This window comes from Peromyscus californicus, unplaced genomic scaffold (assembly GCF_007827085.1).
Source record: "Peromyscus californicus insignis strain IS unplaced genomic scaffold, ASM782708v3 Scaffold_5__1_contigs__length_169319896, whole genome shotgun sequence".
NCBI lineage: Eukaryota > Metazoa > Chordata > Mammalia > Rodentia > Cricetidae > Peromyscus > Peromyscus californicus.
Window position 1 is genome coordinate 25,422,984 of NW_026294573.1, and position 71,102 is coordinate 25,494,085.

Genomic DNA, 71,102 nt, shown 5'->3' on the forward strand with positions numbered 1-71,102 from the left:
TGTCCCCATTTTACAAAGGAGAAACAAGCCGTGTGTGCTGAAGAGTGGGAACTCCTTAGACCCCAAACAGCAGGGTTTGCCCAGGGAGTGGGAGAGGGGCGAGCCAGTCTATTCTGTTGGCCATCTGAGGCCTTTCCCTCTGCCCTGGATGGGTAAGAGGAGGGTACGGAAATGGGACCTTTGGCAAGGCTGGGGACCCGAAGCTCTGGACCCTGCCTGGATCCCTACCTGCATCCCTTCTCCAATCTGCGGGTCTGGGAGCCTGGTTTCGCCCCTTAGAAAGGAAAATAGAGCCAAGAGCTGGAGGTGCCACCGGCCACATGAAAACGAGGCTTACTCAGAGCTGCGCCTCAGTGGCACAAACCTGGAGTCCCAGCTATTTAGGAGGATGAGGCAGGAGGATCCAGAGTTCAAAATGAGAGTGAGCTAAGTACTGAGTTCCAGACTAGTCCCCGAGTAACTTCTCGGTCTTGAAACTTTGGGAATGCTGTTTAGCTCCCTGGTCGAGCACTTGCCTAGCCCGCACGGGAAAAGCAAGTAAAACCTAGCCACTTGTCACCCCACCGCCATCTTACTTCTGGGGGAAACTGAGGCTGAGAGTAAAGTGACCTGCCGCAGGCCAGGACGTGAGGCAGGGAGGGATGGAGCAGGCGGCCTGGCTTCGGGTTGGGTCTCCCCAGGAATGGGTCTCCCGTGAGCCCCAGCTCACCTATGCGCAGACACATGTCGCTCCCAGCCAGTGGCCCCAGCCGGCGTCAGCGGGACCTCGCTGCCATCCTGCTCACCCGTGGCCTGCGCTCCTCTTCCCGCCGCCGGAGCAGGCACCCGGCGGCCTCCCTTCCCTGCACCCCTCGGGCCGCCCAGGCCGGCGCCCCGCGCGCGCTGCCGAGGCCGGTCTGACCGGCTGGGCGACCCCGGGACTGTGCGGCTGAGTCACAGCCCCGCCCCTGCCGCCGAGCCAGGTGCGCGGCGCCAAGTCGCCCTCGTTCTCTCTCGCACGCCCATTCCACCGATGGAAATCGAGGCTCCAAAGAGTCGCCATTGCCCGTGCTTGGGGGTGGTGATGTAAGTGTGTCCGCAGCGATCATCACGACCCGGGGGGCACCTGGGCGAAAAAAAACCTTCAGGATGAAAGCTGGGAGAAAGCAGGGGCAGCCGTGGGTGGTGAACGCGGTGCCTGGAGGACCAGGGTCTGCCTTTAATCTACTGTGTGACTTCAGACCGATCTCTTTCCCTCCCGGGGCCTTCCTTTCGCTGGTGAAGAATGCCCCGGTCTCTATCTGGTCTTCCATGTTGGGCAGGGGCTTTTCCTTCCTGTCTTGGTGGTGTTTGTGTGTGTGTGTGTGTGTGTGTGTGTGTGTGTGTGTGTGTGTGTGTGTGTGTGTGTGTGTCTTTGTTTTCTCCTTGGAAAACAACGATAATAATTCTTGTCCTCTGATACAGGAAAACAGAGAGAGGGGAGAGGGGAGAGGGGAGAAGGAGAGGGGGGAAGAGGGAGAGAGGGGAGAGGAAGAGGGGAGAGGGAGAGGAGAGGAGAGGGGAGAGGGAGAGAAGAGAAGAAAAGAAAGGAAAAGAAAGAAAGAAAGAAATTGCAGGGACCGATGAGATGACCCAGCCAGTAAAGGCCCTTGGCCACTGCCTGATGACCTGAGTTCCGTCCCTAGGACCCACGTGATGGAAGAAGAGAACTGACCCCTGAAAGTTGTCCTCTGACCTCCACTGGAGCCCCAAATGGCACTGACATACTATAGCACACAATACACGCGTGGATGGGAAAACTAGATAAATTACACACACACACTGAAGACAGGGCCTCATTCTGTAGCCCTGGCTGTCCTGGAACTCACTATGTAGACCAGGCTGGCCTTGAACTCACAGAAATCCTAGAATGTCTACTGTGGGGGCTGGAGAGATGGCTCAGTGGTTAAGAGCACTTGTTGTAAAGGGCCCAGGTTTGATTCCTATCACCCACATGAAGGCCTACCACCTCCTCAGGCACCAGACACTCACGTGGTGCACAGATGTACGTGCAGGCACAACACTCATAAAATAATAAAAATAAATCTAAAAAAAGTAAGACTGTCTGTTGCGGATTAAGTGTAGACACAAGAGGACACAGTAGGCGCTTTGCTGGTTTAGCCGTCATGGAGCCCCTGGCTTTGGGTTACATCAAGTGCCAGGATGGGCATAGCCAGCCCTTGCTTCATTCCAGCGTTCCTGCCGCACACGCACACACAAGTCTTGTGCTTCTCAGGTTCAGATGGCTGGGCACTCCCCCTAGGACCACTTAGTCAGAAGTGGTGAGTCAGCGGGCGCGGGATGCCCACCCAGGTCTCTGTCCAGCACACTGCCTTGACAACAGTATGGCCACCTCCCTGGACCACTGAGGTCTTTACAGCAGACCTCTGGGAGGCAAGCGGTGGTACCAGACCCTAGTCCACATTCTGTACCCCACCAGTCAGTAGTCTCCATGCAAGAGGCTGGCCTGATGTCTGCAGGTTCTCAGAGCCTGGAACCCAGGTGACTGGTGCTTCGTGTCACCTGAACCAGCACATCCAATTTCCGGAGCTTGAAAAACACATTAGCAGCAGGGGAGAGAGCTAAACCACGTCTCCTTGGAAGCCCCAGACACTGCTGGACAACCACAGGTCAGGCAGGCTGCTCTGGCCACTCTCAAGAGATGGGCTTTCTTATCAGCTGATGTCTGAATCGGACACTGTGAAAGGGGTGAAGGGTGAGGGGACAGACTTGCTAGATGAAAGGGAAGATGGAGGCAGGTCATTCAGCCATTAGCTGGTGCCCTCCCTAGTGGACATCAAATGTGATGTACGTGGGGACCCTTGAGCAGTCACTCGGGCAGCCCTGTTGCAAATGGTTGCATGCTCATAATTGTGGCTCGGCGACTCTATTTTTAGGTCTTTATCCCATAAGAGATGCGACTGTGATGATGTTTGTGGATGTGGGAGCCGCTCCTCATGGAAGCAGGGCCCCTCACCACTGTGAGGGCCGGAAGAGGGCGGGGAAGCCTGGCAGGGAGGCCTTCTGCTCTCTGCCTTATACACGGATATGTTGTTGGAATCTTCCAAGAAACATTTATTCATGTCTTGTTTTTGCTGAAAAAGAAAGGTCTCCCTCACACTTCCCTCTACCCCAATGCCAGAATAACTCTTGGATGGCAGAGCCCACCTCCCAGGGCTGCCCTGAGGAGTGCCAACGCTCACTTTGCCAAATCTCAGGTGTGGGAGTGGATGGTGTTTCTCCATCAGCACAGGGCACTGAGGATGGCCGGAACTAGAACTGGGTTAGGGACCAGGTCTTTTAAGTGTCTTTGCTAGGGCTGGAGAGATGGCTCAGTGGTTAAGAGCACCGGCTGCTCTTGCAGAGGACCCGGGTTTAATCCCCAGCACCTACATGGCAAGATCGCAACCAACTGTAAATCCAGCTCTAGGGAATCTGATGTCCTTTTCTGGCCTCTGAGAGCACTGTATGCATGTAGGGTACATGAACTCGTGCAAGCACATGTCCCTACACATGAAAATAAATAAAATAATTTAAATGCCTTTGTTATCAAATGCACACATAGTTTCTTTGTCCCTAGAAGAACAGAGTTAAAGATAATCACTTAATTTTACAGGTATAAAAGACAGGGCCAGAAGAGTAAAGGACCAGGGGTTGGGGATTTAGCTCAGTGGTAGAGCGCTTGCTTGCCTAGCAAGTGCAAGGCCCTGGGTTTGGTCCTCAGTCCAGTTGGGGAAAAAAAAAAAAAGAGTAAAGGACCTATGATCTCCCTCCATACAGCACACTCAGAACTGAAGCTTGAATTCAAGCCTGCCTACAAGGCAGTTCCTCACTTCCGAGTGTGTACTGAAGGATAAAGAGAGAAAGAGAGCCACAGCCTGCAAAACTGTGCCCAATCCTGGGGCCTCTAAGGTGGCTCCACATGCTTCTCTAGATTGTGATTTTCCAGGATCATCCAAGTTTAGTGACCCAAGGTTATCACCATCTCTTTTCCTGGTGACTAAAGTTCACTTTTCCGGCAACGGGTGATGCTTGTCTCCACCCACCTCTCCACACACTGCCTTATATTCAGGAGAAAACCAAAGACAAAAAGCCTCCAGGCCAGAGCTTTAGCTTCTTGCCTTCCACCAACTGTAACTGTGGTCTCCTAGGGCACCACTGCCATTCTTGGGGCCTCAGTTTCCCAGTCATATAGGATGGTACTGTGTCTTCCAGCCTCGGTCATCTCTGAGGCATTATTGACTTGAGAGGTGCAAAAGATTGAAACCAGGCCAGGTAAACACAAGCAGTGATGTTTTTCTGTCAGCTTAGCGGCTGCACATGAATCTACTGATATTTTAATTACCGTCTGCCACTCCATGGCCCCTCAGTCAGTGCCCCAATGGCTACTCAGACTTCAGCCTGGCAGGGCCTCCAGTCCCTCAGACCTGGCTCTGCTGTGGCCACAATATGTAGGTTTAAATGAAGTCTCTATCATTCTATTTATCAATAAAGACTCGGAAGTCAAGGCTGGGCTGAACACCTGCTAGCTCAGAGATGCAGAGTAGCAACTAACTGACCTTGAATTTTGGCCAGGGACACTGTAAGAGACACATCTTTTCCCTCATCTCAGAACCAACGAGAGGAAGCCAAAGGTGCTCTTTTCTTCCTGTGAGTTTTCTCTATCCAAATTGCTGGCTTCTCTATGTCCAATTCTGGTCAGCAAGTCACAGGCCCCACCCCCTGATTGAAGGTATAATTTTATTGGGCAGTCTCGGGAGTGTGAGAGTGCAATCAAAATATCCCACAATAAAGGAGTGAGACTCTCTTCCTGAAACTTTGTACCAGGTGTGGCCATGTGGATTTGCACTGGGGTGTTTCCAGGGTGTGACCTTCTGGTGTCTGTTCTGCTGGGGAGGTGGGTCCGTGTGCAACCCTTCCTCACTTTAACAGCTGTATTGGTGACTTGTCACATTTTGGTGACTAAATATTTTACAACTTTAAGGAGAAAGGGCTTATTTTGGCTCACAGCAGCCACAGCCCAGCGTGGTAAGGAAGCATTAGCAGTAGGAGCTTGAGGGAGCTGCTCACACTGTACCACAGTCGGGAAGCAGAGAGCGTTCAGCTTGCTTTCTCCTTTTTCTTCATCCCGGGACAAAAGCCCATGAAATGGTGTCATCCTCATTTAGGCTGGACTCAGAATCAGTCACAGGCCCATTCAGAGGCTCGGCTCTGGTGATGCTAGCTTGTGCCAAGTTGACAGTCGTTATTAACCATCACACAAATCCACACTTCCTTTCTAAGTAACCTATCACACATACCACGCCACATTCTATTTTACAAATGTATGCACATGGACATAAAAACTGAAGAGAAGCGCTGTTGAGACAGCCCCGTGGGTAAAGGTACCTGCTGCAAACCCTGATGACCTGAGGTTGATTCTGAGACCCACATGTGAAAGGGGAGAATCAGCTCCCACCAGCTGTCCTCTGACCTCCAACCTCCAAATGTGTGTCAAGTGACATGTGTGCATGCAAACATACGCAAATAAATAAGTAGATGTAATAAAAAAGTTTTTAAAAATGGTAAGACAGGGAAAGTTTGTTTGTTTGTTTGTTTGTTTTGAGACAGACTCTCTGTATGTAACCCTGGCTGGCCTGAAACTTGCTATATAGACCAGACTGGCCTCAAACTCACAGAGATCCACCTGCTTCTGCCTTCTGAGTGCTGGGATTAAAAGTGTGCACCACCATGCCCAGCTGAGTAAAGGCTCTGCCACTGAAGTTGGCTGTGACCCTGCAGGATGCACATGGCAATGAGAACTGATTTCTGCAAACTGTCCTTTAAACATACACAAATAAATAAACATGCTGGGTGGTGGTGGCACATGCCTTTAATTCCAGCACTCAGTGGCAGATCTCTGTGAGTTCGAGGCCAGCCTGGTCTATAGCGTAAATTCCAGGACAGCTAGAACTACCCAGAGAAACTCTGTCTTGAAAAACCAAAATAAATAAACCCAAGCCAAAGTGTGTATGTGTATGAGGATGTGCGTGCCTGGCATCTGAAGGCCTGCTCAGTTGTCCCAGTGAGATGGGACATGCAGGGGGTTTTGCAGGGAGACTTGGGATTGTTTTGTAATATTTTTTTACACTGTGTGAAGATGTGTCACTGTGATTGTTTTAATAAAGAGCTGAATGATCACTAGCTAGGCAGGAAGAGGTTAGGTGGGACTTCTGGGGACAAAGTGGGCTGGGGGAATAAGAAAAGTGGAGTTGCCGGGTGATGGTGGCGGCGGCGGCGGCGGCGGCGGCGGCGGGGGCGGCGGCGGCGGCGCACGCCTTTAACCCCAGCACTCGGGAGGCAGAGCCAAGCAGATCTCCATGAGTTCAAGGCCAACCTGCTCTACAGAGTGATATCCAGGACAGGCACCAAAAACTACACAGAGAAACCCTGTTTGGGGGGGGGGGGGTTGGGGGGGGATGCTGTGGGATGTTCTGCATGTTAAATGTGTTGCTCTGATTGGTTAATAAATAAAACACTGTTTGGCCAGTAGCCAGGCAGGAAGTATAGGTGGGACAAGGAGAGAGGAGAATTCTGGGAAGTAGAAGGCTGATTCAGGGAGACGCTGCCAGCCACCGCCATGAAAAGCGAGATGTAAGGTACCGGTAAGCCACGAGCCATGTGGCAACTTATAGACTAATAGATATGGGTTAATTTAATATATAAGAACTAGAGAACAAGAAGCCTGCTGAGGCCATACAGTTTGTAAGCAATATAAGTCTCTGTGTGTTTACTTGGTTGGTCTGAGCGGCTGCAGGCCAGGCGGGTGAGAGAGATTTCTCCTGACCATGGGCCAGGCAGGACTAGAGAAAACTCCAGCTACAAAAAAAAAAGCCATGAGCCACATAGTAGCAGGTGGTTGAATAGAAATTGGTTTAATTTAAGTTATAAGAGCCAGTTTGAAACAAGTCTAAGCTAAGGCCCAGCTTTCATAGTTAATATAAGTCTCCGTGTCATTATTTGGGAGCTGGTGGGAGAGAGAAGGACATGTTACACATGGTGCCCAACATGGAGCCACATATATCCACAAAAGGCTTAAGAAAGCTGAAAAAAATATTTGGAACACAAAGTCAAACGCAGCTTCCCGGTGACCAGGGTCTCTCTGGTAGGTTTGGGTGTACAGAGACTCAGCTACCAGCCGTGGCCTGCAGACTAGAGCCAGCAGCTAGTGCCGCGTGCTAAGCTGAGTCCCACAGCAGCTGACATGGCCGGTTAAGATTTGTCTCACTCGGTCAGAGAACGCTGCAGGTGCTTAGCAAAGCCGGGTCCAGACCCAGAAAGCCTCTAAAAAGGTACAGTACGTTTAAACATGTGCTTAGATGCTAAAGAGAGAAAAGAAAATGGGTATAGAAGTCACAGAAAAAAAATAGCTTAAAAATAATAAAAAGTCTTTAAAGAAAAAATAAAGTAATATAAAAATAATAAGCCATGTAAAGATGGAAAATACACAGGGTGTCTGGATCCTGTATGGTGCTTTGTTGACTTGGAATTTTTTAAATGCTAATGAAAAAAATCAATAGCTGCTGAGAGACATTGGATCATGGAAACTACTAAATTAAACCTATATATTTTAAGAATGTCTTCACTTCAGAATGGAAGTCAAAAAATACGTTGCATTAGGGGAGAAATTATGCTTTTTTTTCCAGAGGAAACAAAAAGTTATGGTTCTCTTCAAAATTAGTAAAGATCAGATTTGATTGTAGGAAACCTCCTGAGGATCTTGGCTGCAGACATAAAAAAAGAAACCAAGAAAGACTACAGGACAGGTGACAGGTGTGCTGATCACTCTACTATGGGAACAGCTTTGAGACTGGATGAGACATGATAAAATCTTGTTAGCTACAGAGTCCTCATGACTTATTATCATATGCCATCCTTTTATATGACATGGATGGAGATTTATATTACAGTTTGGTTATATAGTCCAAATGGACTTATAAAGTTGACAGATGCCTTTTACCTGCTCAAACATAGAACAAAATATTATCTTTAGCTGACTTGTGCACACCACACAGTCCATACTTGTGTTAATGCAAATATATATGTTACTTTTAAAAGTTTATGTGTTTTCGGATAAAAAAGGACCAGACACCAATAAAGACAAGTAACCCAGGTAATCCAGCCTCTCAGAATGCCTCTGTTTCAGTCTCCTCAAAATTCTGCATCCAGAACAACTTCAAAGCTGCTACCTGAGATGGTCCAGCCTCACAGACTATCCAGCCAAGACTTCAGATAAGCTCTATACTTTCCCATCACACAGAGACTGAACAAAAAATGATACAGCTAGCTCTCCCAGGACTTCACCATTATCTCAATTTTTTTCAGGGTCCCCTAAAGATGCTGTTGCCCCCAACAAAAAGTGATTTTAAGAATATGACACCCGGGCTGGAGAGATGGCTCAGAGGTTAAGAGCACTGGCTGTTCTTCCAGAGGTCCTGAGTTCAATTCCCAGCACCCACATGGTGGCTCACAACCATCTGTAATGAGGTCTGGTGTCCTCTTCTGGCCTGCAGGGATACATGCAGGCAGAACACTGTATACATAATAAATACATAAATCTTTATTTTAAAAAAAAAAAAAGAAACCTTGTCTTGAAAAAGCAAAAAAAAAAAAAAAAAAAAAAAAAAAGAAGTACAGATGAGGGGAGATGAATAATAAACCAGAAATGTACAAGATGCTCCCCCCTGCCCCCCACACATACGCATTTCCAGTTGATTTTTTCTTTATCGAAACAGGTAAAGCCATGGGTTCTAACCCCAGCACTACAAGAAAAACCCAAACAAACAAACACCATAAAAAAAAAATCCCCTCTCCAAACCCCATGTCATTTGATGTAGTCCGTGCAGGGCTGGTTCAGTGACGTCTGGGCCAGTGGGATGATTCAGTGGGTAGAGGGACTTGTCACCAAGCCTGATGATCTGAATCCAGCTGTCAGAACCCACAACTGACTTCCACACGTGTACCAGGGCAAGCGTGCTGGTGCTCTCTCTCTCTCTCTCTCTCTCTCTCTCTCTCTCTCTCTCTCTCTCTCTCACACACACACACACACACACACACACTGTAAAGGAACAAATGGCTGGTGAGGTGGCTCATTGGGTAAATGTATGTGGCACCAACCCTAATGACCTTGGTATGGCCCTGGGACCCACTGTCTTCCCTGCATTTTTCAATCTTTCTGTAGGGCTGGGAACTGCGAGAGCCTGTGGATTCAAGGGAAACACCCTACCACTGAGTCACACCCTCTGCCCAGGTACCTTTAACCCGAGGTAGATGCGGTCTACTTAGTGGCCTCTGAAAAATCCCTGTCTTTTCTATTTTGAAACCTCAGGAGAAAGCCGTCCCTGTGTTCTTGGAATTCCCAAAAAAGTTTATGGTTTCTGTTAACTGTTCCGGTTTTGTTCTTTGTAGATTTTTTTCTTTACATTTAGTGTGTGTGTGTGTGTGTGTGTGTGTGTGTGTGTGTGTGTGTGTGTGTATACATGTGCCTCAGCTCATGTGTAGAGGTCAGAGGACAACTTGCAGGAATTGGCTTTCTCCTTCCATCCTGTGGGGCCCAGGCCTTGAACTCAGGTCCTCGGGTTTGGTGGCAAGCACCTTTGCCTGATGATCCATCTCACTCCCCCAAGTTGTGTTCTTTAGCCTTCAACTCCCAGAGCGGCATTGCATGTGGCCTCAGACTGGAGCCTGCACCGTGAAAGGAGGCAAGGCTATGCACCCCCCCCCCCCCCCCCCCCCCCCCCCCCCGTTCTACACTACGAGTTTTGCATTTTCTCAGTCAATCAACTAGATTTCTCGTTGCCCTCTCCTCCCTTCCAAGCTGAGCGGGGAGGAGACCACAGCCGACCCCTCTACCTATCTTCTCAGGACCAGAGCCCCACAGACCTCTCACTTCTCTTACACTGCCCTCTCTGTACCGTTTAAGTCTTTTCCATTAAAAGACAGCAGAGAGACTGTCTCCCCTCCTCGCTGCCTCCCACTCGCTCCTCAGCAGAAGGAAGTAATTTCCTGAAATTGCGCTCTCTAAACCCACCACTTACTCTGATGGCAAATCTAGCCTCAGCCAACCTGACCTGTCGCCCACGCCAGCTGATGAGCCGCCCTGCTGGAGCCCCTGCCCACTTGGCTTCTGTGATGTTGTTCTGGCTCTTCACCCTCTCCTGCCTTGGGTCACTGGCTGACCCCCCACACCTTAGTCACTGGCTGACCCCCCCACACCTTAGTCACTGGCTGACCCCCCCCCACACCTTAGTCACTGGCTGACCCCCCCCACACCTTAGTCACTGGCTGACCCCCCCACAACTTAGTCACTGGCTGACCCCCCACACACCTTAGTCACTGGCTGACCCCCCACACACCTTAGTCACTGGCTGACCCCCCACACAGACACCTTAGTCACTGGCTGACCCCCCCACACACACCTTAGTCACTGACTGACCCCCCCACACACACCTTGGTCACTGGCTGACCCCCCCCACACACCTTAGTCACTGGCTGACCCCCCACACACACCTTAGTCACTGGCTGACCCCCCCCACACCTTAGTCACTGGCTGACCCCACACACACACCTTGGTCACTGGCTGACCCTCCCCACACCTTAGTCACTGGCTGACCCCCCACACACCTTAGTCACTGGCTGACCCCCCCCACACACACCTTAGTCACTGGCTGACCCCACACACACACCTTGGTCACTGGCTGATCCCCCCCACACACACACCTTGGTCACTGGCTGACCCCCCCACACACCTTAGTCACTGGCTGACCCCCCCACACACATCTTAGTCACTGGCTGACCCCCCACACACCTTAGTCACTGGCTGACCCCCCCACACACACCTTAGTCACTGACTGACCCCCCCCCCACACATTGGTCACTGGCTGACCCCCCACACATTGGTCACTGGCTGACCCCCACCCTGCCTTGGTTAAAGGCTGAGAGAAAGGAAAGCTGATCCTCTCTCGTTGGCACCGAGGGTTTTAGGTGCCAGGTTTTTGTGAATGATCTCCTCTGTGACATTGTCTGGGCCAGTCTGTGGGTAGCAATTTCTGTGCCCTGGCACAGGGCCTGTGCTGTGGTTTGAATATGTTCCCCCCAAAACACACACTGTATTCGAGGCCAGCCTGGTCTGCAGAGTGAGTTTTAGGACGTCGGGGCTACACAGAGAAACCCTGTCTCAAAAAACCAAGAACCAAAATCCCCAAACCAAAACCGAAACACAAAAATTCTGAATGTTGTCAACTTAATCTCTGATTCTCTTGCTTTCTCTCCCTCGCACACACACGCATATGCACACACACATGCATATGCACACACACATGAAGTCACAATCGCGCTTTCCGCCCCTCCTACCTTCTACCATGAGACAACACAGTAAGGTAGCCTCTGCTTCGGTCTGGAGATACGGCTCACTGGATTGGCTCTCCACAGCTACGTAGACTGGTTGGGGTGGTGCACACCTGTAATCCCAGCATTTGGGATACAGGGGGAGGAGGATCAGGAGTTCAGGGTCATCCTTGGCTGTAGAGTGAGGTCAAGGCTAGCCTGGGCTACCTATCAAAAGAGAGAGAGAGGAGAGCGAAAGGAAGGGAGAAACCTTCCCTCGCCATATACAGGCTTCTTAGCCATGGACTTCCCAACCTTCAGAAGTGTAAGAAACAAATCTCTTTTTTGTAGATTTTTCGGAGTCAGGCTCTCTGTTATAGCAGCAGCAAACAGATTAAGCCTGGAATGAAGCAGCTGCCGGCATCCCATTAACAACGAATTTGCTTCCTCAAGTACCTGACAAGTACCTGACAGCTAGGCAAAGCCGAGAGGTGGCTCCACCTGCTGCACATGCGCAGACTTCAAAGTGAAGCCAAGTGGTGTCTCTGGCGTCGGGTTGGAGGAGGGCCGGCTTTCCGGAGCTGCTGGCCCTTCTGTGACCGCCAGTTTCTGTGTCTACAACTCAGGCTTCGGAACCCAACCACACAGTGTCAGCACCTTCACGGATGTTCGCTCTCCACCCACGAAGCCTCAAGACACTCGTGTCAGAGCGGGAAGAGAGTGCCGCGTGGAATTGGGGAGCTGAGCGTGGAGCCTGCCGTGGGACCTCGCAGGGCCCTGCAGTCTGTTTCATACACATCTTGTAGGCACAGCCTGAAGATGATTCTGCAAAATGTGGTCAGGGGTCCTGTGTTTTGTCCGTGAAGCCCTGAAGCGATCATGTGATGAGCTTGGGGTGGGCAGGTGCTGCTGGGGCCGAACATACACTCAGCTACAGAGCTGAGCGCAGCCGCCAAGAAAACTGAAGCTGTTGATGGTTGGCAGATCATAAACTCCATGGCGGCTCTTCCACTGAAATCTTTCCAAAAAATCTAAATCCAACTGGTTTGTGAAGTCAGGGAGTTCAGTGGCAAGCTGATGCCTAGAGCTGGGGTGCGGTACTTTGGAAAAGCATGTGCTTAGTACGCAGCTCTAGATTCGGTCCCCATCAACATCAACAACAAGAAAACGGGCACACACATGTGTGCACACATGCACACACCATTCTGACTGCAACCACTGTTGCTACCTTCAGGAGGCGGGTGATTGCACACTAGAACACTGAGCTCAGCTGTCACAGCCTTCAGTGCTCACATGAACTGACCAGAAACACATCTGGAGATGGCCTTGTCTCACCCCTTACTCCCCCATTTACACACACACACACACACACACACACACACACACACACACACACACGTATACGGATGCAGTTGGTAGACTAGATTTGTATGCAGACCCTCGTTACACAGGAGCCAGGTAAACAGTGTCTAACCCCTCACCGAGGAAGTGTGTTTATGTGGATGCTAAAAGCCGACTGGTCGTATCCACAGCAACCCGACACTTGGGTGGTTCAAGACCTGTATCTATGTCCGGTGATAGTCATTCTAGCCTGGGCATAACTCTGTCTTGACAACCTGTAACCTAAAGACTGAATTGTCAACTTACAGTGACACACTTTATTGTGCCGGGGAAATGTGACGGGGTGGTGAGAAACAGGCTGGTAACTATAAATAAATACACAACAGAGCAAGGAAGGAAACAGAAACCTCCCCGAGTCCCCGTTTCTCGGCTGGGCATGAGTCAGTCGCTTACATTCACGCTCTCTCCCCTGCTCACTGCATCCATCTTTACCCAGCAGCTCAGCTGGATGAAGTTATCAGACAGGTGACCTGTACCCCACTCTTCATCCCTAAAGCAAACGAGCTTCCCATAGCCTAGCTTCGTGTGTGTGTGTGTGTGTGTGTGTGTGTGTGTGTGTGTGTGTATGCACCTGTTTGTGTGTGTACACATGTGCACGTGTATACAGAGGACAGAGGTCAATGTTGTGTCTTCCTCTATTGCTGCCCTCCACCTTATTTTCTGAAACAGGATTTCTTCACTGAACCTTAAGATCATCGACTTGTCTACAGTGGCTGGCCAGTGCGCTCCAGAGATCTTCCAGTCTCCTCTTACCCGTGTTGGGATTACAGATCTGCATTGCCATGTTTGGCTTTTATTTATTTATTAATTATGATGGTTTTTTCAAGACAGGGTTTCTTTGTGTATCCCTGGCTGTCCTGGAACTCACTCTGTAGACCAATCTGGCCTCGAACTCACAGAGATCCACCTGGCTCTGCCTCCCGAGTGCTGGGATTAAAGGCATGTGCCGCCGCTGTGCAGCCATGTTTGGATTTTACATGGGTGCTGAGGATTTGAACTTGGGTCTTCTTGCTTGAATGCAAGTGCTTCACCCACTGAGCCATCTTCCTGGCCCCTGAGAACACTTACTCCAGAAGTGCTGGTCACGCCTCTGCATCCCAGACTCACTCCTTCTTGCCACACTGACCAGCTTCTGTGGCACTATTTTCCTGGGTGATCAGGACCATCATGCCATCTGAGCTACTGGTTCAGTGGCAGAGGAGACTAAACCCCCAAATTCCCAGTTCAACACACTCAAGTGTTTGCCCAGGTACAAATATTAGTTTGAAACAAACACCAACCACATTCACAGGGAAAAGGAGCAATTTTTTTTTTGTTTTGTTTTTTGTTTTTTTGAGTCAGGGTTTCTCTGTGTAGCTTTGCGCCTTTCCTGGAACTCACTCTGTAGCCCAGGCTGGCCTCGAGATCCGCCTGCCTCTGCCTCCCAAGTGCTGGGATTAAAGGCGTGCGCCACCACCGCCCGGCAGGAGCAAACATTTTGTGAGTGGATTACTGGGGTCCAACCACCGCCCGGCAGGAGCAAACATTTTGTGAGTGGATTACTGGGGTCCAACCACCGCCCGGCAGGAGCAAACATTTTGTGAGTGGATTACTGGGGTCCAATGTGTTCCATTACCATGCTCCTATCCAATGGCTCCTGGACTCTATATTCTGACGGTCAAAGAAACATCACCCAGACCAGGAGAGAGAGTTCACTGGTTAAAAGCACTGGCTGCTAGCCAGGCAGTGGTTGCACACACCTTTAATCCCAGCACTAGGAAGGTGGATCTCTGAATTTGAGACCAGCATGGTCTACATAGTGAGTTCCACACAAGCCTTGTCTCAACAAAATGAAGCAGAACTGGCTGCTCTTCCAGAGGACCTGGGTTTAGTTCCCAACATCCACACGGCTGCTCACAACCATCTGTCACTCCAGATCCAGCGGATCTGACACCTTCTTCTGGGGGCTGAGGGCATCAGGCATGCTCATGATACACAGACATACGTGCAGGCAAAAATCATAAAATAACAATACTTTTTTAACATTTTTATTTATTTATTTATTATGTGTACAGTGTTCTTCCTGCGGGCCAGAAGGGGGCGCCAGATCTCATTACAGATGGTTGTGAGCCACCATGTGGTTGCTGGGAATTGAACTCAGGATTCTAGGAAGATCAGTCAGTACTCCTAACTGCTGAGTCATCTCTCCAGCCCCCAACAATACTTTTTTTTTAATCTAAAAAAGGGACGAGTGAGTGAGTGAGCACCCTGTATTGGTGCTATTATACACTCCTGTGCTGGTGTACACTCCTGATCCTGAAGCAAAGAGCTTCAAGTTATGTCTCCTAACTGTACTGTAATGAGTGGGAAGGCCCGCCATGATCCCAGGGGTCTTAGCCCAGTCCCTGCTTGGTCAGAGGCAGTGTTGTGTGGAAGATCATATGATAAATAAATGACATTTATAGCAAGTTTGTGCACAACTGTGGTTGGTGATAGTGTTCCCCAAAATATTGTGCACCCTAATAAACTTATCTGGGGTCAGAGAACATAACAGCCACTACATAGACATAGAGGCCAGAAAATGGTGGCACACACGCCTTTAATCCTAACATTCCAGAGGCAGAGATCCGTCTGGATCTCTGTGAGTTCAAAGCCACACTAGAAACAGCCAGGTGTGGTAACAAGAGCCTTTAATCCCAGGAAGTGATGGGAGAAAGCAGAAAGGTATATAAGGCATGAACTAGAGCTGGTTAAGCTTTTAGACTTTTAGCAGCAGTTCAGCTGAGATCCATTCGGTTGAGGACACAGAGGTTTCCAGTCTGAGGAAACAGGATCAGCTGAGGAACTGGCAAGGTGAGGTGCCTGTGGCTTGTTCTGTTTCTTTGATCTTCAAGCATTCACCCCAATACCCAGCTCCAGGTTTGTTCTTTATAATAAGACCTTCTACACACAACAATGATGACAATGTTTTTTATGAGGCTGACTGAAAGGCCAGGATGCCAGCCAGGCACTGTTCTGGGCATTCATTCAAGCCTTATATCCCATGTGAAGAATTTGGGACAGAGGAGCCAGTTAACATGTGTCCAAGCTCACAGGCTACTTAAATCGTTGGAACTAGGGCTGGAGAGATGGCTCAGTGTTCAAGAACACTGGCTGCTCTTCCAGAGGACCCAGGTTCAATTCCCAGCACCCACATGGCAGCTCACAACTCTCTGTAACTCCAGTTCCAGGGGACCCAACACCTGTGGCAAAACACCAATGCACAATTAATAAATTTTAAAAATGGTTGGAACTAGAATTCCAACATACACTTCCTAGCTCCAGACTAGTCTCTTTATATCCCACTATACTGTGTGTGTGTGTGCACATGTTGAATGTATGTGTGAGTGCATGTGTGTGTACATGGGTATGCATGTATATAGGTGTATGTGTGTGTGTGTGTGTGTGTGTGTGTGTGTGTGTGTGTGTGTGTATGCAGTTGTGCTCATGTGTGTCAAAGCTAGAGGTCAATGTCAGGTGTCTCCTCTGGTCATGCTCCATGATATTTTTTTATTGCATTTTTCATTTGTGTGTGCAGGCAGGCACAGGTGCTACAAGATGTGTGTGGAGGTCTATCCTCCTCTTCCACAATTTAAGTCTTGGGGACACATGTGCCCCCTGCCTGACTTCTGTGGAGATGCTGGGGGTCTAAACCCAGGTTCTCAGGCTTCAGTGACAGGCACTTCACCCACAGAGCCGTCTCCCCAGCTCCACCCCCCCCAGGCTTTTAAATTAAACATATAATTAGACAGAGTAATTGGGGGAGATGTCTCTGGTTTTATGATGATTGGAATTTTTCCCACTTAAAATACAATGTGGAGATCTTGGATTTGGCACGCTTAATCTATATCTTGGAAACAATGCATATGTTGAATGAGTTCTTGTGCCTTCCCTACAACAGATGGGCTCTGATGTAGTTTGGCTGTTATTAGCTGACTAGCTGGTGTCCCCAGAGCATGGAGCAGGGCTCAGTATTAAGGAAACATCAATTGGTGAAGACCAGTAGCCACCACTGAAAGCGGCTTGTTCAACAGGAGCAAACACCCCATTCTGTGGTTCAGTTCGGGCAACTGCTGAAGCAGGGCATGGCATATCCATTTGCTAAGGATTTGCAAGGTCATAAAACCCAAACTTGAGCTGGATGTTGTGTGCATGCCTTTAGTCCCAGCACTGGGGAGGCAGCAGCAGGTGGATCTCTGTGAGTTTGAGGACAGCCTGGTCTACAGAGTGAGTTCCAGGACACCCAAGGCTACACAGAGAAACCCTGTCTCAAAAAACAGACAATCAAACAAAATCAAAACATACACACATGCTGTGGGATGGTCTCTATGTCAAATTGCTCTGATTGGTCAATAAATAAAACACTGATTGGCCAGTGGCCAGGCAGGAAGTATAGGCGGGACTAACAGAGAGGAGAATTGAGAAAACAGGAAGGCGGAGGGAGTCACTGCCAGCCGCCACCATGACAAGCAGCATGTGAAGATGCCGGTAAGCCACGAGCCCCGTGGCAAGGTATAGATTTATAGAAATGGATTAATTTAAGATGTAAGAACTATAGAAGCCTGAGCCATTAGGCCAAACAGTTTAAATAATATAAGCGGCTGTGTGTTTATTTTATAAGTGGGCTGTGGGACTGCCAGGGTTTGGCAGGACCCGGAGAGAAAAAACTCCAGCTACACCCCCCCCCCACACACACACACAACCCACAAAACCAACCAACCAACCAAACAAACAAACAAAAACTAAAACCAAACCAAAATGAAAACCAAAACCAAACACCTAGCAGTACCAGCAGGGCTGGGGATGTAACTGGGTCCACAGAGTGCTTGTTCAGCATACACAAGGCCCTGGTCAATCCCCAACACCCCTGGCCCCAAGCCACTGCAGTATAACCAAACGTATATTGAACTCACTGAACACCCAGTGGTGGAGGATGAACAGAGAACTCACTAATCTTTCATTTTAGAGCAGGTACTGCCACGTGCCAGGCATTAAAAACACAGGTTTAGAAATTCCCTTTATTTCCAGATACTGTCCTGTCCTCTGGAACCTATTTTGTCCCTAGATGCCTGCCACTTCCTATGTGGCCGGAGACCTGGTGATGTTTCTGGAGATGTGGGTGCCGACTAGACTTCAGCAGAGCTGAAGAGGTCAGGCATCCTGGATGCAGGACAAGGATGCGCTGTTCATCTGACAGGTGGACTCAGCTTGTTTTCTGCTCTTTGGGCTGCAGGAAGCTCAAATTGCAGGTCAATGTTCACATCCCATCATGTGGCTATGGGCTCCAGGACAGGAAGGCGTTTGCTTCATAAAGAGATTATACGCACAATAACAGCTATGTGTAGCCAAGTCCTACATGCTCAGTTGGTAGAGTGTTTGTCTAGCACAGTAGTTCTCAATCTGTGGGTCAAATGACCCTTCACAGGGGACACATCAGATAGCCTGTGTATCAGATACTCACATTATGATTCATAATGTGAGTATCATATGAAGTAGCAATGAAAATAATTTTTTTTTGATATTTTTTTTGAGACGGGTTTCTCTGTGTAGTTTTGCGCCTTTCCTGGATCTTGCTCTGTAGACCAGGCTGGCCTCGAACTCACAAAGATCCACCTGCCTCTGCCTCCCGAGTGCTGGGATTAAAGGCGTGCGCCACCACCGCCCGGCCAATGAAAATAATTTTATGGGTGGGGGTCACCACACCATGAGGAAGTGTATTAAAGGGTCACAGCATTAGGAAGGTTGAGAACCTCTGGTCTAGCAGGCATGGTGGCACACATCTGTAATCCCAGCACCGAGGAGGAGGAGACAGGAGGATCAGAAGTTCAAGCTCATCATCAGGTACACAGGAAATTTGAAGTCAGTCTGGGTTACACGAGAATCACCATCAGGTACACAGGAAGTTTGAAGTCAGTCTGGGTTACATGAGAATCACCCCGCTTCAAATGCTTCTGGCTTATGATTTGTTTGGGGAAAGGCAATTCAGGAGTTTCCTTTGCTGTTGAATCACAATAGCTTTCTCTCTGAGTCAGTGGCTTTTGAGTCTACGGGAGCTGGGAGAGGACCACAGAATGGAAATGTGAGAGACTCAGCCCAAATTCCTTTTCTTTTTTTTTTTTTTTTTTAAAGATTTATTTATTTATTATGAATACAGCATGTATGACTGCCCGCCAGAAGAGGGCACCAGATCTCATTACAGATGGTTGTGAGCCACCATGTGGTTGCTGGGAATTGAACTCAGGACCTCTGGAAGAGCAGTCAGTGCTCTTAACCTCTGAGCCATCTCTCCAGCCCCCCAAATTCCTTTTCTTAACTGGCCCCCTTGACAAAGTGCTAAAGCTGTGCGGTTTCACAGCGGGAGTTGGTTGTTTGGGGCTGGGGCTGGCAACCTTAGATGTGTGCTGGAGGCTTCTGTGGCTGGAAGGGGGGAGTCTGCTCCTTGCGTTTAGAAATCGAGGGTCTTGCGGTCTTCGGCTTCCCCTGACTCCCAAGTCTCCACCACCTCTTTTCCATGCTCAGTCTACGAACTTTTTGACTGTGATGCTGGGGACCAAGGCCAGGTCTTGTACATCAGAGACATGTTCTGTCACTAAGCCACATCTCCAGCCCCCAATTTTCTTTTTTTTTTTTTTTTTTTTTGGTTTTTCGAGACAGGGTTTCTCTGTGTAGCTTTGCGCCTTTCCTGGAACTCACTTGGTAGTCCAGGCTGGCCTCGAACTCACAACGATCCGCCTGGCTCTGCCTCCCGAGTGCTGGGATTAAAGGCATGCGCCACCACCGCCCGGCCCAATTTTCTTTTTAGACAGGCCTCAGCCATATTAGGTTAGGGAGGCATCCTACTTCAGAATGACATCCTAATTACACTCTCGAGAACCCTGCTTCCAAATATGGCCACATTTTGAGGTAGTGGTCAGGAGACAGTTCAATCCATAACACCCCCAAAACCTCTGTTCTAATGACTAGACCACAAAATGCTTTCAAATCCCTTGTGATTTGTGCTAGCTTGGGGACATTCTCCAAGTAATCCCTCAAGACTAGCATTTCCACTTCCCTAAGAGCAGGAACCCTGAGCACAGGCTTAAGACCTTTGTGGAAAGCTGGATGTCTAATGTGGTTCTGAGGGTGTTCGGGTGCTTGCTCAGCTCGAGACCCAGCACCACAGCTCTCCATTTTGTTGGCTCCAGACAGGTCTCTAATTGCTAGATCTTGGGGTTTTTTTTTATTTTGTTTATATAAACCAAGTAGGATTTTTAGATTTTGTTCCCCAGGGAATAACCCTTGGCCCCTGTCAGGATCCCATTTACTTTGGGAGGTAGGTCAGCAGGCAAATGCCTGCTTCCCGTGCCTGGGTTTGCTCAATTTAAAAAAAAAAAAAAGTAGATGTTTCCTTTACTTCTGACATCTCCAATCTCATGGTGAAAGGAATAATCTCTAGAAAACTCTAGACAACAGAAATGCGAACTAAGGGGCTGGGATGGATGGTTTCCTTGGTAGAGTACTAACCTGGCATGTTGAAGCCCTGGGTTCACCCTCCGCATGGCAGAGTTTTCAAATGGCGGCGCACTCTGTAATTCCAGCAGCACTTGGGAGGCAGAGGCAGGAGGATAACGGCTTTAAGGTCAGGCGCGGCTGCTCAACCTAGTTTCTCCCCCACTTCTTTCTTTTGTTTTCTCACCATTAAAAATCCTTTTGCAGTCGGGCGTGGTGGTGCATGCCTTTAATCCCAGCACTCGGGAGGCAGAGCCAGGCGGATCTCTGTGAGTTCGAGGCCAGCCTGGTCTACAGGGCAAGATCCAAGACAGGCTCCAAAGCTACAGAGAAACCTTGTCTCGAGAAAAAGAAACAATAACAACAACAACAAAAACCCAAAACAAACAAACAACAAAAACAAAATCTTTTTGCTTGCTAAAATGAACTTTGATTTTAAAATAAGTTCAAGGTCATCCTTGGCTACGTTGTGAGTTTGAGGTGAGCCCCGGGCTAAAAAAAAAAAAAAGGCGCCAGTGTGGTGTGGTAGTGGTGATGCTGGCCTTTAATCCCAGAACTTGGGAGAAATCCTGTCTTGAAAAACAAAAAAAAAAAAGTTTTAGCCAGCCAGTCATCTGAGAGCTGTTCTTTGTTGCCAAAGTTGGTTAACAGACCGGATCCAGGGTGTTTCCTTTGTCCATACTAACCAGTTCAACCAGAATGAACAAATTTTTCATCCTGTCTTCTGACACCTTAGGAATCAAATCCACACATTTCCCAGGTTTCTGCTGAGCACCACTGGCAATGCCACAGTCCTGTAAACTCTCAGTCCCGACTGCTGCACCTTCCCGAGGCAGAGACCCTGACCCCATCTGTGCATGTGGAAGTGATGGGGAAGTCTCTGGGACACAGGGTGGCATTCTCTTTCAAGGTGACGCCCCCAGGGTGTCCACATAAGACAGTCAGGAGTGCTGTGTCTGCTGGTACGAGGAGCTGTGTGGAGACAGTGGGTTGGCAGGATCCATCCAAATTGGAGTGAATATTCCCAATTCTCATTTCAGGGTCCCGTTGCTTTGACAAAGCAATGCCCTATCCATCACACAGGAGACCTGGCACAGCCCCATTTTATTTCTGGTACTCCAGCCTTGTGGCTGTAAGGGGAAAAAATTGGGGCTCCACTGTGCATGCCCGGAGGGAACCCTTCACGTTCTCACTCTGTCGTCCGACCTCATTCCCTACGCGCTGGCCTGTCACTGCGGATACTTGGTCTTTCTTCTGAAAGACTGTGTGTCAGGTGACTGGAGTTTACCATATCCCAAAGCTCTGACATCTTCATTTCCTTAAAGGAAGTCATAATGGAGCTAAGCTTTGTGCCTGTTACCACTTCTAACAACAACAAAAATAAGTTATGGGGGGCGGGGGGAATCCCCAAACTACAAATTTTAGGTAGAGTTGAAAATCTTTAGAGGGCTGGAGACCGTACTTCAGGATTCCCCCAATGATCCTCACATGCATGGGAACTGCTATATCCACCACCACCCTGCAGGTGAGGAGCCAGCTGGTTCTAAGAACATGCACCACCAACAGCTACCTAGGGCTGGGGATGCCCTTCCACACCTGAAAAGCTACCACTGACCCTGGAGCGCCGTTGAGGAGCAGTCTGAGGTGTGACGATCTTGCAGGAGCGTTAGCTACTGTCTATACTGTGTTTGTGCATCTCACTGGCAAGGGGAGTTGCATGCAGAGTCCCGACCTCAAGGAAGTCAAGGCATGACTCCCCAGCTTGCTGGCCTCTGCAGTACAAGATGGTATGTTTGCGACACTACTCATCCACCAAGCCCAAAGCCTCTATCCATCCTCAGGGGACCAGACACACCCACTGCACTGGAGTGCTACTCCTCCTGACCTTTTCTTCCCATCTGTTCTGATGCACTGCACCATCTTGCCTTTCCGCCAGCTCTGCTCCCTGACTCCACCCATGGTGTTCCGGTCACACTCGTGTTGTGCTGTCTTCAGGATGGTTCCCCTGCCCCCACTTCTCCATTCAGGTTTCTAATAAAATGTTCCCTCCCGGAGATTACACTCCCTACTGTAGTTTGGGCTTGGAATGTTTATCAAAAGCTTGGTCCTTTAGCTGTGGTGGTGGCATTTCTTTGTGATTCCTCCAGCATATAACCCCACCCCGCCCCCACCACGATGTTCTGCCTCACTGCAATGGAGCCACAGGACCATGGGTAGTTCCTATTTACAAGGTGAAAATCTCAGGTATTTTGTCACAGTGATGGAAAGCTAATATACTGCCCATCAAAAGCAGGCCTGCCTGCCTCTCTCTCCCACGAGCACACCTTTCCTCCTTGAGGTGGCATCTGTCCTCCCTCACCGACAGTGTAAGCTCCCTGGGGACAAACAGTGAGCTTTCCTCATTGCTCCATTCCACACCTTCAGTGTCCCGCATTTCAGTGCAAACTTTCCCCACGCATTACTCATTTCTTCCTCCAGGTGGTGCTAACGGGGCTTCTCGGCTGTTAAGAGCCTGGGTGCTTCAAAGAAGCCAATGGTTTTGGTCTGAGTCCCAGGCTACCTTTCTTAGAAGATACTCAGACTCTCCTTGACCTTGCTCCTTATTATCAACATGGGCCTTTACCAAGCATTTTCAGTATAACATCTTAACCCTGTGACCCCAGAACCAGGCTAAGAGAAACAGACACGGGAGAGGAGGCTGTCCAGTTCCATAGCATTAGGTCTGCCCAGGGAGACTACAGGTTTGGCTCTAGAGCGCACACTCTGACAGATGCCTTTGGCTTTATCCCAGTTAAGTGTTTCTTGATGATGCTTCAGAAGAACTGCAAATCCTGAGTGGATCATTTGCATCTCAGGGGTCTCCAAACTGCCTGCCTTTCCCCACAGGTTCCTTTAGTCACACAGGGACACTCTCTAGGACACTTTCTCACTGAGATGCACAGTCCATTAGCATTTCCTGTTCCCAGGTGGCAGTGCCTGAGAGGTGCGGTCTTCCACAGCGGCTGTCTGTCTGTCGTCTGGATGCCTCATCCTTTACTGCACAGGCCAGCAGGTGCACCTGCGAACAGAAACAAAGGCAGCTGGTCCTCAGACGAAGATGCTTTTAGCTCTTCCCCTGGGCCCGATGCTAAGGCATAGACAAGCTGCCTAATCACAGTTTAAGGACTGGGCCAAATGTGGGCACGAGAAAGAAGCTGACTGACCTGGTCACAAAGGTTACTGCTGCCTGATCTTGAACCTTGCATCGAGTCTCTGGACCACTTTCCCTGAAGTTCTTTGTATGAGCTTTCATTCCTAAAGACATTATTTATCAGCATTACTATTATTGTTCTGTGGTGCTAGGCACTGAACCCAGGGCCTTGCACATGCTGGGCAAACATTCTTCTGCTGAACTCCACCCCCAGCCCAAGGACCTTATTCTTGACAATGCTCAAATTCCTAAGTACTACCAGCTCAATTCTGATAAACGTCTAAGATCCGGTCAAATTAGATTCAGAGATTTGGGCGGCACCCTCCTTTCTCCTTTCTAAATTGGAGGCCTGATTTCTTAGTCTGAGCAGGGCTTTTGCAGCAGGGAGTGTGTACCTGAGATCACAGCCAACACCTATGCTATTGCCTGGTGATCGCACAGTCACATCTCTTCCTCCAGCAAGGATCTGCTCCTGGGGCTGGGATGGAGCTCACGGTAGAGCACCTGCACAGCATGCACACGGTCCTGAGTTTGAGCCCCAGGTGGGGAAGAAAAGAAAGAATACTCTGTTCCCTAACTTGTAGCCCTTTCCACACATGCCACCCTACAGACTAACTGCTGACTATCACGTGTGGTAAGGTTCCAACAGGAAAACTGCGAGCTGCCTCTAGAGGGCCAACAGAGTTCACCTCAGTCTCCTTCCTCTCCAACAGACTCAGCCGGGCATTCTTCAGCCTGACTACACAGTATCAAGAAGCCTGGCTTGGCTTCCTGTTAGTGCAGTTAGATGGAATGGAACCCTTTTTCCCTCGGGTTAAAATTCCTCAGGTCTAGCAACTATCAAAGACAGACTACTCTTCCTGAACACTTGGCTCTGCAGGACTACCCAAGCCAAGGACAGTGAAATGAGGTGAATTACCACAGAAATCTTTATTAAAATGTGTCATCAATAATGTTAGCATACATACAATATACACACATACATATGTACATTCTTTGACACACCTCACAGATTGCCAACATCAGTTTAACCAATAAATTAAAACTAAAAACGAGGGGATAAGGGGAGGGATATTAGAGGCAAAAATTTCATTTTTTATCTGGTAAGAAATTGCAAATTTCTCAGAATTTCCCTGGGGGAACCCTGACCAGAGAATCTTTGAAACAAAATACATAAATCCCCACCCTCCCCCATAAAAGACTCCAAAAGATGCAGTTACAACAAGTGTGCTTCTCAGAGCCGGAGCCTTCACTCCACTTCATCCTCTTCTGGCTTCAAGACAGTCTGGTCCTCAGCTGGAGCAGCGAGCTTCCTGTGGGCACTTGGGCTCAGTGCACCTTGGGCTCTGGGGGTCAAGGGGCAGGCTGCAGCGTGGGAACGGGGGGAGCCGCACTCATCTGAAGTGATGTCTGGCACGTCATCTGACTGCGTGTCAGAGCTTTCTAGGTCACTGCGGATGCTTTCAGGCTGGGCTAGGCTGATGTCCCAAGCTTTGCTGGCCAGGCAGTCTTTCTGTTCAGAGTTTTGGTGTTTGCAAGAAGGATCCTCTTCACTGCCACCACCGCCGCTGCCGCCGCTGCCACCACCGCCAGCACCCCCACTGACAGCAGTACCCTCCTCCTCATTCTCTGCCATCTGAGTATGGACGTGGAGCGAGTCCTCTGTGCTGCTTCCACTCACCAACTGATAGTGACTTGGTTTGGCTTCAATGTCCACTTGGATTTCCATATTGTTGCACTCTCTGTGGGCACAAAATTCATTGTGCTGAGTCATGCATAGGTTATATTAGAGCTGCTCATAAAATATTTCTGGGTTCTGGCTTAAGCAGTTAGAAGAGATGGGTCAAAGTAGACTAGAACTCATTTTTCCCTTTTCTATACACACACACACACACACACACACACGCACACGCACACGCACACGCACACACGCACGCACACTCCTCAAAAATTCCCCTTAAAACATCTAAAAAGATCTTCCAGAATTCAACTAAGAACCTCACCCTATCTTAATCCAAATACGAATGTGAAAGCAACGTGGCAGTTTTCTATGACTGTGCCACAGTCAGAAGGAGTATGTGGACCTCAACCACACCAGGCCAGACACAACATTCCAAATGACCCAGATCCAGCAAAGGGCAACAGAAGCCTGAGACTAGACACCAGCCAATAGCAATCCAGCTCTTCAAGTTTCATTTGGATAATTACACTGTTACAACAGCCAGGAAAAAGAAGAGGGAAGAGGTGGAAGAGAAACAGGAGGACGGAAGGAGGAGTCTCGAAGAGTCAAGGGCTAGAGAATCGAGATGCTGAACACTGCAGACCACAAAGTGCTCACTGGGTTCACCAGCACACCACATCTCCACTAGACGCCACACGGGACCTTGGATGAGGAAGGGAGCTTCTCAAGACCTAGCACCCAGTGAAGAGGCTGTCCTGGGCTCTGACGCCCACATACCTGTCCTGTGGGTTGTAGGAACTGATTATGGAGCCGGCCATGGCACGGGTGCTCGCGTTGTCACTAATTGCACCGAGACTGGCTGTGTCTTTGGGGAAAACTTCCTTTTGGACATCGGCTTGGACTTCTAACCTGTGTAAAGAGGGGACGTTCACGTTAATAGAGACCTGGGTGGTCGGGCAGTCTGCTTCCTGGCACACATCTCTTTCATTATTCTCCTGAGAACTGTGATGAGCTGCTGGACCATCTCCATGCCCACAGAGCTCCTTTCTTACATATCAGCTGGAATCGTCCCCTCGTTTATCCCCACTACTATTTAAACTCAGGTCCTTAATGAAATAGTTAGCACTGGGCTCCTCTCCAGTAGCCCCTACCCTAAGTCCCAGTCAAGCAACCTTCCAGACAGTGTCAATGAAGGCCAAGATCTGACCATCCTAAACCCTCCAGCTCTTGGCTCCCCTCCTGCCAACAGGCACCTGTGGCCTTGCCGATCTGCAAGCTGCTCAGGTTCTCTTTCTTCCTGTTAAGTCCGACATCACAGCCTCTCCAAGTCTGCACTTAGACCTCCGTGGCTCTGTGGATGGAATTCCCCTCCTCTGCCTGAAAACTTATGCTAGGTCTTTAGCAACAAAGGACTACCATTTCCTCAGTCCTTTCCAGCAAGCGACACCTCCAGCTGAGTGCCCAACCTTCTTCTGTTCCAGCTTACACATCTCTTGCCACTCCTGTGATTGCCACAAGGAAGAGCTCACACCTCATTCACACTTTGCCCTTCCTACCCTGCACATAACAGGAAGAACTCAAACACTTACTAATCAAGTTACCTCCAGGCTGTAAGAATGAAGGGCATACAGGAGCCAACCTCTCCCTCCTCCTCCTTCAATAGCACTTTCCCAATGGGGTTTCAAAGCTGGGAACCCCTAACTGCTTCCTCTCTGGCTCAAGCCCATTTTGTTCTGCACTTCACTATTTCCTCACAATGGGTTTCCCAGTGGAGCCCATCTGACTCATGCACTTCCCATAAAGGAAAGGCTTTCACAGGGGCAGCAGCTGCCGGCTGCACTGCACTCTCAGCAGTCCCGCTCCAGCTCTGTCTGTGGCTCATTCAAGGGGAGTCAGCTCTAAGAGAGCACAGTAGTGAATACTCCAGCACGCGGGGGCAGGAGCCCCTAACAAGGGACACCAGTCACAAGATATGCTAGGTCAGCAGCCTCCAGCCCGCTGCTGCCTGTCTCTCTGCCCTACCACTCTGCCTTAGACGCCCTTCAAGAATGTACTGAGGCCTGGGAAAAGAGGGTAAGGTGGGGGCAGGGTGCACGCAGGTCTGTGCTCCAGCTTCACCTCGGCCACAGGTCACTCCCTGGGTACAGCCTTTCTCAAGCCTTCCAGGCCACCTACTTGGTGGCTGCCAGAGGCTGGTTCATGCCAGTGGCTACATGAGAATCATCTGGGGAGACTTTTCTAAACATAGACCACCCTTAGGTTCCACCCCAGGAGAGTCTAAGTTATTAATTCTGGAAATATGCTCCAAATCTATTTTTAAGAGGTTCCCAGGTGAACGAAGGACACCAAGGTGAAGGATGTAGTCCACTTGCCATCTGTCACTTGCATCGTTTTTGCAGCCAAATGGCCATCTGGTCTCGCTCTAGACTTCCAGGACAAGTGGCTCAGGATCTGGGAAGGCAGTCTTGCCCTCTCTGGGGGCTTCCCACAGCCTCCCTGTGTTCTCCACATACACTGCACTGAAACCAGCAGAGGCTGCTGCTGCCAGTCACTCTGGTCAGAGTACCACTCCTTTTCCCAGCTGGCGGCCCTCCAGGTACCTCCTTACCCCCTGCCCTGCTGTGCTCCCCAAGGCCACTCTCCCTACCGAACTCAACGGTTTCCGTCTAATGCCGGTTACACGTCTCTAAATACGTATTATGACATTACAGTAGGTCTCATCAGCAAAATGCAAGTAAATCAGTTATTTTTATTGACAAAGCTTCATGTATTCTTTTTTAAAAATAATTTATTTTATGTGCATTAGTGTGAAGGTGTCCAATCCCCTGGAACTGGAGCTTCAGACAGTTGTGAGCTGTCATGTGGGTGCTGGGAATTGAACCCGGATCCTCGTAGCCAGTGCTCTTAACTGCTGAGCCATCCCTCCAGCCCCACTTTAGGTGTTCTTAAATACAAATTTATAGAATTCATTTTCCTACTATACCAGTGGGAACAGGAAGGTCAGAAAGAGTACAGTACCAAGGAGTCAATGTGATACAGCATAAAACCAACAGGCTGTGAGTGCCCCCTGCTCTTGCTGTGTCCTAGAGCAGGCAGCCTAATGAAGCAGTCAAAGATCTCAAGCCAGCATTATTCTTTAATGGACGTCACTATGATGCAAAGAATTGTGAACTTTGCAGAAGAAAAGTATCACTGGTGATTAAATCAGAGTGGTATAGAGAAATGGCTCAGTGTGTCCCTTCTTATAAATAATTCCTATTGCTTGTTACAGACCACCTATTTACTTACCTGCTGTATTTTCCCTTGCCGCTGGAGAGAATACCACCACTCAGTGTACCCCCAGAAAGGGCAGCAAAGCTGGCTGTTTCACTATAAGGGCCTTGCATAACACTGAGTCCATCTGTAGGGCTCCCACTGGTGCTCAGCACACTAGTCAGGCCTTCAATGCTGCTTTCCCCTATGCTGGGGTTCTTGAGGGCCCGCCAGGCATCTGCCACTGTGGGGAGAACCAAACATCTCCATTTGAGAAACACAACATCAAAACAGTCTGGTAGGCATTTTCCTGCAATGACTCTTCAGAGTGGAGGATTTTCATGCAAAAAAGTACAATATTCACATAACAAACAAGTCTACACATCAGACTATTAACATTTGTATTTAATCCTTCCAATAACTAGGGATTAGCAGCCCTTATTTTAGATGAGGAAATAATAATAAAAAATTAGCCAGGCAGTGGTGGCGCATGCCTTTAATTCCAGCACTCAGGAGGCAGAGGCAGGTGGATCTCCGTGAGTTTGAGGCCAGCGTGGTCTATAGAGAGAGTTCTAGGACAGCCAGGGCTACACAGAGAAATCCTGTCTTGAAAAACCAATTTAAAAAAAAAAAAGAATTTAAAATTAAATGACTGTTCAAGACCACTTAAATTGTACCAAATTTTAACTGCAAGACACTACTTCCATTACATTGCAGCTACTTTTATCTAACTTAGTCCTGCCTCACTGTGTTGTTGTTGGTGCTGTTTTTTTTTTTTTTTCCTTTTAAATTTTTTTGAGACATGGTCTCATTCTATAGTTGAGACTGTCCTGGACTTACTACTTAGCCCGGGCTGACCTTGAATCTCAGTCTCCCAAGTGCTAGGACTACAGGTATGAAAAACACCATAGCTGACTTGTTTTTCTCTTTCTCCTGTGAGACAGGGTCTCCTGTGGCCCAAACTGGCCTTGAACTTCTGACCTCCTCTGCCTCAGCTTCTTCAGAGCTAAGATTATAAGCAAGTATTTCCAGGCCCTTTTAAGGTATGACTAGTTTATGTGAGCTTCTACTAGGAAGCTTCCAAGACCTCTGGCCATCTCTGTAGGTGAAGAAACTGTTCAGTAGGAGTCAGAAGACCAGTCCTCATCTCAGGTCTGCAGAAGCTCTTGCTAATAAACATAAGCTTAAAGAAGTTCCTACTGAAATCGGGTAAGAGTCCTGGCCCTCCCTCTTCACAGTGCTGCTGTAAAAAACAAGCAAGATAATAACTGTGCAGAGTCCTCGGAAAATGACAGTGCGCTGCAGATTCAAGGCTTTCTTATCAGCACTGGCACACTCAGTTACTTCAAGTCCTACTGCCTCATCCCTGCCACACACAGGCAACTACCAGAGGAATTAACCTAATAATTCTAGAACCAAGAAATGAAAGGCTAAAAATACTTTACCCCCAACAAAGCTCATTCTCTAAAGAAATCCAATGATAATCTCTCTGTAAAAACGTGCTAAATTCTACTGACTTTTATCTTTTGTTCCATAAATTCAAATGAAAACAAAATTCCTTCCTTTACCTGTGATTGGACCATCATCTTCATCAAACTCAATTTTCACCCCCTTTCCATTGGCTGTGCTAACCCCACAGCCACCTCCACGACAGAGAGAAATGGGTACAACCCCATAAACATACGCCAGCATAATAGGGACACCAATACCTGGGGAAAGAGATGGAAACATGTCAGCAGGTCAGTAGGCTGCAACTGTCCTGATTCCCCTCCCAGACCGGGCACAAGCAAACCTCTATAAAGGGAAAAGGGAAGGGGAGGAGGCATCTCAAGAGGCTGCCGGTAGAACAGAGAGCAGACGGAGTCACAAAGGTCTGCATGTCTTGGCTTCAATTCTCCCAGGAATAAGAGAATATACATGTAAAATCCAACATGGGAAATGTTATGTTGCTTTTATACCACCCACTTCATTACAGAAGTGCTAAACTGAGAACCAATCAAATTGGAGAGATGGCTAATGGTTAAAAGCACTGGTTCTTCCAGAGGACCCAGGTTTGATTCCCAGCATCCACATGGCAGTTCACAATTGTTTAACTCCAGTTCCAGGGGATCTGATGACATTATCTGTCCTCCAAGGGCACCAGACACATACACAGACAACACACACATATTTTATATATATACAAAATAAAATCAGACAGTTGGTGAATGAATGATAATGGGGTTAAGGATCCCTCAGACCGAATTCTCCAATCATACTGCTGTGTGTGGCAGAGTAGCTCAGTTGTTACATGCTACAAGGTAAGACTGCCTGAATTCGGGGCTGGAGAGATGGCTTAGCAGTTAAGAGCACTGGCTGTTCTTCCAAGAGGACCCAGGTTTAATTTCCAACACCAACATGGCAACTCATAACTGTCTGTAACTCCAGTTCCAGGGAATCTGACACCTTCACACAGACATATAGGCCCCTTCCCACCCTTTTTTTTTTTTTTTTTTCCTAGATAGGGTTTCTCTGTGTAACAGTTCTGGCTGTCTTAGAACTCACTTTATAGACCAGGATGGCCTTGAACTCATAGATATCCACCTGCTTCTGCCTCCCAAGTGCTGGGATTAAAGGCGTCTGCCACCATTGCCCGGCTACAGACATACATGCAATGTAGACAAAACACCAATGCACATAAAAATAAACAAATCTTAACACAACAACAACAACAACAAAACAAACAAACAAACAAGAAGACTGCCTGGATTCATGTCCCAGTGACTTAACCTTGGCTGCACTTGTATAGGCTGCACTTCCTATCTTTAATCATGCTGTCTTTGTGGCCCGTGTGAAGGCTAAATAGAGCCACACCGGGAAATACTCAGAACCACTGCTGACAATGATGAAACTCATGAAGTGCTAGCTACAAACGATTTTTTTCTTTTTCAATTTTGTTTTTGTTTTTCTGAGACAAGGTTTCATGTAGCTCAGTTTGGTCTTGAACATGCTGTGTAGCTGAGGGTGGCTTTGAACTCCTGATCTTCCTCTTTCACCTGCTGAGTGCTAGGACTGCAGGATTGCAGGGGTGCACCACCAGACCAGGTTAACATTTTTCTAAAATAAACTCTCATTCCCCCAAAATATTATGAGGCATTAAGAGAAAATGAAAGTGGTTTTGTTTTGTGAGTCCTGTAACAAACAAGTAGAAGAAAAGGATGAAAAGTAAAACATTGGTGTTTGATTTTGTTAATGACCCTTTTCTGCGTGTGCACTGAGTTCCAGGCCCTAGTCTAAGACACCCCTGATAACACAGTGCAGTGAAAATCACCACAGTAAGAGTGTCTGTAAGATTTCCTTCCCAGGCTGGGGAGATGGCTCAGTAGGTAAAGCATGTATCTACAGGCATGAAGACATAGTTCAATCTCACGCAAAAAGGCATGCTCCTGGCCTATGAGAGCCTGTCCTACCTCAAAAACTAGGGGATGGCTCCTGAGAATGGCACCTGAGGTTGGCCTTGGGTTTCCACAGCATTACTCCTGCATTCACACAAGTGCCCCTGCCCCGACACTGCACACATGAATACACAAAAAGCTGTCTCCACAGTAAAGCACCTGGCCAGCTAGCGGACTGCTACAGTAAGCTGACAGAGGAGCTGGAGGCCCACTACCTTACCAACACTAACAGCAGCGATCACTGGGGACGCAATGACTGACAAGGTCACTCCTCCTGTGATGGCCAAGTTCCTCTTGTGTTTGGAGGTTTTCCTTCCCTCATATCTGCTGTGAATCTAAGAATAAAAGAGAATCAGGTCAGCAGGTCAGGACATTAGGATTTTGCCAGAGAAAAAAAGGACAAATGTTCATTTGCAAGTTATATTAAAATGTGCCCTCCACCCACCCAAAGAGGGATCTTTCTCAAATTTCAACCTAACCCAGACCTGGAAAATATAAATGAATGCAGGAAAAGCTAATCCAAGAAAAGACAAAGCAGCTCAGGGGAATGAAGCTAAACATTCCACCTTAAGTCACTGAGACAAACCAGGCCCAGGATGTTAATAAGAACTTTCAGATCTCCTGGGGGTTTATAAAAATCCATTTAAGAAATTAAAGTTATTTTTATCTACAAACCAGCTGGTTTTCATGCAGTCCTGAAATATAAGCTCCTTCCCTTTTCCTTCAAACTATTGCCAACAAAGCCAACGCTGGAACAGGCACAGAAAGGCATGTCTTACCTTCCTCCCAACGTAAACAGGAATGCCAATGACCATGGCAGGAATCGCAATGCCAGCAATGAGCGAGATCCCCACTGGAGCACCGATCAATGTGCCCAACTGCCAAAGAATCTTCTTCTTCCGGCTCCATGGCTTCTTGCCCCAGAATGTACAGCCAGAGGGGCTACGGAGGAAACATGCTAAAGTTAATACCAACATCACAAACACAGCTACTGTCACCAGAGGGCTTGATAAGAACAACCACCTTTTCAGTAAGACTGATTTAAGTGACAGGAGGCCACAAGGAACAGATCTGTTAGATAAAGGGACAAAGGGTTCTGGGTTTTGTGGGGTTTGGTAAAGGTAGACCTCCAAAATGGAAACTCCTTTTCTATCGTCTCGGACACATCATCTACATTTCCTTACAGCACTGACACAATTTCCCAGACTGGCACTACTTGAGATCCCACACAGTCACGCACTTGCTATCTCACCCAACCATACCCAACAGATACAATTCAGGTTCTTGGGGAAAGAACTCATCATGTCCTTCCTATGAGTCTGTTACTCTGAGTATGGCTATTCTGACCCTTAGCCCTTCCATGTCTGATTCTTCTACCTCATTCCCTTGGTGCTACCTTCTCTACTTGTTAGGCTAACAATGTAAAAAGGAGAAATCCTGACTTATTCAATCCTGTGTCTTTACAACGACTGCTATATATACACGCCTTCTGATTTTCACTGAACTGGAAATGAGGTGCCTCATCTCACAGTGAATGCTGCTATACCACGACTGACATTTGTAAATGTTAGCTCCTTTAGGGTATAATGTAATATTCCCTCAATTCTTTAGAAGCTTACTACATGGAAGAACTGTAAAAAGACCACAGTTAATGAGATGAGACATGTCCATGAAGTACCAAGAAGTAGCAACACTTACAGTAAAAAGTGTTGCTGTAAAGCAGCACTTACAGCAAAAAGAGATAAAGGAACGGCAGTGAAGAACGCAGCAGAAATAGGGATGCTGGAGGATGACGTGGCATTGGAGTTGTTTTTCAAGGAGAAGGAAGAACTTTGCAAACCAAGCCTAGTGACACGTGTCTACAGAGGAAGCTGAAGCAGTGGATGTCAAATTCCAAACACAATCAGCTAGCCCATTTCAAAAAGCAAATAAAGGCTGCACCTTTGCGAAGTGCACACCTCTGTGAGTGTGAGTCCTGGTCTACATAGGGAGTTCTGGGCCAGAGCTACACAGTGAGGCCCTGTCTCAAAAGAAAAGGGCGGGGGGATAGGAGTGGCAAGACAGCTCAGTGTATCCAAGTTTGTATCCAAGCCTGGTGACTTAAGCTCAACCCTTGGAATTCACATGATGGACGAAAAGAACTGCCCCCCCCCAAGTTGTCCATGGACCTCTACATGTATGGTATGGTGCACACAAGTGCATATGCACACAAAAGAAATGACTTTAATAAAGAAGCAAACCCAAACCAACCCATCAAGAACTGAACAGGCTGAGGTAAAGGGTGACACAAGGAGGGTGGAGTGGTCAGAAAGCAGCTGTGGCCAGTAAGGTAACGTGAGCAGACCTAGAGGCAAGAGACACGGGGACAGCAAGCTCCCATTATCTGAACAGCGTGACTAGAAAGGTAGACTAACACCAGACTGTGGAAAACTTAAAAGCCATGTAGCAGGCAAGAAAGCAAGGCAGTGAAGAGTTACCCAAGGCTGTTAGAAAACACCAGAGGCATGCTTTGAAGGAACTTTCTTTCTTTCTTTTTTTAAAGGTTGATTTATTTATTATGTATACAGTGTTCTGTCCGCACGTACGCCTGCAGGCCAGAAGAGGACACCAGATCTCATTACAGATGGCTGTGAGCCACCATGTGGGTGCTGGGAATTGAACTCAGGTCCTCTGGAAGAGCAGTCGGTGCTCTTAACCTCTGAGCCATCGCTCCAGCCCCCTAAAGGAACTTTTTACAGTTTCCTTTTTCTGTAAATGAGATCAACTATGGCTTTCTGGTATCCTTTTCCCTAAATGAGCAAATGAACAGGACGACAAAAGCAATGGACACATGTCACCTTACCTGAGGTAATGCAAGTCGGAGATCTCTTTCATGCAAAGCCAGCAGAATTCACAGCCACACACTGCACAGGTCATGTGATTACAGCTTCCATCATTCATCTTGATAATGTAAGCACTACATCGTGGGCATGGCTTGATGTCATCTACTAGGTAGGGAAAGAAAGATGGGGAGAAAAACACCCCCAGTTAAATCTAGTCTGACTTTATCATTCCTAACAGTGTATGGAAAAAATGAGGACAAGGCAGTCAGGAGATTTTACCTGAAGATTCCAAATTGTACAACACTTTACTGGGAGACTGGCTATATCCAGAACTCTTGTGTTTTTTTTGTTTTGGGGATAGACTCTCATCTATCTCAGGCTGGCTTGAAATTGCTGAGGATGATCTTGAGTTTATGATCCCTCTGCCTTTACCTTCTGAATGTTAGGATTACAGGCATGTACCACCATGACTGACTTCTAGGTGCTAAAGATCCATCTCAGGGCTTAGTGCATGCATTAAGTGAGCATTCTACCAACTGAGCTGCACCCCCAGACTCAGGAATTTTCATAAAATAAGTCTGGTTTCATGTTAAGCTGCCTATTCCAATAATTGGCATCTTACACAGCACTTGAGTCACAGTTCAGCAAGAAGACACTTCTAGACAGACTGATGGTTCCAAGGCAAATGGAATTTCCACCAGTCAGTGGCTGACAGATTAAAATCAGGCCATTATAGCAAGAAAATTCTATAGCTTGGTCAGCTTTAAGTTTTGACAACTTTTTATTTGTTTTAATTTTATGTGCACTGGTGTTTTGCCATGGGTGTCAGGTCCCCTAGACCTGGAGTCACAGACAGGTGTGAGCTGCCATGTGGGTGCTGGGAGTTGAACCTGGGTCCTCTGGAAGAGCAGTCAGTGCTCTTAACCTCTGAACCATCTCTCCAGCCCCTTGACAACGATTCTTTATGAAGCTAACTTTTGCTGTTAACAGTTTACAATCCCTTCCCATGACATTTTCAAATTTAAAAATCAAAAACCAACTGAGTATCTATATAGTATTCACCCGGTAATTTTCACAGGCATTTACAAACCATCCTATCAAAACGACAATTTCAGAGACTCTGTTGTGCCAGGAAAAAGCAAATGGCATAATTTGTCTCCTACTAACTTGCCCAAATGACACCAGTTAAGACAAAGTACATCTAAAGGATGCTGACATTTTTTTTTTTTTTTTTTTTTTTTTGGTTTTTCGAGACAGGGTTTCTCTGTGTAGCTTTGCGCCTTTCCTGGATCTCACTCTGTAGACCAGGCTGGCCTTGAACTCACAGAGATCCGCCTGCCTCTGCCTCCTGAGTGCTGGGATTAAAGTTGTGCGCCACCACCACCCGGCTCGGATGCTGACATTTTAAAGACTGCTTTTAATAATCAAAGTGGAAGTGACTATGACGTCTCCTCTTTCAGGCTAATCAGTAACCTGAAATAGTGTTTATTTTCTTTTGTTAAATTTGTGCTCTACTTCAAAAAAAGCTGTGATGCACTTCAAGCTAGACGACAAGCAGGACAGGTTTTTTTTGGTTTGTTTTTTGTTTTTTGTTTTTCTGAGACAGGGTTTCTCTGTGTAGCTTTGGAGCCTTTCCTGGATCTCGCTCTGTAGACCAGGCTGGCCTCGAACTCACAGAGATCCACCTGCCTCTGCCTCCCGAGTGCTGGGATTAAAGGCGTGCGCCACCACTGCCCGGCCAGGTCAGGCTTCTCTGTCCCTCATAAAAAAAAAAAAAAAAAAAAAAAAAAAAAAAAGAAAAAAACCAAAGTGCTCTCCAAGCTGAGACAAATATTAAGAAAGCAACTTGAAAATTCCTTTTGTTGTATTCCAGTTTTACACAGCTAGGATTACCTATCATGGTAATCATGAACAAGAAGCAATAGCAGATCGTCATTAAACATGTAACCAAGCCAGGAAATGTGTCTGTAGTCTCAGCGATTCAGATGAGCCAAATATTTCCTGATCTCTGATCTCAAGAATACATGACTATATAGTACGACAATCTCTTTTCGTTTTAGACTCACAGTGTAGATACTAAATATGGAGACAATGAAATAATGCCAACTTATACCTGGTCCAGATTCTTGCCCATAGCTGAGACCTGAAGTGTGCTTGGTCCGAACTCGTAAAGTCTGAGCCCTCTGCTGACGGGCCATATCGCAGGTCTGGTTTGGATGCCATATCTGCTTGCAGTGGTAGCAGAACTCAGTCTGGCAGCCTTCCCTCTCACAGGTCAGCTTTGGGCAGCTGGCACAGCCATAGGCAATAACGGCATAACTGGGGAAGGAAGCAAGAAGAGGTGAGTCAGCTAAGACTGACCCGACAAGGACAGGCGTTATCATCAGAGCCTCGGCTGTTGGTACCACCACCTATGATGCAAAGACCACACAGACAGACAGACACCCTAAGTAGGCTAACTGTACTACTCTCCTTGTGAAAAAATATGTTACTTCCTGAAAACAGAAGGGCATATACTCAGCCTGAATTCCTAGCATTTATTCAGTCAGTTTAAGCTACTTCAGGAGCAGTTTACCACAGCCAGTTTCATAAAAAATAGGGTATACAACAATTTCTTTTTAATGGTTTGTTATATTTGGAGAAACCTGAATTTGTTTACATGAGAAGACAGAACAGTTGTAAAATAAAGAGCCACAGCAGAAACCAAAGCACGTATGTGCTTTCATTTTAAGATCCACAGTGGAGTTGGCGGGATCACAGCTTCAAACAATAGCTCTCCATTGTCTCACAGTCATCTCCAGCTCTTGAAGGCTCATTTTTGGTTTTCGTTCTTTTTTTTTTTGGTTTTTCGAGACAGGGTTTCTCTGTGTAGCTTTGCGCCTTTCCTGGAACTCACTTGGTAGCCCAGGCTGGCCTCGAACTCACAGAGATCCGCCTGGCTCTGCCTCCCGAGTGCTGGGATTAAAGGCGTGCGCCACCACCGCCCGGCGGTTTTCATTCTTTTTTATTTTATGTGTATGAGGGTTTGACTGCATGTTATACATGTGCACCAAGTATGTGTCTGGAGCCTGAGGAGGCGAGAGGGGGCACTGGATCTCCTGAAACTGAAATTACAGACGGCTGTATGCCACCAATGAGGGTGCTGGGAACTGAACCTAGATCCTCTGCAAGACAAGTGCTCTTAACTACTAAGTCATCCTTACAGCCCTATGATTTATTTTTATTAAATTACATGTATGCTGTGGAGGGGGGGTGGGGTATGTGCTCTGCAGTGCCCAGAGACCAGAAGAGACACTGGATTCTCTGCAGCTGGAATCCCAGGCAGTTGTGAACTACCCAACAAAGATGCAGGAACTGAACGTGGGTCCTGTGCAAGAGCAGAGCACGTTCTTAACTGCGGAGCCATCCCTTCAGCTCCTCACTTTCAGTATTCTTTTTTCTCTTTTTCCAGTTTAATTCTGTACTTTCTAATGTCTTCTCTCTCTCTCTCTCTCTTGTTTTCTCCTCCCTCTTCCTCTTATCTTTTTAAAGACTTATTTTTATGTGTATGGGTGGTTTATATACATATGTACCACATGCATGCCTGATTTCTGAGGCCAGCAGAGTGCATCAGATGCCCTGGGACTCGAGTTATGGGCAGTTACGGGCTGCCATGTGGGTGCTGGAAATTGAACCTGGGTCCTCTGGAAGAGGAGCCTATGCTCCTAACCAACCACTGAGCCAGCTCTCCAACTCCCTAATGTCTTCTTTCTTATCAGCTTCCAAAACCTTAATACTACTAACCTCTTAGCACCACAGCATAGTCACGTCTTCCTTTTTCTCTGCTGACATACAGTTAAAGATATACTCTTTAGAATTTGCCACTGTTAGCAGCAACCATTCTTACAATCCCTGTTTATTTGTTAAGAATTAGTTCCCCATAAATAATCCAATATATTTAAAACTACTGGTCTTTCTAATTAATTTTTAATAATGTCAAGGAAATGCTTAGCCCTTACAAGTGGACATTTGCTTAAAATAAAATTAAAGGACTGCATGTAGCTCAGCAGAACATTTGCCTAGTATATGCAAGGCCCTGAGTTTGATCCCAGACACTGTAAAATTAATTAAATTTAAAAAGTAATTTACAGAAACAAACACAGGTTTTTGTTGTTGTTTTTGGTATTTTGAGACAGGGTTTCTTTCTGTAGTCCTGCACTGGAACTTGCTCTGTAGACTGCTTGAGGCTGGTCTCGAACTCAGAGATTTGCCTGCTTCTACCTCCTGAGTGTTGGGATTAAAGGTACATGTCACCACCATCCCGCTGAAACAAACACAATTTTAAAAAAAGGATTTTTTTTTTGGGGGGGGGTTTTCGAGACAGGGTTTCTCTGTGTAGCTTTGCACCTTTCCTGGAACTCACTTGGTAGCCCAGGCTGGCCTCGAACTCACAGAGATCCGCCTGCCTCTGCCTCCCAAGTGCTGGGATTAAAGGCGTGCACCACCAAAGCCCGGCAGGATTTGTTTTATTTCTAATTATGTGTACATGTGTAGGCATGTGTACACAAAGCCAGGTGCCGGTGGAAGTCAGAGGTGTTAGATCCCCGAGAGTTGGGAGTTGCAGGCAGGAATGATCTACTGATAGGGGTGCTGGGAATTGCACTCAGGTGCTCTAGAAGAACAGTCTCAGATTTTAACCATCTGAGATCTATACGCTCTCACCAGCCCTCAAACAATGACTGCATGTTTACAGCCATCTGTACTTTGTCCTGTAGTTTACACTTTTCTCCAATAGCCAAAGACCTCAAACAACTTATATTAATGCTAGTAAGCTTTTCCTGATTTATTTTATAGTTATGCAAGATGTTCATTATAGCAATTTAACTTCTCATGTTGATTTGAGAATTATGCTGCAGATATAAATGACAATGTACCTATCTCCTGTGACATAATAAAACTAATATTCTCAGAAAGAACAGTGAGACTAGGTCAATGTGTGAACACAATGATTCATATCCTGTAAGAGTTCTGAGCAAATTTACCCCAGCTAGCAGGACAAACAGATACTAAACAATATGTCTTAGGAAAAAAGTGACTTGCTTGCTAATTTGTGTTAAATGGAAAGGTACATAGTGAATTCCAGGATAGCCAGGGCTACACAGAGAAAGCCAAGGCTACACAGAGAAACCCTGTCTCAAAGAAAAAGAAAATCAGCTGCAGTTTCCAACTTCACATTACCGTTTTTCAGTGTTCTGGCAGAGTTGCCATCTTTTCATCAGGCAGTAAGCAGACAGTCCTCAAGGAATGAGTTTTCAAGGAATGACAATAAAGCACTGCATAGAGAGGCCACAGACTGGCACAGCCAACAATGGGAAGCCAATTTCAGGAGTGAATTTGGCCCCAAGAAAGTAAAATAACCCCCAATACGATGACTCTGTGGCAGTCTATCACTATGACATAGAGTTACTCGGGGCATGAGACTTGGAATTCTTGCTTTAGGTCACCTCCTCTGTGCTGACTCATACTGCACGACATGGACGGACTCGCAGGTCTCCAATCCTTAGCTTCCAGTCCTCTAGTGGAGGCAGAGGCACCGGCTGACTCCACGTACAGCTCGACATTCTAAAACTGCATTTATAACCTTGCACTGGGGCTGGAGGGAGAGTTCGGCCGTTAAGGGCTAGACTCACAACCAAAAATATAACCTTGCACTGAAAGCTATGCCATACCACACTGGACTTCTGGCCTTTGCCTGCTCTTTTCTTTCTGCCCAGCCATGTCTTTTCCTCTCTTCTTTCTGGTAAATAGCCATTTAATAGCTAGCTCAAGCCAGGCATGGTGGCACACGCCTTTTAACCCCAGCACTCAGGAGGCAGAGGCAGGTGGATCTTTGAGTTTGAGGCCAGCCTGATCTACAGAGTGAGTTTCAGGACAGCCAGGGCTATGCAGATAAACTCCATCTAAAAAAAAAAAAAAAAAAAAAAAAACCCAGCTCAAATGTCATTTTCTCTCTAAAATCTACTTTCCCTCTCTAGGCAGATGGTGGCCCATCTGTACAGTGAGGTTTTCACAGTCCATTATGTCGTCTACCTCTGCCACCACACAGCATACCTGTGGTGGGCACATGATAGTGACCTTCTTTTGCTTTGGCTCTTTAGCTTTCTCCAGGGCATTCTAGCTCTTCTTTTAGCCACTAGCAACTACCTTTTCATCTTAGCCATGCATGCTTTCTAAATAAGGGAAACTCTCCCTAGTTGGAATAAAACTTCATTCATGACACTCAATTTGCCCTAACCATGGTGTTCCTTTTCTTGTATGACCTATACTGGAGGGAGCTTCTCTTCTACTCTGCTGTTTAGTTTAACCAAGCATTCAAGTTTGCTAATTAGACGCTTAAAGTGGGGTATAAGAAATTACATGCTGCCTCAAGCATAGAATGTGCTCCTCCAAGTTCACACAACTTTTATGTTAAATCTTCAAAAATATCACAGTGTAGCAGGTTATCTTAATTTCAGCCCTGGAAAAAAATTATCCCATTAATATAAATTATATTATGCCTCAACAGATTACAATGGTTAAAGAAATATGTTGCTATATAATATTTGTGTCTATACTTCCAGTCCTCAAGTCTTACAAATTAACAAGATTATTCATTTACAAATGGACCCTGATGTTCTTTAAAGGAGATAGACATGGGGTTAGAGAGATGGCTCAGTGGTTAAGAGTACTTGTTGCTTTTGCAGAGGACCCTGGTTTGGTTCCCAACACTCACATGGTGGCTCACAACCAAATGTAACTCCAGTTCTAGGGGATCTGGTGCCCTCTTCTGACCTCCACAGGCACCAAACATGCACTTGGTGAAAATACATTCTTGCAGGTAAGACACCTATACACATAAAATAAATAAATAAAAACAAAAGGGGATAGAAAAGCCACACCCCTGCTATTTCCTTTTTCTTGTCCTATTTCATACCCATTCCTAAGCCAGACAAGTCATACAGGAGGTAATCTATCCTGGGGCTACTTTTTTTTTTCTTAAATTCTTTTAACAAAAAAGGAAAAAGAAACTGAACATGAATAGCAGATGCCTGTAAACCTAGCACTCAGAACAATGAGATAAGAGGATCATGAATTTAAGATCAGTGTGAGACACAAACACATATGGTCATATCTAGAAGGGCAAGGGAGAAGAGGGCTGGAAGAAAGGGAGTGTGGCTCAGGGGTGGGGCACTTGTTTATAGCACATGTGAGGCCAGGGCTGTTACACTGAGAAATCCTGTCTTGAAAAGAAAAAAGAAAACCAAACAAAGAAAGTAATAGTAATGATAATAAAGATAAAAAAGTAAAAACAAACAAAACCCCAAACAACTTGGTTGGGGATTTAGCTCAGTGGTAAGTAGAGGGCTTCCCCAGCAAGTGCAAGGACCTGGGTTCAGTCCTCAGCTCCCAGGGACAGGAGGAGGGACGGGGTGGGGGGGTGGGGGGGGTGATGGGGGGGTGCGTGCAACAAAGCAAGACAAACCAAACCCAAACAACAGTTACAGCAAGGAACCCTCACCCCTCAGCCTTCACCGTGTACAGCTTACCTGTGTCTATTAACTGGGGTCTAGTCTACTTTTCAGACTCATGATCCCAATGTAGTTAGATGCAAGTGAACCAGACTCCAATCTCAGCATGCTGTCCTGTGTTTTTGCACCTCTACATATTGCTACTGCACTCAGGTTTTAAATGCTTTTATCTGCTAGGTATGCATTTCTACTCATATTCTCAAAAGTTGTGATCAAATACCACCTCCTCTTCAAGGTCTTTCTTGATAATTTTATGAAAACTTAATGTTATACACTTAAGATACTTGGGGTTTCCTTGATATTTATTCTGTCACAGCTATAATTCCTCTGTCAGTTGTCCAGTTCAAGTTTCCTGTGAAGAGGGCCATGTCTAAGTCCTTTCTGTAATATTCAACACTCACCCAGGGGTCAACCCCTGTCTGTTTTTCCCACTCTCCCCTCTGCTCCTGAAAGAACTACGCTGCTCATCTTTTTACCCTCTCATCAAAACTCATCTACCCACTCCATTCTTCTGAAACCTAATGGAAGGCTTCAGGAATGGAGTTGGATATTCTGCTCCACAGGAGCAGGTTCTTCATCTACTCTGAGCAGAAGACTCACTGAGATCCTAACAGAAGGCAAGCCAGAACAGTAACGGTTAAAGGAGTTTAGAAAACGGCAAATAGTTAAGCCTTAAAGATACCATGGCTGGTTGGGGACCTATAATCCTTGGTACTCTGAGTTTGGAAAGTTATATCACATACCACACAACATATCAGCATTGGCAAGATTTATAGTAAATATTAACATACTTAATGATGTGGTGGCATACAATGTAATGCCAACATTCAGTATCAGGAATTCAAGGTCAGCCTGAGCTCTAGTAAGTTGGAGGCCTGTCTGGTCTGCATAAGACTCTATCTTAAAACAAAAGTATAAGAAGCTAAAAAACAAAAACAAAAACCCAACCAAAATAGAACAAAAAAAACTCCACTTGTTTTAGTTTATTTAAACTAGTATTTCTTGATCATATTTGCTCTCAAAACATTTTTAAGTAACGTCTACAGCACACCTTGAAAAACATTGATACAGATGAAAAACAGATCCAAAAGATGGTGGAAATGAGCAGGGCATAGTGTTATACACATGTAATCCCGGCACTTGGGAGGCTCAAGCAGGAGGGTCTTGTGTCTGAGGTCATCATGGGCTACATTACATAAGGAGACTACTTCAAGGCAAAAACAAAAAACAAGATGGCTGGGAAGCTGGAAGCTATAAAGAAGCTTGAAATAAGGGCAGATTAAATAGGTGAATTAAATAGTTTTATTTTCCACAAGGTCTTAGCATGTAGTTTTAGGATAGCCTGGAACTTGCTATAATATGCTAACTGAACCAGATTCCAATCTCAGGATGCCATCGTGTGTTTTATACCTCCACATACTGCTCAGAGTACTCAGGTTTTAAATGCTTTATCTACTTTTGTCTGCCAGGTATGCATTTCTTTAAGGCTGGCCTTAAACTTGAAGTAATCCTCCTGTCTCTGCTTTTGGAGTGCTAGAATTACAGACATGTGTCACCATGTCAGGCAAATAGTGATTTTTACATGCAGAACATATCATATAGGTCAGGGAATCAGTGAACATTTTTAAGCACCTTAGAATGAGTACTTTGGCAAATAGGGAAAGAAGTATTACTGAGCTGGAAGATGAGTACACATGGAGGCTGAGGAAGACTCGGGCAAAAGCTGTAGAACAGAGAGTAAGGGGTCAGATTAAGAGAAATGGTTGAGGGCTATGGGGATATAGCTCAGTGGTAGAAATGCTTATCTAGCATGTACTGAGACTATGAGTTCAGTACCCAGCATTAAAAAAAAAAAAGGTGGGGAAGATTGAGGAAGGCTTCAGAAAGGAGAAGGCCTGGTTGGGCATGATGGTGTATACTTGCAGTCTCAGAGTTCAGGAGGTAGAGGTAGGGGGACTACTGCAAGTTTGAGGCCAGCAGGGGATATATGGCAAGACCCCGATTCAAACAAAAGAAAAATCCTTTACTGACTGTGAAATATCTCTCATCCAGGGAGCTTGTTCCTCTCTCACAAATGTACTATATATAAATTAATGCACCATACATAAGTGAACAGAGGCTTCTGTTTATAAGATGGGCCAGTCGTGTGGGAAGGCCAATAGTTGATACTATCTGCCGGGATCAGTGAGAAGTAGGACTGTGCAGGAAAGGGAGGCAGCAGTGAGAGGCTGGAGCCTGGACCTGCAACAGAATTTAGGTCAAGGTAGCCATAGCACGTCTATTCTGAGGATCTTCCCCTGGATGACAGGAAATTCTCTTGCCTACTCTACTCACCTCTCAATCTCTCAGAGATTCTGAAAATTAAAGATGGACAATAGAACACCTGAGAGGAAAACAATAGTTACATCATTTGCAGTTTCTGAAAGGACACACTTAGGCAGAGACTCCAAAGCATAATAGACCAACTGCACCACTTACTAGCTAGGAAGCATTAACTCTACAGTTAAACTTCTTTGAAATGGTTTCTCCTTTACAAAGTACACTTACCACCATCTATCTGTGTGTGACTAAAGTGAAATTACTGTTTCATTGATATAATACTTTGAAGACCCACTGCAAAGAACTACAAAAATGCAAGTTACTTGCATTTTAGGCTAATTTTTTTATCTCACTTGAAAGTATACTTTTAAGATTATACTTGTTACTACGGTATTTGGTATATCAAATAATAATGTGTATGTTTTCTGATTGAAATTGGTTCTCTCACTGATAAAGCCATATGACAAAAGAAGTATCAGAACTCTGTTCTGTCCTACAAATATATGTATATTTAAAAGAACAGATCTCTTAATTTATGGTGTTCTCATTAACTTAGTCATGGTAAAATGATCATAACTTTATAAGGTCACTTATATGACCCCTTAGCCTGAAGAGTGTACACATACATACATGGGAAGACTTGGCCAATTTGGCTTTCAAGGGTGCTATGTGGACAGTAAACATGGTCAGGTGTAGGAAGAGATATGAGGCTTAGGGTCTCTTTTCTAATGCCTACACAAGATTTTTGCCAGACCCAGAACAATAGGATAGTTTAATTTAAAAAGAAAAAAAAGAAAGAGAGAAAGAAAGGAAGGAAGGAAGGAAGGAAGGAAGGAAGAAAGAAAGGAAGGAAGGAAGGAAGGAAGGAAGGAAGGAAGGAAGGAAGGAAGAAAGAAAGAAAGAAAGAAAGAAAGAAAGGAAGGAAGGAAGAAAGGAAGAAAGAAACACAGAAAGGAAGGAAAATCTATACATGGTAGTGCACACATGTAATCCAGCATTGGGGAGGCCGAGGCAGGAGGATCAAGAGTTTGAGATAGTCTTGGCTAAGTAGCAAGACTATCTGAAAAACAAAATCAGGACTAGGAATATAGCTCAGCAGGTGGAGAACTTGCTTGGCAGGCACAAAGCACTAGATTTTATTCCCAGCACTGTATAAAATCAGTGTAGTGGACAAGATTGCAGCCCCCTGCGCCCAGCAGGTAGAGGCAGGTGAATTAGAGTTCAAGGTCATCAACAAAGCAAAGAAAGAGGCTGAATCTAGGCATGAAGGGCCACACCTCTAACCCCAGCACTTGGGAGAAAGACACAGGTGGATCTCTGGAGTTCGAGGTCAGCCTGGTCTACAGAGTAAGTTCTAGGACAGTTAAGACTACATAGAGAAACCCAGTTTAAAAAAAAAAAAAAAAAAGTCAGAAGTGGAATTCAGTCCTGGGGAGTCAGAGAGAGGTGGCACTCTGAGTGAGGCTTACTGGCCAGCCTAAATTGACCTCTGGTCTTTACACACACCACAAAAGCTATTTTTCTTCTGGCATTAAAAAGAGGTAGCAGGGCCGGGCGGTGGTGGAGCACGACTTTAATCCCAGCACTCGGGAGACAGAGCCAGGCGGATCTCTGTGAGTTCGAGGCCAGCCTGGACTACCAAGTGAGTTCCAGGAAAAGGCACAAAACTACACAGAGAAACCCTGTCTTGAAAAAACAAAACAAAACAAAACAAAACAAAAAAGAGGTAGCAGAACAATTATCCATAGGGAACTTAGACAATTATTTGGAAATAACTGAATTATAAAGGGACTCTGTATATCTAACCACCTTCAATTGAATATTTCAAAGTCACTTTATAAACATTAATTAATTAAGCTTCTTAAGTCTTAAAGGATTAGGCCTCTGTTAGATAAGAAAAATAAAGCGGGTAAGACTACTAACAACAGGAATCAGAAGAGAAACTAGAGTCTAGCATCCTGGCTCTCTTACTGCTGTTCCTAGAATATGCCCAAACAGTGGCAGTCCCCAAAATTCAGATTGTGATGACAAGCCAATACTTGTGTTGAAGAAATATTCGGCTTTGGAAGTAAGATTACTATTCCAACACTGGTTTGTTTCACTGCCTACCAGTTTGCTGTAAGGGCCCTGAACAAATTATTTAATTTCTCTAAATACCACTTTTCCCATTTGTAAAACTGTATGTATCAAATCAATCTCACATTGTTGTGAAGATTAAAATATGCATACCTAGTACAGACACCCAGATGCCGGCTTGCTTTCTTCCCCTAAACTTTATTTTCTTTAAACACACAGACACACTCACAAAAAGTGTGCAGATGATTGTTATATTCTGACTAATTAAAACAGAATTTGACAGAATCTCAAAAAAAGAAAAGAAACCAAAACACACACACACACACACACACACACACACACACACACACACACGCCTCTGGATGAACCTACCCCAAAATTTGCTAATTAGCAAAATGGTCTAATTTTTTAATAACTTTAAAACCATAGAGGTTTATTTAGATCTGTCACCAAGCTTTTGTATTTCATAACTTCTGTTCATTTTTATTGATGTGAGTAAAGACAGATTGACTTTAAAAAAACAAACAAACTGGGACGCTCTCCCAGAAAGACAAGGGAAGTCACATTTCATTGTTAAAATTCAAATAAACTCTCAGCTCTAAAAAAAGGGAGTTAATACACTATTCTACAATTAATCAGGCAGTGCTTTCCTAAATTAATATCCCTTTGATTCAGAAAACAGACCAACAGTGTCAGCAAAACCTAAATATTCTATAAATTAACTCCCCCAAAGCCAGTAAGGCCACCAAACACAAGCACACACTTTCAACAGCCTGAAAGCCCTTCCTGGTACTCACAGAACAGAAAGTGAAAGCAATCTGGGTAACTTTGACCACATTTCCAAGTAACTCTTGAGTAATTTAGAAACTCCATCTCAGTGAGGTTAAATACACCCACTTAACAAGTCTGGCACTCTCTGACACCCTAAACAGCTCCTTTTGAAGGGAGACAAATGGCAGCATCATGGAAATCTCAGCTCAGCCTTGATACACAGGCTACAATTAAAAGCTTTTAAATCCTTTGAAGCAAGGGTTCACAGAGCTTTTTACTAGCATTATGTTCACACCAGGCGCTGCCAGAAGAATCTCTGCCCCCAAAACATGACACACAAGAATATAATTAATCTGTCCAAGGTCACAGAGCAGGTAATGGCAGTCTGGCTCCCCATCACACAGAAGAACCCCTTCTTGGCTGTATTTGGCCATTCACAGATGGGAATGATAGTGACAACCAGGTTTTTTAAGAAAGGGGGTGGAGAACCTTCACTGAAGGCTTCACATAGGGAAATCGGGTATTCCTGTTCTGTAGACAGAGTATGTTAACTCGCTGACCTTTGAAATTAAGCATACACAGGACATTAAAAAAGACTGTCATACAGATCTCAAGATTGAGAAGGTAGGCATGCATTTTCTCCCACCAAATCAACCGTCTCAGTGCCCCGTTGATTTTCCTGGACAAAGAGTCTGTCTACCACTCATCCTGCCCTAGGTAGCACGTTAAGAATCACAAGGTGCTGTGCCTGCCAGTAGCTTGGCACAGCACGCAGTGCCCAGGGTGCGCCTAGAGCTCTGTTAGTGAGCTGTCTTCTCTCATCATCTACATCGCAACTTTCAACAGCGGTTGTCAGGAAGAACACGCCTTCTCCTGCAATGCTGCTAAGTGCGCCCCTAGCCAGATGGACAGACACACCCCTCGGAAGCGCTGCCCCTTCAGTAGGGCATTTCCATTCTCTCTCCTTTAACAAATATTCTTCCACTGTCATTACGAGATCCCCCCCACCTCCACCCACCCCCCTAAAAACGGCCCCAAACCCCAAAAAGCCCCTGCTCACCCTGATCTCCTGACTTAATGGACAGTTCCCTTCTCTTACCGCTCAGCCACCACCTCAAACTCCTAAGTAGGCGTAGGGTGCTGAGCTCCACCAGTCCGGTGACGGGGCTGGTCCGAGGGTCGATGACTCATGACCATCCCTCCTCTCCCTCATGCTGGGTATCCTCCTTTCCTCCCTCAAGGGGGGGGGGGTGACACCCGCCGCACCCCGGACGGTCCCCCCGCGGCCACGCCCCCGCGCTCACCCGCAGTCAGGGGCGGGACACCAGCGGCAGTCAGGGTCCGAGGCCAGGTACCGGCGCAGCATGAACTCTTCGTACTTGTGCATGAGCGGCGGGTCGGCCAGCAGCAGACGGATGTCGTGTGGGTTGAGCCGCTCGCTGCACTCGGGGCAGCTGATGGGCACGCGGCTCTCGCTGATCTCCAGGCGCAGGTAGTGGCGGAGGCAGTCCCGGCACGAGCGATGCGGGCAGCTGAGGAGGCGCGGGGCCCGCTCGGGCGGCAGGCGCACCAGGCACAGCGGGCACTCCACCTCCTCCGAGCCGCCGCCCTCCGCCGCCTCGTCCTCCTCCGGCCCCGCAGCCGCGGCCTCCGCCTCAGCCTCGACAGCGGGCTCGGCGGGCAGCGCTTCCATCGGCGGGGCCTGGGCCTCAGCCGGGGCCGGGGCGGGAGGCGGCGGAGCGGCCGGGGGCGGCGGCTCGGCCTGCGGCTTGGTCCGGGCGCGGCGACCGCGGGCCGAGGCAGAGAAGACGCTATGGAAGGTGAGGCGCCGGCGCCGGCCGCCGCTGCGGCACTTAGGGTCGGGGGCGGCCGCATGGAGCGAGGTGGAGCGCGGCGACTCGGAGTCCTTCTCGGAGCCCATGGCCGGCAGAGGCTGAGGGGCCAGCGGCGCCCAGCGCCGCCGCAGCTCCCGCCTCAGCGGCCCCCCAGCCGGCGCCCCGGCCGCCGCGCCGCCGCCGCCGCCGCCGCTGCCTCGGCAGCCCTCCCGGAGACAGAAGCCGACCAGCCGCTACGAAGTGGTTATAAAGCCTCCGCCCCGCGCGCCGCGGCCCACTGCGCAGGCGCCGGACTCGGACACCTCACAACCCGCGCGGCCCCGCGAGAGGAGTTGGGCGGGGCCGGGGGGCGGGGCCTGCGGGCTGCGGGGAAGCCCCGCCTCCCGCAGTCAGGTGGTCCGGCGCAGCCGTATTGCACAGGCTCCGCCCTCCGTTCCAGGTTCCCCGACTCGTTGGGCTGGGTCCTCCTTCCAGTAAGGGAGCCTGCAGTTCATCTGTAAAAAGGAGACTGAGCGTGGACCCGGGACTGATTCCCACAGGCTCACCGTCCAACACGTCTATTGAGGCTAGCCATTAAGTGGTAGGGAATGTAGTCATTCACTGAACATGTAGAAAGTGAGAGGCACCACCACTAGGTAAGACAGACAGGGTCCCCTAACAGCAAGGGAAACACAGAATAAAGTCCAAAATTCTTAATCTAGCATTTGCTGTTTTCTGTCAACTAATGAACAGTACTCCTAAACTCTGTCTCCCATTCTATCTTCCAGGTACTCTGGTTATACACTGTTGGTAGAAAGAGGCCCCTCAGTTTCTTGTCCGGAAATGCCTTCTTTCAGTCCCCCTTCCCCAAACCCTTAGGCTCGGTAATGAGAGACAGGAAAACACTTTCAACACCAACAAAAACATGTCAGGATTAGATTTTGGTGGCAAATTAGAGAAACAAAAGGGGGAGGAAGAGTTATGACAGAAAATTTTCTTTCCATAAGAAATACATCCAAGGAGTGATAGACAGTTCAAGCTTCAGTCTTGACCGCTCATCCTGGTCCGTATTCCAAACAGTGGGAAGGGAAATGTCTTATTTCTTTTCAGAAGACTGGTTTGGATATTTTTGCTTAAATCTCACTGGTCAAAACAATCATCTTGGCACCTCTGTTTCTTTCCTTTTGAAAAGATAAAAATAGTTACTAACAAGGAATGGGAGAACGAGGGCTCCGTGGTAATGCACTCGCCTCGCATGCCTCAGAGAGAGGAGAATGGTGTGTCATGAAAGAACAACTACTTGAACAAAATAAGCAGTGTTTTTCTTGGACCATGTTTAAAACCCGGCCCCCAGATCTTCAAACTTCTGAGATTAAAAACAACACAGCCACAAAGCCCACTGGAAGGATATCCGGTCATGAAAACTGAGAATCAGGGTCTAGTGACCCAAGAGGAAAACCAAGCAAGTCTGATGTCATAGATGCCAAGTTAAATTGTGTCCAGGAGGGAGTGACCAACTGTCAATTGTGACAAATGCTGCTGAGAAATCAAGAGAGATAAGAACAGAGAAATGACCACTGGCTTTGGCAATACCGAGGAGTCCAATATGAGGTATTAAGGGGATTAAGGTATGATATTAAGATGCTAGACAGCTAAAACAATTAGTGTCTGTATGATGATCAGAACAGGCTAGGCTCTGCTGTGGTAACAAATACTCCACCTAGCTCAGTGGCTTACCACAGGTGTATCTTCCCCACCTGAGTAAAACCTGCTGTGGTGGTTAATCTTCGGCATCAATTTGGTTAGATTTAGAAACACATCTCTGGTTGTATGTATACCAGTGTTTTCTGAATAGCTGAAATGAGGAGGGAGAATCCCCCATCCCATGGGCAGGGGACCTGGACCTGAATAGACAGGAGAAAAGAGCTGAACACCGGCATTTTCTCTCCCTCTACTTCCTGACTGCAGACACAATGTGATCAGGACCTCCAGCCGCCATGACACCTCCACTATGATAGTCTATACACCCCAACTGTGTGCCAAAATAAGCCCTTCCTCCTTCTTGCTGCTTCTATCAAGTATTTTTCAGAGCAACAAGAAAAATAATATATCAGCTATGAGTCAAGGTATTCTCCAAGGTAAATTACATTTTAAAACATTTTTTTTTTGAGACAGGGTCTCACTATGGCAACTTTTGGCTGTCTTGGAACTCACTATGTAGACCAGACTGGCCCCAAACTAATAGAGTTCTGACTGCCTCTGCCTCCCAGGACCTGGGATTAAGGTTGTGTGCCACCACACCCAGTTGTTAACTTTTCTTTTACACTTAGAGATTCAGGCCACTTCCATGCTGAACTCCCTCATCTGAAGGGCAGACTTTCAGATTGGCCCAGTGAGAAAGAGGGCTGGAGGCTGCTCATCAATGTCTAAACGCCTCAGCTTCCACTCACAGGCTGCTAGCTAGAGCTGCTCACGCAGGTGCCGTCCAAGAGAGACTGGAGCCGGTAGGGAAAACATAGGCTATGCAGTAGGTAATATTCTTTCTTCCACAGCTCTCTCTCCAGTCATCTTTGACTGTTCTCAGCTCCCATCCTCCCAGGAGGAGGGTGGGGAAGAGGACTGCCTTGTTTCTTGGTCAGATTGTGCCAAGGGCAGGGGGGAATCCCAGTTCCAGCCAGGTGCCTGGAGGTTCGTCTCCCTGGACAGCTGAGAGAAAGAGCTGTGAGGAACTGGTTTCCTCTCTGGCGTGTGCTGGTGCATGCCTGTAATTCAGCAGTAGGGAGTCCAAGAGGCCAGCCTGGGCTGCATGAGGCTTTATTGAAGCAAGCAAGCAAGGGAAAGGAAGAAGGAAGGAAGGAAGGAAGGAAGGAAGGAAGGAAGGAAGGAAGGAAGGAAGGAAAGAAGAAAAGAAAGGACAAAAGAATAAAAAAGAAAGGAGAAGGAATGAAAATAATTCTAGCTTGTTGAAAACCCCAAATGTTTGCTTGTCTTGGGCACAGATTCCCAAACAGTCGGTCTCAGTTTATTGGTGCCACTACCAGAGCTTTAGCAGAAAACAGACCTACAGACCTCTTCTAAATGCCACTGGGCTTTGCAGTGGCCCCATTTCCCATTTCTCTCCTGATTCATCACCGTTGAACAGAACAAGGCAAGTTCCTCCTGCTTTTTCTTCTCTTTCTCTTCGTTAGAAACTGAGTAGTGACTCAGGGAGATGGCATGAAGGAAGAAAGGATTCTCACTCATTCAGTAAATAGTCATTATATTTCCTTTGCACAACTCTTTGCCAAAAACTGGAGTCATATAGAGATGAAACACACAGTTTTCCGGGGGTTACAGCCGAGAAAGCAGCCCCCTGGAACCCTGGGTGATGAAGGCATGTACACAGAGGCTATGACAGGCCAGGGGAGGAGATGGCAGGCTTTGCTCAGGGGTTCAGGAGGGAGTTCATGCAGAAGAGCTCCCGTAGCAAAGTCTCAGTCAGAGTGGACAAGCTTGTAAGGGGGCGGGGGGGGGGGGAAGGAAAATTCCAAAATGAGGAGGCCAGAAGGAAACACGTAGTGGGAAGGCAAAGGCAGGCTCAGCCTGAGGAAGCATGAGCAGCAGGGTGTTACTGGAAAGAATATTTGAAAGGATATGACAGAGAGGCCAGAATGGAAAGTTCTGTATTATGGTTCCATCAGGTGCCAGGAACAGAAGCCTGGCTCCAGTGAGTGGAGATCCGAAGAAAGATTTTTGGCTCAAGTAACCCTGTGAGCCAATGGTACCACAATAGCTTGGCCCAAGGACCACTGTGGACCAGCTGCATCCAGGGAGGCATCCATCATTCATCACTGCTTCCTTCCATGTCAGGTGTTTCTTTGTTGTCACTGTGGTTTAAAAAAATCATAAAACCTCTGCTTTAACCAATTTCAAGAATACCATTCATCAACATCTGGTTTTCACAATGTTAGGTAACCATTATCACCATGCATCTCTCTTCCTTTGCATACAGTCTCACTACCTCACCATCAGCCTGAAAATCATTGGGCCAGTCATGGATGGAAACCTCTGGATCTGTGAGCCAAAATAAACCTTCATCTTTTCAGTTGATTTATCTCAGATTTAACACTGTCAGCCTGCACTGTATGATCAGTAGGAGGAAGAACAATTCTCCCGAGGAAGGAGCTGAACTATCATAAGGAAAGACGGGAGCTGGAGAGATGGCTCAGCCGTTAAGAGCACTGGCTGCTCTTCCAGAGGTTCAATTCCCAGCAACCACATGGTGGCTCACAATCCTCTGTATCTCCAGTTCCAGGGGAATCCAAAGCCCTCTTCTCACTTTCTCAGACACTGCATGTATGTGGCACATAGGTCCATACAGGAAAACATCCATACACATAAAATAACTTTTTACAGGAAGGGCCAGTGAACACCTAGAATATGAAATCTTCACCTGATATAGGTTAGGACCAGGCTACTAGAAGTCTACAATGCCAGGCTGAAGAGTTCAGCCTTTATTCTGCTGGGCAGCTAGACTGTGCGGCAATGTTTGGATCATATATAGAAAGAAATTGGAGTAAACATTGGACCAACACATGCCCCAATCCACAGGCTCCACTGAGACCCTGTCTACTGCGTAATATTAAGGGACATTGGAATTTCATTTTTATTTTACTTTTTTTTTTTATTTTACTTTTTTGAGACAGGGTCCATGTAGCCTTAACTGGCCTGGAACTCATTATGTAGATCAGGCTAGCCTCAAACTCACAAAAATTCACCTGCCTCAGCCTCTCAAGTGATGGGCATAAAGGGGTATTGTAGATGTAACCAACAGTCTTATTAAATAAGAAACACAGAGCCGATTCAGAGAAGAAAGCCAAGAGGTCAGAGCTAAGAGCGTCACCCTTCCTGATTCAGGGATCCTCTTCAGCCAAGAGAGCTCTCCGAAAGGGACCTACTTCCTGTGTGTATGTCTTTATATAGTCTAGCTGTTCTGCTTTCTCATTGGTTGTAAACCCAAACATGTGACTGCCTTGTCACTGCCTGAATGTACCGCCCTCCAGGTCCTTAAAGGCGTGCGCCACCGCCGCCACGCACTTGCTATGGCTCTAATAGCTCTGACCCCCAGGCAACTTTATTTATTAACATACAATTAAAATCACATTTCAGTACAAGCAAAATACCACCACAGGGTATGCCACCACACATGGCTGGCACTGGAATTTTAGATGTCCTTTAGCCCCCGGGCAAAGGCCAGCTCTGGCAAGCCCTCACTCTGAGTATGAATCCTCTCTCCTGATCTCTTGGGGCTGGTCACTGAAGATGAGTGGAAGCAAGCAAGGTTCAGAAGCCCCTGTAGTCATCATCATCACCAAGGTTGCACCTAGGGTGAGCTTCACTATTGGTGGTTAAAGCCAGCTCACAGACCTTAGGGTCAACTACCACCACCCACCAGACACAGACTCAGCTCCAGGCTCTCTCTCCCATCCCAGAGAAACACCTCTTGGAAAGTAACCCTTTGGCTGACTCTACATACTCTTGTGACCCTCCTAAGGGAACCACAAACTCCTACTTAAAAGCAACCAGATTCCTCTCTGGCTTGTCTGCTCACCTCTTTTGTCCAGACCACTGTCCGATATACTCCATGGACTCATGTGGACAGCATCCTCCCGGTGCGTGAATGCGGATATGCCAGTTTGGCATATAGAGTTTCACAATGCAAGAGTGCACAGGTTACCGGGTTCTAGAATTTGTACCGTAGGAAGAGTCTGTAGACAAAGTGACTCCAGCACACTTGTGTCAGCTGACCTTGGAACTGAGTCCTCACTGTAGTGGCCTTGGTGATATGGGGCCTGTCGGACTATTACACATGGCTCTTTTCTAATTGGAGGCTTTGATTTTGAGCTCTCTCTTGCCTTTCAAGGTTGCTCAGAAAGCTTGCTTTCCTTATTTTATGCTTCTTTATTTACTGGGTATTGCTGGGAATCATCAAGCCAAGGGCCTTATTCATCACGCCAGGCCGATGCTCTACACCAGCCACTGTTCTTGTTTGTTTTGCAACAGGGTCTCACTGTTGTAGGCCAGGCTGAACTTGAACCCACTGTGGAACCCACAGTGACTTCAAACCCTGAATCTTTCCACTTCAGCTTCTCAGATTCTGGGGCTATAGATATACACAACAAAGCTTGGCCATGAAAGTTCATTTTATTTTATTTTATTTTTATTTTAAGATTTATTTAGTTTTTGATGTGTATGAATATTTGTCTGCATGTATGTATGTCTACCATGTGTGTGCCAGGGTGCCCATGGAAGCCAGAAGGGGGTGTCGTGTCCCCTAGGAACTGAAGTTACAGATTGGAGTTACAGACAGTTGTGAGAACTGAACCCAGGTCCTCCCCAAGAGCAGCAAGTGCTGGGGACCCATCTCTCCAGCCCCATGAATGCTCATTTGAATCAGATGTTACCTGAACATTGACCAGGCCTCCAGCTCCTTCCTCTGGCTGCACCAGTGACCTCTACCTACCATGAGCCTTTACCTTTTATCTGATAGGGAGTGATGAATGCTTAGTTGACCGGGCCCGGCTCACCTATCATCCCCTGGGTCACCTCTCACCTCTCTCCTAGTCTCCATGTCTAGTGAATGACCTCTCGTCCACCCGGAAATCCTCCTGCTTTTGACCTAGCCTGTGATGCTTACCTCCAACTCCTCCCTTCCCTGGATTGACAGGCCCCGTCCTGGTTCAAGCCTCATTAGGTCTGCTGCCTGGAATTTATTCCCAGTTCCTCAACTGATCTCTTTTGAGAAGTCACTGGTTCAGATCTCCCCTGTGTAATCCTCATCTCCTTCCGTGACCCCAGCTCTGTTTGTGTTGATTATTTCCCAGACTGCCTTGCTGGTCCCTCGGCTGCTAAGCCCTTCCTGGCCTTCTGCTCTTGATGCAATCCCATGAACACTCCCAGGCTCGTTCTCACTATTATTTGTCCAATCTGTTGTGGAATAGCACTTTACCTATGTAAAGATGTGTTACATTTGTTTATGTTGTGGAATATTTAACTGTGTAAACGTGTGTTACATTTGTTTATGCTGCATTTGTTTAATTATGTAAAGATGTGTCGCTTTGCCTGCCTAAGACACCTGACTGGTCTAATAAAAAGCTGAACAGTCAATAGCTAGACAATAGAGGGATAGGTGAGGCTGGTAGGCAGAGAGGATAAGTAGGAGGAGGAAAGCTAGGCAGGAGAAGAGAACAAGGGAGAAAGAGGGAGATGCCTGGGGCCAGCCTGCCAGATGTGGAGGAAGCAGGAAAGTAGGACATACAGAATGAAAAGAAAGGTACAAAGGCCCCAGGCAAAACACAGATGAAGAAAAACAGGTTAAGTTATAAGAGCTAGTGGGGCAAGCATAAGATAAGGCTGAGCATTCATGACTAATACTAAGTCTCCATGGCATGATTTGGGGGCTGGTGGTCTGAGAAAGCCTGCTGCACCAATCAGACTCTTTCCTCTGTGTCTCGGGGCACAATACAGATAAGTAGTGTCACTTTTCTTACCAACCTACTGTCTAATCCAGGACACTTCGGGGAATAAAAGGAATGCTAAGAACTGCTTTCGTATGTGTGGTTACCCTGCTCTATTGAAGATCACTGTAAAGAGCAGCTGGACTCCCATGCCTCTCATTCAGACTGCTAGGTCGCCCTGTGAAGTGGTATCACCATCCTCATTTTTTTTTTCAGATGGAAGATGGAGCCTCAGAGAACTGGAGACTATGGACAACACAACCAGGTGGCAAAACCGGCCAGGGAACCCAGATATCTAAATTCTGGGTTCTTCTACGTTTATTCCTCCAGTGTCGGGGTCCTACTGTCTAGACGTAGGACGTGTGCTATCCTGGGATGAAGAAGGGACTTACAGAAACGGAGGCTTACTCAGAGAGAAGGCTCGGGGTGTGTCTGGTGGATAGATGATCTCTTTAAGTTAGAAAAGAAACGGTGTCTTTATTATAAAATAGTGTCCTCTCCCAGCACACTAGTGGCTGTCTATCTATTCATCCAGCCATGTATTTGATTAACATTTATTACACACCTACTATGTGTCATGGCAGTCCCCAGATTACACCTCTCCTAAATATATTTCCTTGCCATATTTCAAGATGGTTATTCTGAGAAACTGTACCCAGAAATAGCTCTGGAAATCTGTTCTTCGGCTGAAGAAGTTTCCATCACTCTGCAGCAGTGGAGAGGAAGCAGCGGTCGCAGACAGAAGCTTCCTGGATCTGCCTCCAAAGAGTCTGGGAGCACCTCCCCAGGCAGAGGTGACCACGCGGCCTTCTGAGGCCCTCCTGGCCTGGCAGGGCAGCCTCTGGTCATCCATGCCAGCACTCCCTGGGCTGAAGTCCTCAACTGCCCACATCCAGGGAACCCCCAAACCTTAGTCCTTTGTTTACCACAAAATGTTTAATAAATGTCAACCATCTGGCCCTTCCCTTCAGGTTTACACTTCGTAGATTGTTGCTGGTGTACGTAACTCTGTGTGTGTGTGTGTGTGTGTGTGTGTGTGTGTGTGTGTGTGTGTGTGTACTGAACCCAGGGCCGCACCAACACAACAGATTTCGCTTGCTTTTTCCTCTCATTTGTTTTGAGTGCTTGTGAACGCTTGTACGCCACGGTGTGCACGCGAAGGTCTGAGGAGGATTCTGGGGGGCTCAGTTCTCCTTGCATTACGTGGTCGTGGTCGTGGTCGGGAGAATCCGACTGAGGTGGTCAGGCTAGGCAGTAGGTGCCTTCATATTCTGAGCCATCTCGCTGGCCCTGCTCTTTCTCTTTTTAATCTACCTACCGTTGGTTCATTATTACATCTCCAGAGAAAGAAAATATAAAAACCCTTACACCCGGAGTCTGTTGCTGTTACAATGATGAACTAATAATGATGAACACGCCCCTCCCTTTTCGTGGGATTTACATTCCAAGCAGGAGAAAGCCCGCTCAGCAAAAACCCTAATTACAAGTCAGAATAAATGCAAAAGAGGGGAAATAGTGGCTTAAATATTTAATGCGTTGAATAAAAACAAGAGTCGAATATTTAGTAAATTTAACAGGCTTTTTAATCTCACAGATTTCACGATGGCTGCAGTGGAGATAGCTCTCTGGTTTCTGCTTGAGACAAGGGAGCAGACGAGGGATATGAGGGTCGATTTGGATGTGTGGGGCTTGAGGTGTGCAGATCTCCTTGGTATTCTACGCTCTCTCTAGTCTGAGTTAAACTGAATTGACCTAAACCGAAAAATGATGGTAAGTCAGAGGAAACGTGCTCAGCTCGCCCAAATAAAGCTGGTCTGCAGGCAGGCTCCATAGAACCGCCGGCAGGTGGGAAGAAAAGAAGCCGGGAGGAAAGGGGAAGCGATGAGTTCCCAGAGTCGCAGACTGCGGGGGCAGAGCACTTGGGGACCCGACCACGGGTATTATCCCTAGTGGGAGCCCGACCCCGGCCCTTCCCAGGCGGGCAGAGCCAGTGCGCCCCGCGGGGGCCACGAGGGGAGGGGGACACCGGCTTTCCCGGCTCCCTGGCAGCCAGACCCGCCAATCCCGCCGCGCCTGGTGGCGGTACCACGTGATCAGCTTCCCCTCGCCTCGCTCCAGGGCCTTCCAGGGAAGACCGGCATCCCCGCCGTCCCCCGCCCCTCGCGTGCCGCAGTCGCGTGGGTGGGCACTCCCGCCTGGCTGGGATTCCTCCGCAGTCCTCCGCATTGGAGAGGGAGGGGAGGGAGGGGAGGGAGGGGAGAGCCCGCGAATTGGAGCCGCAGTGCCCGCAGTGTTTTCCGCCAAGGTCAAGCATACCCACTCTTTGGCAGGGATGCCTCAAAATGCTTTCTCTGCAGTCCTCCCAGCCATTCCCACCGCCTCTGGCACAGGCAGGTCGGCTGCAGCATCCTTGGTCCTCCTGGACCACTCTCACTACTCCAGCGTCTCTGTGGGAGGGAGTGCGGGGCTTTAAGTGGCTCGTGGAGCTTCCCCGCCGCGTTTCTAATATGCACAGCTCTTGCTTTAAACCCCTACTGGGACTAGGGGTGTATTTCGGTGGTAGAGGCCCTGGGTTCTATCCCTAGAACTGCAAGAATAAATAAGATAAAACCGAATAAGAAGAAACACCATGTTGGCCTCGAATGCCCCCTCCAGCCCTATTAGCCCTTTCTGTTGGAGACCCTAGTCCCCTGGATTGCCTTGCCTCTCCAGGAACAGCCATCATTTGAATACTGCCGACAGCGAGCCTGGGAAATTTCAGACCCATATTCATAATAACAAGGTAGCAGGAGGTGGGGGTGGACCCTAAAATGCCTCTTAGCAATGGCCATATATTTGAAAACCTGCAGGATTCGAGGAGGGAAGATAAACATGGCGGTGGGCAGAGGAATAAGAAAAATCTGCTTGAAGGGCAGGGACCACCCCCCTCCACTCCGGCAACATGCCTCTTGGGAAGAAGTGTGGATTCTGTAATGCCAGATTTTCTGAGGGGAAAAAAGAAGCCACGTTCCGTGACCTATCTTATTTGGAATCTTTCAATGTTTAGGTTTTAAAAAACAGTCTTGAAGACTAGGACTACCCACAGGCCATCAGTACATGACCTCCACTTTTGGGAAGAGGCTAATTCTCATGGGGAAAATGCTGTTTAAGGTGAGGGTGTGGCCTTGAATTTCTGAGAGGCAGATGCTGTGGAGTCCACAAAGAGGAGTGTGGACTTGGATGTGCTCTTAAAACGGCTTTAGATATTCTGGGCGAGAGTTGCCAGTGAGAAGAGGTGGAGCTCAGATAATCTGCCAGTATCTAGAGGAGGTAGATTTGGGGAATGGGTGAGGGTTGAGGACTCTCGGGAGTGGTGGGCAGCAGGAAGCCTGCCAAGGACATCTGCCATGAATGACAGGGTATGTGCAGTGACTGTGTATCCCCATTCTTGAGGGGCTATGTGAATGACAGAGTAGGACCACTACACTTTTACATGTGGTGGTAGGGAGATGGGAGGGGAAGCTGACGCCCCAACCCTACAATGGTGTGATGCATGTCTATTGTCAGGAGCTGCCAGGAGATGGCCCGGGACTGAGAGTTGTGTCAGTGGAAGTAACAGCCATCTGTGAGCTGGGTGTGGTAGTTCACACCTGCAACCCCAGCTCAGGAAGCTGAGACCAGAGGATCAAGAGGTCTAGACCCCAGTGAGATGGCTCAGTAAGTTAAGGCACTTGCCACCAAGTCTCAGGACCTGAGTTCAATCTCTAGTACCCACACGGTGGAAGGAGAGAACTGACTCCTGCAAGCTGTCCTCTGACCTCCACATGCACGCTGTGACACACACACATGTGACATACACAGGCATGTTTTCCCTCCTCCCCTCCCCCTCCTCTTGCATGCACACATGCGTTAAATGTAATTTATAAGAGATCCAGGCCAACTGAGCAAAGTGGTAGACTTCTGTAATCCCAGCATTTGGGACACAGAAGCAAGAGGATTATCATGAGTTTAAGGCCTCTGTAACCTACATAGTGAGTTCTAGGCTAGCTTGGGCTGCATAGTAAGAATTTACCTCAAAAGCAAAACAAAGGGGCACACCTTTAATCCCAGCACTCAGGAGGCAGAGGCAGGTGGATCTCTGAGAGGTCAAAGCCAACCTGGTCTACAGAGCGAGTACTGAGACAGCCAGGACAACATAGACCCTGTCTCAGAACAAGATCGAACAAAACAAAACAGAAAACCCCAAACAATGCAACAACAACAGAAGAGCCAGCTGAATCTGTTTGGGGAGCACAGGATTTTCAGCTCACCCTGAGCTGTGGTGTGTCTCAGTCTCCTACCCTGGAACTCTTTAGGAAAAGTCTTACTATACCAAGGGCCTGCCTTGAGTGGGGGTATTTGTGGAAATGGCTGCAGAGCCAATCAGAGCTGTGTTTTGTTGTAGTGCTGGCCCACAGGTTGAACAAAGCAGGAGCTGGACCAGGAGAAGTAATGCTGATAATTACCCCCCCCCGCCCGCGCCCCCCCCCCCCCCAGGATTTGCAGGAATCTTGGAAAGTGGTTTTGGTCTTGGTACGTCACTTGTCCCTAGAAGGTCTCAAGGGATCATGAGACTGGCTGATACCTACAAAGTATTGGCTACAATTTACCGAGTCCCTACTTAGTTGTACAATACACTGTACTAAATGCTTTGTATTTATTATCTGTCCCCCCCCCAAATCATTATATGAGGAAAATACTAATTATAACCTCCATATTAAGAATGAAGGCCCAGGGCAGTGACATACTCTACCAGTGAGCTATAATCTAAGCCCTGCTTGGCAAAGTTGCAAATAAAAAGAGATCAACAGTACATAGGAGATGTCCCACCAATAAAGAATGAACAGAGGGCTGGGCTGTGGTTCGGCAGAAGACCACTTGTCTAGCACGCACATGCTGGGTGTGACAGAACATACTTCTAAGTCCCCAGTACTCCAGAGGCTGAGGCAGGAGGATTGCCAGTCACCTTGAGGCCAGTCTGGGTCACACACTGAGACTCTTGACTCTAAATAAATAAACACTCAAACTCAAAACCCTCTGCAAAGCAGATACTCAAATTATCTTCATTTCACAAGAGAGAAAATTAGGTTAGAGATGAGACGTGATATGACTTCCCCAAGTTGAGTACAGTTATGAAGTGGCAGTGTCTGGATTTAGCTTTAAGACCCTTCACCCTGCTCTCTACAGCTCAGCTTCCATCTTCTCTTCATTCACCAGAACACCGACCAAGCTACTAAGTGACAGACCTTCTCTTCAGGAGCAGAGGAGACAAGGCCAGACTCTAAAAGATGTTTCTTGTTTGCTAGAGAGGCAGACAACTCAATAGACCTTGACATTCAGCCCGACAAGCTCTGTACTGGGGCAAATTCAAGTGTGAGAGGAGCAAATTGCTGTCTCACTTAATTAATTGATAAGTAATTAATATGACTGGGGACTGAACCAGGACCTGAGCTGGTTCAATATGCTGTTTTCAAGTGTTCTACTGCTGAACAGTTACCCCAGCCCTGGGCCACTGCTCTGGATTAGAATTTTTCTTTTCATAAATCCCTTTTCATTTTTAGTTCCCTAAAGTGAGGTAGAAACACATTCTTACCCCTTATGTCTGGGAGTATAAGGCGGCATTGCATCTGGAACCAAGCAAAAGTCAGTCTGTCTGTCTGTCACTGTCTTTCTGTCTTTGTCTCTCTGTCTCTGTCTTTGCCCCTTTCTGTCTTTGCTTCTGTCTCTCTGTGTCTGTCTGTCTGTCTGTCTCTCTCTCTCTCTCTCTCTCTCTCTCTCTCTCTCTCTCTCTCTGTGTTTTGAACTGCCTTTTCTATCCTTTAACATGCACAGATGGTCCAGCCTCTCAACCTGGGGTGTAGTGGTCCTTGAGACGTCGCCTCTGCCCCAAAGCCCAGCAGACAGGCAGTTCTCACTTAATTTCCAGAAATCCAGCGCGTCAGTCCCACTCTCAGCTGAGCTTACCTCTGTCTGTTAGGTTATGTGTAACCTTTCTCTTTTTCACTTCTTTGTTTTGATTTTTTTTTCCTACTGTGAACTTATTTTGTCACTGGTTAAGGTGTGGCTAGAGGTGTGGTTTAGTGGCAGAGTTCAGTCTCCAGCACTGCGAACAACAACAACAAAGAGGACAAATAAAATGGTTCTCTATTGTAACAATTATTTGTGGCGTCAGTGATGTAGTGAGGACATGAGAGGGCATCAAAGGTTGAGGACTGGTTCCTATTCCTGAGAGATCATTATGAGCCACTTCTAACTTGCCTCATCGTAGGCAAGTCTCGGTTAATCTCCCAAACCAGCTTAGAGATCAGCTGATAAGACTAGCAGCAGCTGAGAAATCAAATATCTACTTTATAGGTCAAGAAACCGAGACTCAGGAAGTTTCTGTTACGCTCCCAGCAACACACAGCTAGAAAGTGATGTGGCAACATTTGAATCCGGTGTGAGAGTGACTTTAATCTCCAGACTCAGCAACCATTCCAGGTCTACCCAGTTGGAAGATACTTAGGTGTCCCCAGTTCCACTCAGAGTGGAACTACCCTACCCGAGTGCTGTGGCTCATGTAATCCTAGCACTGAGAAGATTGAAGCAGGAGGATTGCCAGAAGTTCAAGGCCAGCCTGGGTTATAGTGGCACTATTATAAACAGACAGACAGTAAGAATAACAACAAAAGTAAGTTGGCAGAACTATCTAGAAAATCCAGGAAAGTAAAGATTTAATATCCCATTTTCCAGAAAAGAAAATTAAGGCCATGGAGGGGACTTGTTCAATGTAGTCAGCAAAAGTACCTAGGTCAAAGTAGTGATGTTCTTTCTAGAATCCAGGTCTCTCTTTTCTCCTCAGATAGCTCGCCTCTAAGCTACCTCTGCCAATTCTTGAGCCAATGACTCATAGTAAACTGTTGGATGGACTTCCCCTTCTCAAAGGACAGGAAATCTGTGTGTGGACAGTCCCTGTGGGTGAAGAATTTCAGGTCAGTTATCAAGTGGGCAGAGCGGTGTAGACGATCAGGTCTGGCAGAGTGTGGCCTGTCTGACTGGTAGAGCTTGACGGGCTGTCTGGTCGGAATTGGCTGTCTGACTGGTAGGAGTTGGCCTGTCTCTCTGGTCGGGGTTGGCCTTGGCCTGTCTGTTTGGGAGAGGTTGGCTGTCTGTCTGGTAGGGGTTGGTCTGTCTGGGGTTGATCTGTCTGCCTGGTAGGGGTTGATCTGTCTGTCTGGGAGGGTTTGACCGACTGTCTGGTTGGCATTGGCCATCTGACTGGTAGGGGTTGGGCTGTCTGTCTGGTAAGGGTTGACCTGTCTGTCTGTTATAGGTTGGCCTGTCTGTCTGGTAAGGGTTAGTTGTCTGACTGGTAGGGGTTGTCTGTCTGTCTGGTAGGTGTTGACCTGTCTGTCTGGTAAGGGTTGGCCTATTTGTGAGGGGTTGGCTGTCTGTCTGGTAAGGGTTGGCTGTCTGTCTGGTAAGGGTTGGCTGTCTGTCTGTTATGGGTTGGCCTGTCTGTTATGAGTTGGCCTGTCTGTCTGGGAGGAGTTGGCTGTCTGTCTGGGAGGAGTTGGCCTGTCTCTCTGGTAGGGGTTAGCTTGTCTCTCTCTGAGGGCTTGGCTGTCTGTCTGGTAGGGGTTGGCCTATCTGTTTGGGAGAGGTTGGCCTGTCTGCTACCTTTGCTGGCACAACAGCATCTTCCTACCTGAGGGTCATGTCCGTGCACCTGCCAAGTCAACTTTGAAGACTTACTCCAGCCTTGAAGGCTGCACCATTAAGCAATGTAGAACATGAGATCAGGAGGACAGAAAACCCCCATTAATAACAACTTGATATTATTTAATGTTCTAACACACTAACTTTCTGCCGGGCAATGTGCTATGTGGCTGATATGGGGACCCATGTAAGCTTTGTAATGGCCCTAGAAAGAAGGCTCTGTAGCTTTGGAGCCAAATAACACTGGATCCAAGTCACAGCTATGCCACTTGCCCACTGTGTGACCCCAGAGCTGGTCTTCGTATTTATTCAACAATCATCCTTGCTCTCTTGCTGTGGCTACCCTCTGGTGAGCACAGGGATGCCTGCTCTCTCAGAGCTTGAGGTGAAGCAGATAAACCATAGCTATAAAAAATACATAAGTAATATTAGAAAATGAAAGGGCTTCAGGGAAATCTGACAGTAGAGTAGATCAAGAGAACTGAAAAGTGCATGGGACGGTAGTGACACCCGCCTTTAATCCCAGCACTCGGGAGGCAGAGCCAGGCGATCTCTGTGAGTTCGAGGCCAGCCTGGTCTACAGAGCGAGATCCAGGACAGGCTCCAAAAGCTACACAGAGAAACCTGGTCTCAAAAAGAAAAAACAAAACAAAACAAAAACAAAAAAAGAACTAAAAGTGCTGGGGCTGGAAAGATGGCCCAGCAGTTAGAGCGCTTGCCTAGCATGCACAGAGCCCCATGTTTCTCAGCAGAATCTTTTTTTTTTTTTTTTTTTCAAGACAGGGTTTCTCTGTGTAGCTTTGCGCCTTTCCTGGAACTCACTTTGGAGAACAGGCTGGCCTCGAACTCACAGAGATCCGCCTGCCTCTGCCTCCTGAGTGCTGGGATTAAAGACGTGCACCACCACTGCCTGGCCTCTCAGCAGACTCTTTCTGCGCCCCAGTGTAGATCAGGACATTAGAAAGAGGGGCGGGAAGTAGGTAAGGGCGTCGCTATAGCACCAGACAGGCTCCACTGCTAATCAGCTGTGTGACCTCTTCAGTATTGGGGAAGTTGCTCAGCATCGCTTTCCAAATCTGTACACTGGCATAGAACAGAGCCTTTCTTCACTAAACAGCCTTGGCTGGACCTTGCTTACATGTGTGTTTTCCCTATTTGGTCCAGCCGCAGGAGCCAGCACTCCGCGTCCTTCATCCTGTACCATCCTAACAGTCATGGGCGTCATGGTAGAAGTATGCCTGTAGAATATCCTCAGCGCATGCTGGCAGCTGGAGACGCTAGATCTGCATGGGGGTAGTAGCTTTCTTGGGATATTGTTCTTGGCTGTATAGTTTTCCAGCCTGTTCCTTGTGTCCTTTTCTATTGGGTAACCTACAGTAGAGCCTGTTGTTTGCAATGGAGGAGGCTGGCGCACACACATGCTGGGCAAGTACTCTACCTCTGAGTTACCTCCTAAGCCCAACGGCCAGTGCAGACAGTCATACTGAGTGTTGGAACTGAAGAGACTGTTCAGCAATTAAAGGACTGGTTGCTCTTTCGGAAGACCCAGTATGTATGCTAGTACATACTCATGATGGCCCACAAACATCTGTAACACCAGTTCCAAGGAATTCAATGATCTCTTCTGGCCTCCATGGGCACCAGGAATGCATGTGGTATATAGATATCCATGCGAGCAAAACACTCATACTCATAAACTAATAATTAAAAAAACTCAAGTGTCTATTTCTGTGCCTGGTAGTTTACATTCACTACCTCAACAAGTCTATGCCGACCTGAGAGGTAGATATAATCCTATTTTATAGACGAGGATACCAGCCAAGAGGCAGGGGGACATGCCCAAGGTCACACAGCTAATGAGTGAGGAGGGTTCAGGCCCCAGTGACTCCAAATTGCTCTCCCTGGTAACAAAACAGCTGTGGGAGGGTTTTCTCTCTCACTGCTTGTCTGTGATGACAGGCCGACACTCCTCCCTAGGATCCCTTGAACTGGAGTCATTTTCCCTGGAACGATTAAGCCCAATATTCCTGGGTGGCCAGATTCCCACGAAATGTGGTGATAGGAAACATCTGGGGCAGCCATGGGAACAGCCTACCATTCACTGACTTGATGGAATTAAAAGAGGCTGTCTGATTCTGACAGTGGCCTGGGAGACATACATTCTGATCTGCTGTGTGACCTCTGGCTAGTTTCTGCCTCTCTCTGGACCTCGGTTTCCCGTCTTTTGTATAAAAACCAGTCAGACTACATAAGGTGAAAAATGAATAGACACCAGGCGGTTAGGATTAGACTGATATGGGAACAGCCAGACACTCCCCAGCAGGTCACAAGAGAAGGAAGACGATGTTCTCTCTGTTCTGCCCCGACATCCTGACTCTACCAGCTGAGGGCAAAGGATATTTCTTTTGCCACCCTGAGCTGATTCCAGCCACCCCGGGCCCACTTTTGTGGGACCGCATCCGGGGATTGGCTTCATACCCATGGCTGCCGTCCACCAAGTAGGCTCCGCAGGGAGTTCCCTCAGCTTCTGCTAAAGCAGAGCCACCCAGCCCTGGGTGTTCCCCTGGACTCGCATGGGGACCTTCTGCTGCTGTTTGCAGAGCTTGCACTCACGGCAAACCCTGGGGGTGAAGGCGTGTTTCACGGTCATCGGCGGCGCTGGCACATTCCATTTCACGTCCATTACAGAATATAATGACAGCAGCGCCATTTGCTGGGTCTGGCACAGCACCAAATGCTTTATGTCTATGATCTCACTTAATCTCCATATGAGCCAGAAGCCACCGATGAGGAAAGAGAGCCTGAGAGAAGAGAAATGATGGGTCCATGGTGTAGTGGGTAGCCATTCCAGCTTTGATCTGGAAGTTCCAACCCCCATTGAGACTTTGGCAACTGTCACGCCTACAAGGCGGGGCCAAGGGAGGCGCCTGGAGACCTGAGATCTTGATGGGCGGAACTCGCACTCGGTTCCGGGACCTTGGACGGTGAAGGTGGGCCAAGCAGAGCTCCAGAGAACACCGCTGGACTGCGATACACCTTCCCCAGACCCCGCAACCTACCTATCCCTTAACTTGTAAGTTACGCCATTAAATAAATCTCCTTTTAACTACGTGGAGTGGCCTTAATAATTTCACCAATACCAGGGTCCTGTAAATGCTGGGGGTAGGATTTGAACTCTAAATCAGGGGTTTAATCACTATAGGGTTCTGCCTCCCCAAGGTGACATCAGAGGTCCTGGAAGGACTCAACTTGTCCTTGGTTGTTACTTTTCAGATGGACAAGTCAAAGCCCAGAGAGAGGTGACTGGTCCACTGTTACTCAGCAAACCAATTCTAGAAAAATTCTAGGACCCCTCTCCACAGTCTCCTCACACCGTTCCAGGAAACAGAAGGTGTCCCAGGTGGTATATGAACAGGAAATCTCATCCTGAGAAATTCTTAGGAAATCAGACAGTGTAAAGAATGTACAGTCATCTCCCAGAGGTTCTCAGGGTTAGGACAGAGTCCCAGCATTCCTCTAGGCAGCGAGGAGGCTGGGGTCACTCTATTGGACTTTCCCCCAGCTACTGGGCTGGGGTGACACTTACATCAAGAATGTTTTCTCCTTCAGTTGTCTTGACTGGCTAATGGCCACCTGTCCCCATGGAGGTCCTGTACCACTTCCTCCGGGAAGGCCTCTGTGAGCATCCAGGTTTCCCCTCCAATGATTCTCGTGGCTCCAGCTTTCTTGTCTGTAACACATGGGCCCAGCCTGGCCTGTGGATTCATATCAGGGGCCACATAGTGGGAGTGTTAGACCTTATCTTCACACCGCTGACCTCCAAGGACGGCATTACAGAATTTCGTATTAGCCTCAGAGAACCGACCAATCTTTGCATGTTCGTTAAAAGGATGGATGCTTTATTTAGAAGCAGATTGGAGGCCAGGAATGGTGCTGCATGCCTGTCACACCAACACTTGAAAGGCTGAGGCAGGAAGATCACAAAATCCAGGCCAGCCTATGCTATACATCTAGCTTAAAACAAACAAATTAAGATTCTGTCTTAAAACAGACAAATAAACCGGGCAGTGATGGCGCAATGCCTTTTATCCCAGCACTCGGGAGAGGCAGGCAGATCTCTGCGAGTTTGAGGCCAGCCTGATCTACAAAGTTGCAGGACAGCGTGGGATGTCTCAAAAAACCTAACCAAAACAAACAAAAGAAACTGTTGTGTGACTCTCTCCTTCAGATCTAAGCTTTCCCTCCTGGAGTTGAGGAAGGAGACTCAAGACTTAGGAAGTAAAGGAAACTTTACGTGGTTTGGGAAGCTCCTGAAGCCTACAGGACGCACAAACTCCCTCAAGATTAGAAAAGCAGGGCCAGGGTTGTAGCTCTGTTGATAGAGTGCTTGCCAAGCGCATGTGGTGCCTGGGTTCCATTCCCAGAACCACATAAACCAAGCGTGCTTATGCACACCTGTAATCTCAGCACTTGGGAGGTGGAGGCAGGAGGATCAGGAATTCAAGGTCATCCTCAACTACATAGCTAGCTTCAGGCTTGCTTGAGATACACAAGACCCTGTCAAACAAACAAACAAACAAACAAACAAACAAACAAACAAACCCAAACAAACCAACCAGCAGTAAGCAATTGCTGGGTGGAAGCAATTCTCCCATGAGCGCAGCTGTGCCGGAAGCAGGGCGGGAGCTCCAGGTCTTCAGTACTCTGTGAGCTGTCACCCATGGAGGACTGGGCTCCCCACAGAAGTAACCCCAATAAACTCACTGATTCACTAGACAAGGTTTTGCTGTGGGATGTTCTGTGTGGCAAAGGTGTTGCTCTGATTGGTTGGTAAATAAAACACCGATTGGCCAGTAGTCAGGCAGGAGGAAGTGTGGGTGGGACAAGGAGGAGAATAAAGCTGGGAACTGGAAGGCTGAGTTAGAGACACTGCCAGCCGCCAGGATGACAAACAGCATGTGAAGATGCCGGTAAGCCACGAGCCATGTGGCAAGGTATAGATTAATGGAAATGGATTAATTTAAGCTATAAGAACAGTTAGCAAGAATCCTGCCACGGCCATACAGTTTGTAAGCAATATAAGTCTCTGTGTTTACTTGGTTGGGTCTGAGAAGCTGTGGGACTGGCAGGTGATAGAGATTTGTCCTGACTGTGGGCCAGACAGGAAAACTTTAGCTACAAGGTTTGGATAAGATAAGTCTTTGGACCAAAAAAAAATAAAAATAAAAATAAAAAATAGGGCCGGGCGGTGGTGGCGCACGCCTTTAATCCCAGCACTCGGGAGGCAGAGCCAGGCGGATCTCTGTGAGTTCGAGGCCAGCCTGGGCTACCAAGTGAGTCCCAGGAAAGGCGCAAAGCTACACAGAGAAACCCTGTCTCGAAAAACCAAAAAAAAAAAAATAAATAAAAATAAAAAAAAAAAAAAAAAAAGATAAGTCTTTGGTCACAACCCCTTTGGGGGTTGCATATCAAATATTCCACCTATCAGACATCTACATTATGATTCAGAACAGTAGCAAAAATACAGTTATAAAGTAGCAACTAAGTAATGTTATGGTTCGGGGGTCACCACAACATGAGGAACTGTATTAAAGGGTCGCAAGTATTGGGAAAGTTAAGAGCAACTGCTTTGGTTGGTCACTGGTGCCCTATCTGGGCTGAATAGACTTCTCTATTTATGTCTCCCCAGCAAAAGGCACACAGAATGAATTATCATCCACAACCCAACCTGAGAAAAAACAAAACAAGCAAAACCCGACTAAAACAGACTGGAGACAGTCCTGCGCACTCCAGCGTGGTCCTGAATTCTCTCCCCAACCTAGAGAGCACCCCCTCTTTAATGACTTATTTTATTGTTATTTTATGTGCATTGGTGTTTTGCCTGCATGTGTGTCTGTGTGGGTGTGTCAGGTTTCCTGGAGCTGGAGTTACAGACAGTTGTGAGCTGCCATGTGGGGTGCTGGGAATTGAACCCCAGTCCTCTGGAAGAGCAGTCAGTGCTCTTACCCTCTGGAGTGGTGTCCTTTTTTGAAGGCAGAGAGATTGAGTGTTCGGGCGGCGTGAACAGGCTTTCTTTTAGGTTATGTCTTTCAGCCCCATCATTGCTTCTCAGATCTGAACATGTCAAAAACAAAACAGAGTTGGGCACGTGCCTTTAATCCCAGCACTCAGGAGGCAGGGGTAAGAGGATCTCTGGGAGTTCCAGGCCAGCCTGGTCTACAGAGCTAGTTCTAGGACAGACAGGCCTGTCTTGAAAAACCAAAAACAACAACAAAACCAAGAGTGCAGTGCATAACAGTATCTTTTCTTTCTTTTGGGGGTGTGGTGTGGTGGGTGGATACTAGGGATCATGGCCTTGTGAATGCCAAGTAAGTGCTGCCCCTCTGAGCCACACCCCCAGCAAACCCCACTGAAGGCCTTCACTGTCACCTTGAGTGACAACGGTCTTTTCACCTCACTGCTCTGTCCCTCAGGGACACCCTCACCAGAACCACACAGAACAAAGTCTGACTTACCGCCCACCTCCCGTCCCTACCCCCACTTAAGGGACACGAGCCCACTCGAGCATGTGGCTCTGGCAGGCCCTGGCCTTCTCCCCCATTCCCTCTGCCTTGCTAAAAACAGTTAGACTACATTTCTAAAGCTAGCCACCAAGTTCCATTCCCTTATTTGGCCACTTCCTCCTCCTGAGGCTG

General features: G+C 47.5%; 2 protein-coding genes and 1 long non-coding RNA gene across 4 annotated transcripts in view; all 3 read right to left on the reverse strand.

Moving 5' to 3' along the window:
- Positions 1–907, reverse strand: part of Tmem54 (transmembrane protein 54) — a 6,421-nt gene extending 5,514 nt beyond the window's left edge. The window contains exon 1 of the mRNA XM_052716870.1: positions 710–907. Coding sequence (XP_052572830.1) covers positions 710–725 — 16 coding nt within the window. The 5' untranslated portion in view covers positions 726–907. The remainder of the gene's footprint in view (positions 1–709) is intronic.
- A 23,483-nt stretch (positions 908–24,390) lies between these two features.
- Rnf19b (ring finger protein 19B) lies at positions 24,391–49,391 on the reverse strand. Of its 2 annotated transcripts, none has more exons than XM_052717367.1 (9): positions 48,686–49,391; positions 36,782–36,987; positions 34,689–34,830; positions 32,626–32,788; positions 32,067–32,181; positions 29,981–30,121; positions 28,449–28,656; positions 25,938–26,069; positions 24,391–25,221 (listed from the first exon to the last, which is right to left on the reverse strand). In XM_052717367.1, exons 1-9 carry the CDS (start codon positions 49,300–49,302, stop codon positions 24,729–24,731), a joined length of 2,217 nt encoding a protein of 738 aa, XP_052573327.1. In that variant the 5' UTR covers positions 49,303–49,391; the 3' UTR covers positions 24,391–24,728. The 2 variants fall into 2 exon arrangements, with proteins under 2 accessions (XP_052573327.1, XP_052573326.1); XM_052717366.1 differs by having other exon boundaries at positions 34,689–34,833.
- Positions 49,392–58,204: 8,813 nt separating this feature from the next.
- On the reverse strand, positions 58,205–59,242 carry LOC128096057 (uncharacterized). The gene is made up of 2 exons (XR_008213516.1): positions 59,008–59,242; positions 58,205–58,443 (listed from the first exon to the last, which is right to left on the reverse strand). It is a non-coding gene; the product is annotated as an uncharacterized LOC128096057 (long non-coding RNA).
- Between the last annotated feature and the right edge of the window lie 11,860 nt (positions 59,243–71,102).

What these genes read in the sequence shown, in the direction of transcription:
- Rnf19b (XM_052717366.1), bottom strand. Translation starts at nt 49,302, where the DNA reads ATGGGCTCCGAGAAGGACTCCGAGTCGCCGCGCTCCACCTCGCTCCAT. An exon ending in GATCGCTGCTGTTAGTGTTG is followed by an intron (nt 30,122 to 32,066) that starts GTAAGGTAGTGG and finishes CTCTTTCCCCAG; the next exon opens with GTATTGGTGTCCCTATTATG. An exon ending in GGCAAGGGAAAATACAGCAG is followed by an intron (nt 26,070 to 28,448) that starts GTAAGTAAATAG and finishes CTCTTTACACAG; the next exon opens with GTTAGAAGTCCAAGCCGATG.